Source organism: Dendrobium catenatum, unplaced genomic scaffold, assembly GCF_001605985.2.
Source record: "Dendrobium catenatum unplaced genomic scaffold, ASM160598v2 fragScaff_scaffold_220, whole genome shotgun sequence".
Lineage (NCBI taxonomy): Eukaryota > Viridiplantae > Streptophyta > Magnoliopsida > Asparagales > Orchidaceae > Dendrobium > Dendrobium catenatum.
Genome location: NW_021318682.1, coordinates 99,743 through 168,247, shown reverse-complemented (window position 1 = coordinate 168,247; position 68,505 = coordinate 99,743). Strand labels below are relative to the sequence as shown.

The following is a 68,505-nucleotide window of genomic DNA, read 5'->3' as shown; positions in this document are numbered from 1 at the left end:
CACGCCATCACTTTAAATGGAGTGTTTAGCGGCATAACTAATCACTCGGTGAAACCTAGCGAGATCATCCACCGGCATCGGACTCACACTTGCTTTGCCCCACTGAAAGGGTGATGTCATAGTTGAGGGGATTCGAATCAGGGATGGGGATGTTCTCCGTGGACGTTTAAAAGGACTTAAATTCACCAAAATATTTACTTCTTAATTACTTCATCAACAATATTTATTATAATTCTAAGTTTTTTTTTTTTTTTTTTAATTATTCTAAGTATTTTTTTGGAAATTATTCTAAGTATTTTGACTTATAACATTCATATGTTATATTTAATTTATACACTTATGAAAAGGTGGAGAGTCAACATTCATACTGTTAGAAGTTTTTCAAACTAATTTTGCTATAGTATAAGTACTTGTCCTAACACTGTTACTAAGAATGAGCGGCCAATGAGGATTTTTTGAGATGATTCTAAATAGTTAGTAGTCTCTTATATTTTGTTCAACCACATAATTTTTTTTTTGCCCTGCAAATATAGTGAATGATGCCCAAAACTTGTTTAGTACAACCATTTTTTTATATAATATGAATTTTAAAATACTAAATACATATATGCTCTAAAGAATATGTAAAAATACAAAAAAAAAAAACACAAAATAAAAATTACATATATGCTTTATATCTTAAAAAAAAACATTGTAAAGATTAAATTCATGTATATTCATATGGACATCTATTTGTAGTCATCCGCAAGATCATGGATTTGCTTTTTCTATTTCTTTTTCGAGAGAGAAGTTTACGTTGTACTATGCTCTAACTCGAGGTGGTGCAGGGCTAGTCAATTGATGGCGGCATAACTTAGGATGAGAAGAAAGGAAAATGATAACGATCTGCTCAGGCTTATAATCGGGGTCGATAGCGAGGGAGAGGTTGGTCATAGGGAGTGGAGAAGGATGAGCGTGGGTATGGGAGAAACAGGTTGGTGGTCAAGAACTTGCTTAGGTTTGCAACTATGGGAGGAATGATCCCATTTGTGTTGTCGTAGCATTAGTGGGACATCGGCATGCTAAATCGAGGGATGATGGAGATCCATAGCCCAATTCATAAGAATGTGATGGGAGAATGATGAGTGTGGTGAGATTTCAGCCGCAAGTTCGATACTGCTTCTGTCGCCGGGAAGAGGGTGGTGACCTACCAAAGGTTTGTGTTCTCTACCGAACCAACCAAGCACGACGTGGCTTTCTGTCTCACATTCCTAGAGCTAGGTCAGTTGTCTATTTTCTGAGTAGAATAGCGGTAAAAAGCAGGTGCGACTTACAGGAGCAAGCAAGCAAAGAGTCACAGCAGCTTTTTCTACTTTCTTTTGACTTTTGAAAGGTAGAATTTCTTACTCTTTCATAAAGAACAGAGAAAAGGAAGTATGGCAAGGGGAACAGCGGAATAGAGTACTAAAATGGAAATCGAATCCCCATCCCCTGCCTGAGCTCTCTTCGAATTGGAGTACTTTAGGAAGGCTTTGGAATGAGGGGAAGGAATCAAGTTTATTACTTCATCAACTTATTATGGATGGAAGGGTATGCAATCCAATGATCCCCTTATAAAATAATTTTATTATATAGGATGCATCATTAGATGTTGAGCATGTTAATCACGGTGCTTGTCATGATAGGTCTTAAATTAAATTTAAATAAAAAATTACAAGATAATTTGGATACATATTTTATTGTAATTAATCAATTAATTAATAGATAAAAATACAAGATTTAAATATAATAGTCAAATATAATATATTTTAAAATATATTGTTCTATATAATAAATCCTTTCTGACGATAAGCCACGCAATGTTCTTTATTTTCCTTTAGCCGATGTATCTGACGATAAGCCACGCCTGCAGCCATAATAAGACAATTTATAATAATAATAATAATAATAATAATAATAATAATAATAATAGTAATAAAATAGGATTGGATTGGAAGTTACCTGTAATATTTTTAAGGGGTGGTTGATCATTTTTTTTTAATTAGAAAGATACTGAAATTGTCCAAATAGTCACATAGGTGGAGGCATTATCAGAGTAAAATTAAATATTAATAAGAAATTTAATTTTTAGGTCATTGATATTAAATAAAATGAGTTTTAAATGAAATTTTTTGGGTGCTTGTTGGTTTGTTGAAAATGAATACATAATAAAAGTAATATAAGATATTTGAAATATTTTGAAGTTATTTTTATAGAGTTTTTTGAATTATTAATAGAACGTCTAATAATGATGATGTGCAGTGTTCACTGGAAATTGGTGGCAGCTAGAGGCAGCGGAGATCGGAGACTGGCGTGGGCTACGACATGAGATGTATGGCTGCTAGCATATGGGCACGGTTGGTGACGACCAGCGTTTTATTTGTTTTTAGGGTTGAGTGGGCGCTCAAACATCACCCATGTGTTTTTAAACATTTTTGAACATATGCACTACTCATTCAAGTGCTATTGTCAAGATCTGAAATTTGCCTATATGAAATTTATGCTTATAGACACTGCAATTAAATAAAAAAAATTGTTAATTGTTGTCATCTAATGGGCATCATTAATTCGTTATGATATATCATTTTATATATTACGAGTAGGGGTAGATTCAATGTACTAATTGATAGTTTTTAAAATACCCTAAACTTTATTTTTTAAAATGTTCTTTAACATTTTTTGTATGAGCTTGGGATTGATAAGAACAATTAAATATATATATATATATTGTTGCGTCCTGGAATATTCGCGGCGGTAGAGAAATATATAGTTTAACGTCTTAGCGTTGTACGAAGATCCAGCACACAATCAGATAAGTGAGAGGAAATTAAATTGTATGAGGCTCAAAATGATGCTCACCATTCAAATTCTTACAGCCTTAAATGTCTTAATTTATTAAAATTAATGAAATATTAATTTTCTGTCATATACATGCTACATACAGTATCTTTTTTAATTTTTATGAAGTAAAAAAAAAAAAAAAATACAGTATATTCCTCTAAGTCTTTATAGTTTGAAATTATTATAGAAGTATGTCATTATCAACACTATAATCATTAATAGTGGTCCGTGCATGTAAGAATTCATCTCACCATATTTTTTAAAGAAAATCCCTCCGAATATTATTAATAGAAAAAACCTGCTTAAAATAATAAATTGTTTATGATAAAGAATACTTAAAATAAATAAAGTTTTAAAAAAGGATCATTAATCTTGATAATCAAACTAAAAAAAATTGTCAATCAAAATTTATCTTCTCCAAATCTCCTTTCTCATGAATGCTTGTGCTTCATTGCATCATTAAGAATATAGGATAAATTGAAAGTTGTAATTTTTATGATGTCACTTGTTTGATATTCTAATTTTGATGCATTAGGTATGAATAATTGCATTAGACATTTCTTATATAATTGTAACCTACCAACGTCATCCTTCATCCGCCAACTCCACCACCCGTCATTGTTGGCTAACGCTGGTCGTCACCTCTATTAATCATTGTCGCTGCCATTGACTATCGTTAGCTAAGACCACCACCATTCAGCATTATCAGTGTTGGCTATCGTCAGCCACCAACATTCAAATGTTGTTATAAATATATATATATATATATTACTTGAGTTCATTTATTTCAAATAAAAAAAAGATAAACTCATGCATTTATATAGTTTATTTATTCAACAAAAAAGTCAAATGTATTTTTAATATATCAATTTTATTTTACTTTTGTATTCATTTTGTAGCAAAACAAATAGCCTCTTAAATTTTTTATTAGGTGTATTATAAATTTTTAAAATTTTATCTTTCTTTTCACTAGAAGCAAAATTTGGGAACAATGTTTTTTTCTTGGAAATGAGATCTTAGCGCCAAATTCATTAAAGTTGTTAACAAACAAGCAAAGCTTCATAGAAGAGAAAGTATACAAATGAGAAAGAACTATTAATAACTAATAACTTCCAAAACAAAAAGGGATACCCACCAAAAGTAGGAGTTAGTCTTAAACAAATTTTCAAATAATGCAAAAACATGTGCCATCCAACAACAACAAGAAGAAGAAATCCCAAATTTTCACGACTCAAAGAAACCAAGATTGCTAGGTTACGCATGAGCATTTGAAGGAGAAGTTTTGCATCATAGCTCAAAGTTTGATCGTAATAATAATATCGAAGATCAAAAACATAGATTAAGAAAGGAGAACTTCATGTTTGCTCAACTACGATACGATAGGTCAAAGAATTCACCTAGCTGAAAGATCAAATATTAAAAAAAAAAAAAGAAGCAAAACAACAAGCAATCAATAGGTAGAGCAATAAAAACTAACAAATCATTGAAGGATTCCCCCAAGGGCCACTAAGAGCAAGCATTTCTCTAAGTTCTAACAAAGAAAAACTAATTTAGCATAATTTAAAAAGAAAACCATGACAAAGTATGCCATAATTAATGAAGTCCTTCCAAAATAGAACAAAACTTAATAAAAATATGATAAAATATCAAAAAGATGTAGGATCAAGAAAATAAAGCATTATCCACAAATATAAACTCTCCTCCAACCCTCCATATTTGCCATAATTTCTATTGGCAAAAAATTATTGAATTTCCATCTACTCAAGTTATTAGCCACCAAATGTCTAAACTTGATCGTAATACTGCCAAGAGCATTTCTTCATCCCATAAAGATTATTTTCATTTTTCGCCCTCCAAATAGCATAAATCAAAATTTTAGTTGATTAATAAATAAAGCATTATGATTTGTTTATGCTCGCAATTAAATAAAAGAGAGAAAACTTGATGAAGATTCGATCCCATGGAGAAAGAATTCCCAAAGAGAATATGCTTTTAAGCAACCAAGAGAAAATTCTAACAACAAAAGAATAGGTGACAGTGAGATTCAATGGAATTATTGCATAAGAAGTTGGTTTTTGAAGAACTTGGGCCACATCCTTCCAAATTGTCCATAACATTTTGGCCCTTACTAATAGACATCCAACAATATATTATATTATGTTCTTAAAAATAACATTTGAACCATTGAGTTTATTCCAATCAACATCAAGGCAATAGTATAACATCTTTTATGGAACAAAAGAATTCTTGAAGAAGGTCTCTCCCATTACAAACAACAAGATCCTTATCCCACAAAATATTGCTATTTGTAATAACGTTAAAACATTCCAAATTAGCTTAATACAATACAGAGATTGTGTCAAGGGCTAAGAAATGCTAGAAATAATAGATTCGCGGGGAGTATTAAGTGCCAAATTGAAGATAAAAAAGCAGTCATCCTGATAATGTTAAATATAGTCTTTCTGTCACATCATGTATAAATAGGTCGTGAGCTTGGTGCATGCACATAAGGGTGGAAGGACTTAGGGCTGCAAATGAACTAAATGGAGTCGAGCCTTGGCACGCTTGAGTTCGAGCTTGGTTCAAAGCTCATCAAAGCGGAAGTCGAGGTGAGAGACGTGAAGCGGGAATTGGGCAAGCTGAGGCGGGAGAGGAAAAAAGTAGATTTGATTATTTGACTTATGTATAATTAGTTAAATAACCTTATATATATAACTCATTAGTTAAAATTAATTATGATATAATATTTTTTAATTAAATAAAGCATAATCGAGTTTTTTAATAGAGCTTCTTAATGAGCATATTCACAAACTCTAAATGATATTGTTTGTAAACATAAACTAATCGAACACCAGACTGTTCAAAATTGTTTATTTAACTATCGAGTATTATCAAAATTATTCAAACTTTAACATTATCTTATCAAATAAATATAAATGAACTCTTATCTCCGATTCATTTGCGGGCCAAAGAAGTAGCTTGCAAGCTCCGAATCATGAGATCCACGCTTGGCGAACAGAGAAGTCCACACTTGTTGCACGGGACGCAAACTACGAGATTTGCCTCTTTGTGGGCCGCAAATAAGAAGGCCATTTGTGCAGGCTATGATTATCGATATCTGCTAATTATAAGGCGAAAATATAGAGATTTCAAAAATCACAAAAGTGCAAACGCTGGTACACACAGTACTTCGACAACTAGGTAGGCAAGAAAAAGAAAAAGATGTTAGTTTGAGCGGGGATTATATTAATTTTTAATAACCTAATTTTTAAATAAATAATTTAATATTTCAAGTGCTTTCGGGATAACTAGGTGGTTCCATCATAAATACTTTGGCATTTTTAAATTTAGTTATTTGTAAGAAAATCTTCCATGTTGAGTAGACGTGTCAAAAATTGATACGATCCGAAAATCCGGTTCAAACCGGACCCAAATTCTTTGGGTTCGGGTCAACCCTTTTAAAGAACGGGTCAAGTTCGGGTCTTGAATTTCGACCACAGTTTTGAATTTCGGGTCGGATTCGGGTCAACCCGAAAACCTGATTTTGACTCGGTTTTGCTTGCCTACTCGTCGCGTCTCTGTCGCGTTACTCGCTTATCACCTTGGTCTCTCTCGTGCGTTCAGAAAGGCGAGCGAACGGAAGGCGGCAAATTTGCGGGACTTGACTAAATAAGCACGCGAGCGGAAGGCGGATTTATAGGATTTGGCTTAATTAGAGAGCGAACGGAGGGCATGCGCCAGGCGGTGCCACGGAGGCAAATTTACGGTATTTGGCTAAATTAGCGCACGAACAAAGGGTGGCAGATTTACGGAAGGCGACAAATTTACGAAAGGCAGCAGACATGGGTATGGTTCGTGTCCCAAAAAACTAGCCCATTTTCAAAAGGAATCAAATTGAAAAGTGCCGGTCACTTTTAGATTGGACCTGAACCCAATCCATGACCCGATTTTGACAACCCCAATGCTGAGATATTTTTTACCATGAAGAATTTGATATTTTCTCCCTAAAACCCTTATTGGAATTTCATTAAGTGCATGATTATATATACACACACACACATGTGCAAGACTTTTTTAATTTTTTTTTCATCATTAATTTCTAAGTTGAAAACTACTAAGATTTTCATCTAAATTAATTTTGATCTTGTTTTAAAGCTTCATCAATACAATAATTATTTATTTTGAAATTATTATCTGATATAATTAGACACATCACACATAGAGACATTTATTTTATGAACATTTAAACACCCATTACTTAAATTTGAATCTTACACGTTATATACATTTGAAAAGTCTAATTAATTTATTAATAATTAATATCAACTTCATGGGTGACATTACTTCTAAGTTTGACTTCAAAATAAAAATCTCAATTATTTAATGTAATGATTATTAATTACATCATCATGTGTAGCAATCTGAATCAAATTTATAACTAATTACTTCACATTCAACGTTAAATCACCTTTAATTCAAATTAAAGCTTTAATAGTACAACCATTAATTTAATTTCATTTCAGAAGATGCTAATTGGATGGTGAAAATTAGCATCAATATGAATTGCCTTGATCTTTTGTGATCATCTAGCCAATGAATTTGTCAATTCGTTATTATGTTTGTTTGGAATATCTGCAATTATTGTGAGAAAAGTATATTTTTTTAAGGCTTCGATTGTGATGACTTTTTTTTCTGTTTTTTAAATGAGTTTTTTAGGATAAAAATTAAATTTTTTTACTAGAATATTATTTTAAGAAGTAATAAGAAAGCCGTTTCAAACGAAGCCTAAAACTGATGTAAAATACAGCTTTCCAATATAAAAATTTCTAAAAAAGCAAAAAAAAAAAAAGGTAGGCAAACAAAATATTAATTTCAATCTTAAAAAAAGAAAAAATATTAAAAAAAAAAAATTTGGTCCTAAACAGCCTTAAATTCTGCCAAGTATTTAATACTATTGTCAGCTCTAAATGAAGGGAGCAAAAACTTAATAAAAATTTTCATTCAAATATATTTTTATTTATTAGAACTTGTTGAAAAGAAATGAATAAACGTCTTTCTGCTTGGATTCTATATTCCATTTGCTCGATCTTTCATTTTTTTTTTAAGTTATCCGTAGCAAAAAATTATCATTTATGAAGATTGTCAATGCATAGTCGAGTGCTTGAATTACTCTCACAGTCAATAAATCAGTATATGAAATATCAGCAAATTCTTGAGAAAAAGATAGTAGTCCTTGAAGATGATAACAAGAGATTTTAGAGTCTGTTGTCATAGAAAGAGGTTGCTTTATCAAAAATCAAGTCCAAATTAGAACTGTCATCTCGGGCACCTCCTCATTCCCAGTGCGACTTCTTGTCAGACCGGTTCATTACATCTACCTTAGAAACCCAACTGCGGCATTTCTCTACTACTATAACTCACATGTTCTCCAAGCAATCTCCAAGATCCGCCACATCCTTGTATGATCCCGTAGGTTTAGCAATCTTCGTTGCGTCTAGCTGCCATCGTCTTGCAGCTTAAGCCATCGCAGATCCACCTTGCCGTTGATTCCAACCTCATCGATCATCTTTCAAATTTGATTTCTACAAAGCGTTAACTTCCTATTACAAAAGTATATTTCTTGGCTACTCGTCATCTCATAAAGGCTATAGATGTCTAAGCATTCACTCCAATAAAATCCACATCTCAAAGCACGTGATCTTTTATGAACATCAATTCCCTTACAAATCACCAGCTAATCCTTCCCCTACTAACCCATCCGAACCATCTCAATCCCCATACTTACTTGTTCCTTCATCCACTCTTCAACAGGTGTCTCAAACCACATCAACACCCATAACCTCTCCACCTGTTAATCCTCCGTCTCAAACTCAGCCTATCCCTCGGTATCCACTCACTTATCCGACCCTCCCACTGCTTCATCACATATCATGCCATCGCATCACATGCAAGCCCGTTTAAAATCAGGTATCTCAAAAGCCAAATAAATATTCTACTTGATGACTATCACTTCACCCCAAATCACTCCCACCTCCTACAATCAAGCGGCAAAATACAAGCACTGGCGTTTGGCCATGTCCTTTGAGTTTATCACTCTTCAACAATAACAAGGAACCTTGTCCTTGTTCCACCTCCCACAAATAAACCAATTATAGGCTGTAAGTGGACCTTCAAAACTAAATTTCTACCTACAAGTCAAATTGAGAAGCACAAAGCAAGACTGGTTGCTCAAGGTTTCACACAGGAGTTTGGCCATCAACTATCACGAAACCTTCAGTTCAGTCGTAAAAATGCCTACCATTTCTATCCTCCTCACTCTTGCCTTGCATCAAAATTGGCCGATCCATCAATTGGATGTCCACATTGCCTTCTCCATGGGGATCTTCAAGATACATATATATGTGTCAACCACCTGGTTTGTTGACATACAAAATCATAACTACGTTTGCAAACTTCATAAGTCTCTTTACGGTTTCAAGCAAGCCCCTCGGCAATAGTTCCAAAAACTCACCACCTTTCTTCAACATTTCTGTTTTAGGTTTAGTCGTTCTGATCCTTCGTTACTTCTATTTAATCACAACAATGTTCAATTATATTTCCTCATATACGTTGACGACATTTTACTTACAGATAATGATCTACCATCGGCAAACTCATTCAGAAACTACACTCGCAATTTAAACTTAAGCAGCTAGAAGAAGTGTCTCTTTTCCATGGTATCCAAGTTAAACGAACATCATACGAATACTTCCTTCATCAACAACACTATGCCAACAATCTTCTTCAAACATACGGAACCTAGCGAGAACTTGCTTAAGCTCATTGTTTGGCCCAGTAAACAATCCAAGCATCATTTCTCAATTTTTTTGAGAACGAGGGTATCTACCCGCTGTCACTTTAAAGGGAGTTCTTGACGGCGTAACTAATTCCTTGGTGGAACCTAGCGAGGCCACCCATCGGTATCAGACCCACACTTGTTTTGCCCAGGGGCAGAACCAGCTTCAATTTTGAGGGGGGGAAATACATCACAAAAATAAATAATAGCGTGGGGGACAATTTCCCCCCCTGAATTTTCTATGGTTATGCCCCTGGTTTTGCCCCACTGAAGAGGCAAGGTCATGGTAGAGTGAATTCAAACCCGATATTGGGGTTTTCCAACCGTGCTTGCCCACCAACCGCCCTAAGCCTCGGTGGATATCAATTCTCAATGAAGTACTAAAATTATATCGCTTGCAATTTATATACATGACAAAACTGTATAGCAAAGGCAGCTGCAGCCACATTGGGACAATTGCAGGGCACAGTAGAACACAATGAGGACTAGTTATGGCCTCAAGTTATCACCAGCGAATCATTAGACGGAAGCATGCACCAAATAAAAAATATGATTGCAACCTAACAGTAAATTAAGTAGAAAGAAAGCTATCCCAAAACGAAGCCTTAGCTAGCCGTGTAACAAAAATTTCACTTTGTTGTGCTTATGAGCATGGAATCCTTCACTTTATTATGCAATATGAATATATGGAGACAAGCACGGCCTTTGATTTTCAGCAGTCGGAGTTTTGCTTTTTTACTTAGACCTGTAAGCATAATCTATGAGAAGCTATGTTGCACTGATATGGATATGGCGTCACAGATATGACACGATACAGATACAAGACACATCAATTCTTAAAAATACAGGATATGGGTACAATGCGGACACAGCCAGGGGCGGATCTATAGTGGGGGCCCTGGGGGCACGGGCCCCCACTGGCCCAACAAGTATAATCAGCCCATTTTAAAGTATATTAATATAATAATTAATATATAATGATATTTGCATAAATTTCTAAAACTAATCCCTCTGCTGGTCCGCCTCCGCTTCCGCCTTCTTTTCAATTTTTTTTTTTCACATGACTTTGATATTGGTTGAAATTTCTGTGGTCTCTCTCTCTTCCTTATTTCCCCCTCTTTTGCTTGCTCTCTGTCTCTCTTTCTTACTTTCTATCTGCCCAAGGTGGCAAGGTTTCCATCCTACAGGTTTTTTTTTTGGAAGTAGAGTGGTAGATATAGCTGCTATCTTTTTCTTCACTTTTTTTGTGTTGAATTATTTTGCATTTTTTGCAATAAGTTAATTAACTATTAATTTTTTTTAATAAATCTTAATGAGCAAATTAATTAATTTAATAAGGTTAGCTTTATAATTTTTTATTATTTATAATTTTCTTTAACACAATGTGAATCATTATATCTGATTAATTTAATTAACAATTAATTTAGAATTAGGTAGAATATTATCTTATAATTTAAATATTTTTTAAAATTAAGACTTATTTAAATTAATTCAAATAAAATATTCTAAATATAAAATTAATTTATTTGAACTTAATTCATTAACATTGTTATGAAAAAAAATAATTTTTAATGAATAATAAAATATAGAGTGATATACCTATTCTTTTAACGGGTTCAAATATAATTTTGGTTGTATTTTTTATAATTTTTTTATTAAAAGCATATCTCATGATTTGCAATCACATAAAAGAAAAATGATATTTTGAGAGTAATTCAATAAATAGCACTAATTTGTGCCCCCATTAAAAAAAATTTCTGGCTCCGCCCCTGGACACAGCATTATAATTTATAAATTATACATACAATTTAAGAAAACAATGAAAAAAAAGAGCCTTGTAGCTTATAATATCAAAATAAAACTAAGCATTAAATGTATAGGAACTCCTTTTTCCTTCCATACAACTTTTGTTGGCTCGAGCAACTTCTCAATATGAGCCCTCTCTCTTTACGTCCTTTTTCTGAATTTTTTTTTAAATTTTTCAACGGGATACATGTATTCGATATGCATGCCCTTTAAAAATTAAATATTATTTTAATTATATACGGCTTTGCCAGATACACATCAGTGTCATATTGGACGCATATCCATATCCGACACGTATTCGATCATGCCTTGATAAATAGGTGTACTGGTGCAAAATAGGTGGGAAGAAAGAATAATACACAAAGAGAAAAAGTCAGATAATGAGATAAATATGAAACATAAAAAAATTATGATATAATAATATTTTTACCCAAATCGAAATTATTATATGATAAATTTTGTAAGAAAATAACTATGGAAGCGTAATGAAGAAAACCTGAACTGGGAAATGGCAGACCAATCCTCAATCTCTAGAATTGTTAGGGCCCCGTAATGAGATCAGTGTTGAAAAAGCTTCCATGCTGATGTTTTCCAATCATGGATGGCATGGATTGTAAAGCAATTTGTTCTTTTCTTTAATGGAATTAATCTATGAATGTGTATGATTATGTTGCAGGTACTCATGAGCATAACTCATGATGGCGTTGCTTTATTTCTTTTCATGATTGATAAAGAAGAAGATGGAGTTGATAGAAATCAGGTTCAAAGTTCTCAATAATCACATTTAGAAGATAGGCTAATTAAGAAGTAGGTTATGACTTGGGGCATGAGTCGGGCTAGGTTCAGGCCGGGTCAAAAATATTTTTTAAAAATTACATTTTAAACATAAAAATTTTAAAATAATAATAATGAATTATCTTTCAAGCATATTATTTTTCGTTCACTATTTTTTTTCATTGTGAAAACAGTGGAAAAGCTGTTCCAAGCGAAGCTTTTCTGCTCCATCCAAAAATTACATTTTGGGACAATGATATTCTGCCCCTAGGGTTTAGGGTTTAGTCTATGTGTATGCGTTGTGTGTGTGAGTTTGCCTTAAATGGCCTAAATGTCCCAAAAAAAAAAGATATTCTGCCCCTAAAACGCAAAAATTAGATAGAATTTTGTTTGAAGTAGGGCAAAATAGTAAATTTGAAAGCAAAATGATAATTTTTGAATATGTTTGATTTGGTTTGGGACAACTTTCTTACTGCTTTATAAAGAAGGTTTTTAGTATAGTATTTTTTTCTTAAAAAATATTTAGACTAAAAAGCTATTTTATAAAGTAATAACTGTCCCAAATGAAGCCTAAATTACTTACCAATTGACGTGCATCATAATATTGATTTATACAGTTTCCTCTAATAAATATTAAAAAAAAAAAAAAACTTATATGATTAGTTATCTCTATTAAATGTAGAATTATTAACAATGTAATTCCAGCATAATTTTTAATTTTTTGTAAGAAATAGTTTCTTAAGAAATTACAATTATTTCATTCAAACATGTTAGCAGCGTCTACGCAAATATTTGTAATAGCCATCCCAACAAAGCCTAAATTACTTACCGATTGAATTGCAGCATAGAATTGATTTATACAGTTTCCTCTAATAAATATTAAAAAAAACTTATTTGATTATTCATCTCTATTAAATATAGAATTATTAACAATATAATTCCAGCATAATTTTTTATTTTTTTCTAAGAAATATTTTCTTAAGAAATTACAATTATTTCATTCAGCTAAGAAAAAAAAGCAATTCAAATTAGATGCAACCAATAAAGGTGCATCTAGACGGCTAAACATAGAAAGAATGACTGCAAAAGTACAAATGGTAATTGCCTCAACCCAACATGATTAAGGCTTTATTTGAGGAGAGATTATTCTTAGCGGAGTTCGAATGAAAAGAACTATTCAGATATACGAGTGTACATATTGTGTACATAATAAAAATCAATATACTCACAGTTCTTCTCATCCGGACTCCGTACAGAATGATTTCTCTTATTTGGGACAGCTTTATTACTGTTTTCTAAAACAAATTTTTAGCATAAAAATTACTAGTTTAAAAAATATTTGTACTAAGAAATTGCTTTAAAAAATAGTAAGAAATTTGTCTCAAATAAAATCTAAAATTTTTAAATGTACACCTGAGTCTATTGATTCTCAGCCATATTGTCATACTGTGTAATAGTAGCCAAAGTCCTTAACCATCAAATTGAAATATAGTTTTATTTAAAGGTCTTAGTTTTCTTTATATTTTTCACATTTGTAACTTGGAGCATAAAAATTTCATAAATGATTTTAGAGCCACCAAATGATCATATTGATGGTCCCAAATCTACTAAACATTTGTTGACAAATGTTGCCCCACATTTACAATTAACTCCAAATGTTTTTCCTTTTTATCAATTGCTAGTTCATCATTGTCAAACTCCAACTGTTCATCGACGTCTATCTAATCAAAATCTTACTCATTGCTTTGTGTCCACTAATCAAAATCTTACTCCCAACAACAACTTTTGCCCTCCATTATCTATCAATGTTCATTGAACACCACCCTTCGATGTCCTACAGTGAAGGGTTTATATCACTTTTTCATTTATTATCTCTTTCTTAAATTTATTTTATATGAAACATAGCAATAGAAATCTCTAGAAAATTTTAGAAACCTTATAACAAATGATATACTATTCCTAAGGCAACCTTTAGTTAAGATGCTCTGCATCATACTCCCCCTGTGTCTGAAAAATTCCGGGAGGATTTGGAGGATCACAGGAGGAACGATGACGGGCATAGGTGTGTGGGTCGTAGGACACATTACTTTTCAATCCATGCCACCAAAACAGATCTTTCAAATCATTGTGTATTTTGTTGCTTCATGGTTGAATCGTATAGCTTGAATAATGAGTTTCATATAAAATTTCTAGCCTCAGATCTTCAAATATGTGATCTATTCTTGTAGAAGATAATACCATAGTCAGATACTCGTAGTTCAAATTTCTTACCAAATTTAATCAGATTAATTAACTTTGAATATTATATATGTAATTTTTTAGATTTCTAAATTATTTATTGTAAAGAAGGTTGAATAATCATCTGAGTCAATATTCTAGAATCTCAATAAGTAGAAGAAATCACCTCCAACTATAATCTCTTTATATCCTGTATCAAATACTCATCAAAATTAAGTTGTAGACATTATAATCGAGAAGATTGCCTGCTCATAACGTATACCACCACATTAGCTTTACCAGACTAATACTGAATTGTCAAATCATAGTCTTTGATCAACTCAAGCCATCTCCTTTGCCTTAGGTTTAGATCCTTCTGAGTGAATATATATTTCAGACTCTGATGATCAGTAAAAATCTCACATTTGACACCGTACATATAATGTCTTCAGATCTTCAAAGAAAATATTACAACAACTAACTCTAAATCATGTATCAGATAGTTCCTCTCATATGACTTCAATTGTCAGGAAGTAAAAGCTATAACTCTACCGTGATGCATCAGAACACATTCTAAATCTCTCAATGAGGCATCACTGAATGATTGAAAGCTTTATATACCAAAAGGAAAACCCAAAACTAGAGTATAAGTCATACAATCATTCAGTATCTAAAAACTAGCCTCACACTCTAGTGTTTTAAAGCTACTAACTTCTAAGTAAGTCTTGTTAGAGATGCATAAATTTGAGAAAACTTATTCACAAACTTTCTATAATATCTGGCCATACCTAATAAATTACGTACCTCAATAATAGTAGGTCTCGGCTAATCAATGACTGTATGAAATTTCTAAGAATCAACATAAATACCAGCATTACTCACCACGTGTCCCAAAAAAAAAAACTCTTCAGCCAAAAATCAAATTTGGAAAATTTTGCATATAACTGGTGTTGTCTCAGAGTCTCTAAAATAATCTTCAGATGTCTTGCATGATCATTCTCAAAAGTAGAATATACAAAAAATCATTTATGAAAATAATGACAAACTGATCCTAAAAAATTATGAACATTCTGTCCATTAGATCCATAAAAATGACCGATGTGTTCATCAACTTAAAAGGCATGATTGGTTACTCATAGTGTATGCACTTCATATTGAAAGTTATATTCATCACATTAAACTCTTTTACCTTTATTTGATAATATCTAGATTGCAAATCAATCTTTAAGAATATAAAATATCTAAAATGCTGACCAAATATATCATTAATCGATAATATAGGATACATATTCATGATAGTGACTTTGTTCAACTCCATATAGTCAATATATATACATACATTGTGCCATACTTTTTTTTAATAAATAAAATAGGTGCTTTCTACATAGACACTAGAATGAACAAATTTCCTATCAATTAACTCTTGAAGTTGAACCTTCAACACCCTAAGCTCCTTAGAAGCCATCCTATACGGAGTTTTAAATATTGGAGACGTACTCAGAAATACATCAATGTAGAATTCTATGTCTCCATTCGGAGGTAAACTTACCAACTCCTTAGGAAACACATCTGAAAAATATATTATTATTGGGACATTAGAAAGAAAATTATAATCTAAACTCCTATCCTAAACTGATTCTAGAAATACCATGCAACTCTTCTTCTATACTCTATCTGCTTCCATAACATAGATCAAATTAGATAGAACTTTTCAAACACCATGAAATATATAACTCTCTCTGCCCAGAAATTATGTGACATGTTTTTTTAAGTAATCAATTTGAGCTTCATATTGACTCAACTAATTCATATAAAAAATAATATCAAACATAGAAATGGGTAATAAAATTAAGATAAACTTTCACTTATAATTAAAAATCTTATAATCATAAAAACAGACCCTACTAGCTATCATACCATCTCCAATCAATTAAGTAACAAAAAATAGACAGTAAAATTGAAGATAAATATAGTAAATTGAAGAAATGCTTAAAAATAAATAAATAACTACCTCCAAAATCAAATAAAATATAATTTGGATAATAAAAAGTATAAGTTGTACATGTTACAATATTTGAGGCATTTCTAGCCTCTAGTCTAGTTTAGAACGTAGGTTTCCTACAAAAAAAAAAAGAGAGAGAGGCAAGGGTTATAGGAGTTTGTGGAGTTGGGCAGTCTACTCCCCATGGTCCTATTAATAGAAAGAAGAGCATATTAGTTTGATGACTAATCCTATTGAGTCAAACTATACACATGTGGATGAACTAGAGTTTGTGCAACATAATTAACAAACTCTCTCTGGCCATTGCCAAATGCTCTAACTGCCACAAAACTAAATCCATTCTCTCTTCCAGTAAAACTCTCAACAAACGTATGAAGTGAAATTACCCTTGGTCTCCATATTGGTCTAACATAGCTCTCAAATTTGGGCTCAGATCGCTGGTCAAATCTAGGCTCAATTGGTTAGTCAAATCTTGCATATGAATGCTCAGCCATTCTATATCCTACTTGTCCACATCTAAAATAATGGTCATTCATCCTACAATAATGATTGAAGTGATGTCTGACATAACTCTGACACACAAGTGCCCCACTTAGAGTTGTCATAGACATAGATTATCTATATTTCCTAAACTCTCCATGTATGAATATGCTCTTCTTCCCAAAAGATATCCACTATCAAAAGTCTCATCATTGAACTTTTCCTACTAGTAGTTCACCGTTTTTGAGTGCCATCAAATCATTTTCCATAAGATGAGCTCTCTCTACAAGCTCGGAGAAATTAAAAATATAAAATGATACTAGTGGTTGTCTTAAACTATCACAAAGTATTTTTAAAAAGTTGTAGCACTTCTCTATATGTGCTAATAAGTTGTGGAGAATATCTAGCTAAAGTAATAAACTCTACCTTATACGACACCACAACTCTACTCCCCTGAATCAGTCTCAAAAAATCTCATGCATCTTCTGAAAGCTGGTGGTACAAACCAAATTCTAAACATATTTGAGAACTCTTTCTAGCTAATTAGAGAATTCAAGCTCCCTCGAAATTTCTCCTTTTACTGGCCCATCCACCAATGCTCAACTTCGTCATCTAAAAGAAAAACTTCCAACTGTATTTTCCTCTCAGGAGTACACTACATATCATTAAATGTCTTATCTAAACTCCTCAACTAGTCCTCTTTTACCCTGGACATCGCCCTCAAATCTTAGAGGCTTCAATCTCAAAAACGTCTACAAATATGGGTCTACCTCATCAAATATCACAGCAGGAACTCTGCTCTATGCCCTACCCATCATTTGGGCTATTAGCCTATCAAACTGTAAAATTATATCAAAACCAATTATCATAACAATACTATCTATAGGAGTTGCCTGATTAGCACTGCCCATTTATTATGTCTGTGTCTAGCAGATCTATCTCACATAAAATATGTAACTAAACATATGTGTATAAAAAATAAATAAAAATGAACACGCCATATTGAGTCAAAACTATCCCACTTGACATATATATCAAATCCTATAGCTCTATTTTACAATATACTATAAAACTATTAATTGATACCATAAAAGCTTCTCACAACCCAACTCGACTAGGATAATAATTATTGCGTTGGGCTGTGACGAGCAAATCCCATGATTTAGTTTTAAAATATTCATATTTTATATTCTCTTCTAATATTCATTTTAAATAAATAAAAAAACTACAAAAATACTAAAATATCAAAGTATTAAAAATAAACTCACCCATAATTTTGTTTTCATTTAATTAAAATATATCTACACTATAGTACATCACAACAAAACATTAAGTAGAATAAAATATAATTAAAGGTATCCTTAACTGTACAAAAAATAAAATAGGAAAAAACCTATCAACTTAGATACAATCTTAAACTGCTAATTAACCAGCTCCTTCTCTTTCCCAAAACTTGAAAATCAGAAGCAAAATCACAGTAAGCTATAACATCTAAGTAGGCCACACAAATTGATCTAAATTTTTTAATTCTTTTATTAAATATTTTTTTAGAATATTTAAAAATAGTTAAATGCAATATAAAAGATCATTATACTGAGAATATAGTGGTAAAGCATAGCAATTTTCTCGACATAATATTAAATATAAATTTATATCCCATAATAATTCATATCATTTTTCATTTTTCTTTTTTCTCGCACCCAAATAGAATCTCAAAAGATTCTGACATCTTATATATCCATTTTGTACTTATAGCATCAGAGTACATAGCTCATAGCCACTAGAACATGCCTTATATGCACTAGAATATTCACATATATAGGCAGAATCTCGAATGATTGTGACCTCTTATATCTCCCAGTAGTCATAATTCAGTCACATATACAACATCACCCTCAAATCTCAGATGCTTCAATCTCAAAAACATCTACAAAAATGGGTCTACCTCATCAAATATCACATCAGGAACTCTGCTCTATGCCCTACCCACCATTTGGGCTATTAGCCTATCAAACTGTAAAATTATATCAAAACCAATTATCATAACATTACTATCTATAGGAGCTGCCTGATTAGCACTGCCCATTTATTATGTCTTGGTCTAGCAGATCCATCTCACATAAAATATGTAACTGAACATATATGTATAAAAAATAAATAAAAATGAACACACTAGATTGAGTCAAAACTATCCCACTTTACAAACAGATCAAATCCTATAGCTATATTTTACAATATATTATAAAACTATTATTTGATACCATAAAAGCTTGTCACAACCCAACTCGACTAGGATAATAATTATTGTGTTGGGTTGTGACGGGCAAATCCCATGATTTAGTTTTAAAATATTCATATTTTATATTCTCTTCTAATATTCATTTTAAATAAATAAAAAACTACAAAAATACTAAAATATCCAAGTATTAAAAATAAACTCACCCATAATTTTTTTTTCATTTAATTAAAATATATCTACACTATAGTACATCACTACATAACATTAAGTAGAATAAAATATAATTAAAGGTATCCTTAACTGTACAAAAATTAAAATAGGAAAAAACCTATCAACTTAGATACAATCTTAAACTGCTAATTAACCAGCTCCTTCTCTTTCCCAAAACTTGAAAATCAGAAGCAAAATCACAGTAAGCTATAACATCTAAGTAGGCCACACAAATTGATCTAAATTTTTTAATTCGTTTATTAAATATTTTTTAGAATATTTAAAAATAGTTAAATGCAATATAAAAGATCATTATACTGAGAATAGTGGTAAAGCATAGCATTTTTCTCGACATAATATTAAATATAAATTTATATCCCATAATAATTCATATCATTTTTCATTTTTCTTTTTTCTCGCACCCAAATAGAATCTCAAAAGATTCTGACATCTTATATATCCATTTTTGTACTTATAGCATCAGAGTACATAGCTCATAGCCACTAGAACATGCCTTATATGCACTAGAATATTCACATATATAGGCAGAATCTCGAATGATTGTGACCTCTTATATCTCCCAGTAGTCATAATTCAGTCACATATACACATATTTCCTCACACTATAACACTTAAAGCATAATTAAGTAGATGTCAAAATTGTACAATTTTCTATAATGATAGGCAATAAAAATTTATATTGAATTAAATTTTACTGTTTCAAAATATAACCAAATTATCAAGGATTATGTAAAATACTATTTTAAGACTTTAATTGTACTATAACACCATTTTTAAGAGTCTAGATTATTTCATACTCGATAAAAAATGGCACAACTTTTTTAAAAAAAAAACTCAAAAAAATTTTGTTAAAAAATATTCAGAATGTTCGTAATTTCAGTCTCTATAATATATAAAAAGTTACGAGGTAAAAGTTTTTTCAGAGCAAAGTTATTCTCATTTTTTCGATAATGAAAATATAAATTTAATCAGAAAATTAAAAAATGACTTCATATTTTTTAAAACTGAGATAGACATAATGTGATCTATTGCGATCCAAACAATTTTTTCAACTGGGCCGATGATTAAAAATGAGCCGAAGCAACTAAAAATTTTACTTTAATTTTCCCTCTCTAAATCTCTCTCTTTCTCTCTCCTCACGGCTGGTTGCGGTTGATCGAGTGAATCGAACCATGATTTTAAAATATATTTAAAGTGTTGTTAGTAGTCTAGCGCTGTGGTGCAACCATTCAGCGCTGTGACGCTAGTTCAAAAGGGGGGGGGGGGGGGCGATATTTCTCTCTCCTCACGGCTGGGATAATGTCACTATTTGACACCTTGACTAAGTGGAGCGCTGTAACACTTAGACACCCATCATTGGGGTGCTTCAAAAGTAAAATTTTTATTTTTTGAAAAAAATTACTCTAAACACGGGGCTCATTCTATAATACATACAATCATTTTTAAGTATTAAAACACTCCCAAAAACATGTAAATAAATTTAAAACTAAAATTTTCAAATCTTGACCTTTTTCAAGTCGAGTTAGAACAAACAAAACTGAATGTTGAACCTAGAGATGTCACAACGGGCGTGGATTGTGGGTCCACAATCTCTGGCTGTAATGGAAGAGAACCACATACAGGTCAGACCATGGGTCGCACAAGAGTGAAGATGGAGCTAGTCGCATCCTGGAGCAGAGGGGAGCTACAGGCGATTCACGTTACAGATCGCACATAGCAGTAAATGGCGAAGCTGGTGACATGCATGAGCGGAGGACGTCGATTTGCCGGTATGGTTGCCATGAATGGGGAGATCTATTTTGCTTGCATGATTGCCAACGGTGGGCAGGTTCGAACAATCGATATGATTGCTGGCTGATATATGCAGTCAGAATTTCTCCTCTGATTGTCGGCGTTGAGTGGACCTAGCTTTGAAATCCACCATTCTTCTCGACTTTAAACTCTGATATCAACTGATGCAAGAAATCATTATAAAAATATATTTCATATATCATATCTTCCTTACAAATATTTTATATATAACATAGCAATATAAATCACTAGAAAGTTCTAAAAAATATGTAGCAAATGATATTCTATTTCTAAGACAATTTTTAGTTAAGATGTTCCTATCAATCACCCTTTGCCGACATCATCAAACATTGCTCATCTTATGTTTTTCAGTGCTGCCACCTTCTAATATTGCTTTCTAAAGAGAAAATATTCAAGTAGTATATTGTAATGTCACATTCTCTAATTATAAATACGGATAAATGTCTGTAACAACAAATTTAAACTTTAGATCTAACCATTTGATTTTTTTGTTTACTCTATGAATTTTTCACGTAAAAAAGATTTGCTTTCATTAAATCAATGCAACTTTGTCGCTTTTATTTTGTACGTATGTAGACTCATTATGCAAGCTTAAAAGGTGCTATTTTCACCACTAATTTTTCAACACATAATAAAATTAAAAATAAGATTTAAACTTTAAATATTAATCTTAAGGGCCATTTGGGATTACTCTATTTTTTATTTTTATTTATTTGATATAATTTTTATAAGAAATAAAACATCTTTGGTATATTAAAAACAACAAGTTTTTATTTTTATATTTAAAAAAACATGAGCAAATGAGCACAAATCAAACACTTAAAAAGTGATTAAAAACTTTTAAATATTAATTAAAAGATAAAATTATCTCTAATCTCACAAGCATAAAATTAAGTTTATTTTTAGTACTATGCACATGCATCTTCATTTATATTTATTAATTAAATTTACCTCGAAGGTGACGGTAGATTATACTAATTGTTGTGTCTTGGAATATTTGCGACGATAGAGAAATATAAAATTTAAGATAAAAGAGAATGGTGCAGCATTCATAAGAGACACCATAGTTTTTAGTGAAAACCCCTAAAAATGGGGAAAAATCACGGGGCACGAGGCTTGGCTCAATTTGAATGAATCTACTAGCATTTGCAATTGATTACAAATGAGGCTATTCCTTGGGGGAAGGCCTTGGCTTGATGTAGCAAATATACATCATATGGAGTGCATTGCATGGTAGGAATTGGAAAAATCAATACTGACATGTTTGTTTGGTCGGCAGGATCATAGTCGGCGGATAACGGAGGTCAGACAGACCGCAGTCGAGTGATGTGTGGTAGAAAGGATCGTAATCGGCGAGCGATAGAGGTTGGAAAGACCGTTGTCAGGCAATGTAGGTCGGAAGGACTGTAGTTAGGTCGGAAGGATCGTAGTTGGATGGCGAAGGAGGTTAAAAAGACAGTAGTCTGGCGAAGAAGGTCGGAAAGACTGTTATCTGGTGACGGATGTCGGAAAGGTCGTAGTTTGACGACAAAGGTGGAAGGACCATAGTCGGCGGATGATGGAGGCCAGAAAGACTGTAGTTTGGCGACAGAGGTCGGAAAGACTGTAATTGGCAGGTGACGGAGGTTAAGAAGACCAAAGTCGGCGATGATGGTCGAGAGAAAATCAGAAGACAATAGGTGGTCGGGCGTAAGTCCGGCAACACTTGGTGGTTAAACATAAGTCTGACGAAAGTATAGAGACAGACGGTGGTTGGGCGTAAATCTGGTATCAGTTGGTGGTCGAGCGTAATTCCGACGACAGTTAGCTCAACTCTTTAACTAGGGTTTCATCAATACTTGGGATGATTTGTCAAAAAAATTCCTACCCAAGTATTTCCCACTAGTAAAGACTGCAAGGTTGTGGATAAAGATATTAAAATGTATGTAATTGGAAGGTGCAATGCTCTATGATGCTTAGTATTAATACACTGATATTTTGAGTGAGTGTTTGTTCATGGCTGCCTAAGTGGATATTAGTGTAGACCTTCTACAATACATTAACTGGAGCTACTTGAATCTTAATAGAAGCTTCATCTGGTGGCTCATTCATAAGCTAGACACATTAGGAAGCATATGATTTGTTAGAGGAGATGATCATGACTAATTATAAGTGGTTAGGTGGTGAGAGAATTCCAAAGAAGACAGTAGTTGTAATGCAAGATGAATACCAAATTTTAGCTCTTATTACTCATATTGCTTCTCTTATATAAAAAAGAACTCAATACATTATTGTTAATGCTGTTCAAATGAGCTGTAAATTATTTAGAGGGCCTCATGGATGAAATGAATGTAAAAAAATTGCTCAACCATACTTGGAGCAAGAGCATTTATGAGAAAACACAAATAACCCAACAATCCTTACTCTTATACATACAACCCATATTGGAGAAAATATCTTAAATTTTCTTTGAATCCTAATGGGGTACAACAACCTATTAGTATTTAGTAATCTCATGGGGTGCTAGGCAATTAGAACCTGACTTGATTAGGGCGAATTGTTGTGGTCTACTGGTCTATCAAAGCTGAGAAATGTAAATACAAAAGATCGAAGTGGCAACACATTGGAATTCGAGATTTATTTCGTCTACCAAATATTTTGTTATTTTCTATCTTCTAGCATGATTTAAACACCATACCACGACGGATATACAGATAATAATAAATAAGTGGAGACGACATCAAAGGCCAATGCATGAGTGACGGTAATGCAAATGTGGGGCACATAGTCGCATTATTGACGAGGTAAATTGATTTGAGCTGAACTTACTTGATGATGGACGTGATAGTAAATGAATTCGAATGAAGTTTATCTAATGAGGCGAATTCTAAAATCATTCAAAATAAATCTTTTGAGATATTCTAAAATTTTTAAAATTATTTTATATTTAGTTTACTTCATCAAATACCTTAACGCTCAAAATTCAGATTTTTTTAACATTTAACCCTAATAATCAAATATGAATAATTTACTTTCATTTCATTACTAAATTTAAACCGATTCATAATTAACTCTCTAATTAAAAAAAAAAAACCCAAACAAAGTTCACCTTATCCAAAATTCTGCTATAAATGGAAAAACGGAAATATATTTTGTTTTCAAAATCTGCCCGGTAAAGCAGCGCCGGGTAGCACGTCACTTTCATATATCCGTTGAGCTGCAACTCATAGGCCTTACCACGTCTTAAATATTTAATGGCGTCACTACCACTCTCCAACAACCGGAACCATTGGACTTATCCATCTTTCTCATTAATACCCACCGTATATTCCTAATTCGATTTAAGCTCATCGTCATTTAGGAAAATTCAGAACTTTGATTCCACAAGCAACAGAGCAAGCAAGCTTCTAGGGGTGTAAATGCAAATGGCATCTTTCCTTTTGCCTTTTTGTTTGTTAAAGCGTATTAAAAGAAGCTAAGAACTTACATAACGCCGTGGGTTCCACTTGCAGAATTTTGAATTTTTGTCTTTTGAAGCAAACCCTAGAGTAGTTTTCCTTCCAAGGTAGCGCTTTTCTCCATCTGCACATGCCCAACGGGCGATTCAAATTGGAATAAGAGTTTATTGTCTGTTCGTGCGGAGGCACAGAGCTAATTCTTTGCATAATCTACGTTTTGCACACTTCCTTTCCGTCTCCCTGTTTTCCATCACTCCCTCGTTCTCTGAAATCTCTATCTTCTTGAGTTTAGTGCACCGGGTTCCGATTTGCGAGGCTTTTGCGGTTTCAATGGAGTTTTCTTGGGATCGCAGATGAGGGGGCTGGATTTCTTTTATCAGTGAGCTCCGTGTCGACGATCTTTAGAGCAAGTTTGAGATTTGGACTTCAAAATGATGCTTTTTGCAGAGGCGATGGGGTCTGCGAGCGCTCGGAGCTCGCTGGAGGTGATGCTGGACGCAATCAGAAGGAAGGATGAACAGCAGAAGGATCTGCCTCCGGCATTACCAACACGGCCGACCTCGAGAGGCCGTCTGCCATCTTCTAGGAAGTCGTTTCCTGTTAATATCGCTCTTAAAAGTAACGGACAGGAGATCAATCTGGGCTTGTCTGAGAGAAGAGCGGAAGTGAAGGAGGAGAGTTTTCAAAAAGGCGGGATCTTTGGATGCGTGGAGAAGGTTCCAGATATTAGGATGCCGGGCCTAGAGAGCTATGGGGAAAGGCCGGAAGTAGATGACCCTGTGGACCACAAATGCACATCCTCCTCGTTGGCCATTAACCTGGGTGGCCAACTCAAGTCCGCTGAAGCTATTGATTATTTCTTAAACAAGGTAGTCAAGCTCATAAAAATCTTGCTAACTTTTCTTCGTTTGTTTTTTTCCCACATAAAATTATATATCTTGATATCCTTCGGTTTGCAGAAGTAATAAAATTGATAACAGTTTTCTGGAGTTTATGTATGGTTCTTGTTAAGTCTTCCAATTTCTAGTGTTTCTAGTGAATCGGAGCAATCAATGCAATGCACAATGTAGAATTCAATGGTAACAATGCTTTTTCTGAGTGCCTGAGCAAGTTTTACATTTGGAGGGCCAAAGGAATCTAACTTAATTCATTTGAAATGGTTCTCATCGGAATCAAATTATAACCCAATTTTTCCCAATTCCATGATTGTTCTTGTGATGAATGCTAAATTTATGCTCTTTAATAAGTAGCTCAAACATATTTTAATTTTTTATTTAACAAGATAACAGCTAATTTCAACAAAATTTAACCTGAATATCATGTTTCCTTATTAATACTAGAGATTTTGAGGTCATTTAATTTATTTTTAATATCATTCCATCTTCAAAATATAGAAGACATACACCCATATTGAACTTATTTTGGTATCTTGATTAGTTGTTCCTTTGGGTCATCCTACATCAAATTAGTTGTTCCTTTGGGAGCATACCTTAATAGAGATGTAACTTCATACTGAATAACAGCCTTGGCTCCTTGCTTTAGATTTACAAAACTTTTCGGTATATGTCTTGCTGATGGAGGAACATACCACTCTCTCAAGATTTGCTCAAATTCCTACCAAGTAATTTGATCCTCTTCTCTTCCTTTGAATTTTTCTAGATGTTGTCCCCCACTACCTTTCTGCTTCACCTTCTAACATAAAGATTGCTATGGACATACGTCAGCTCTCAAGACATCTCATTCCATTCAAAATTTTCTCAATCATGATAATCCAATCTTCTGCATTTCTGGCATCAACTCCATCTTTAAACAATGATGTTTTTAGACTCTAGAAAGCTTTAGATGCTTATCCAATTCTGCTCCCACAAGGTTACCTGCCTTAGCATTTGCACTACTACGAGGAGTGGTAGGAGTGACTGGCGTAATAATAGGTAGAACCCTAGGTATTGCAGATCCTACCATAGATTGCATCCTTTCCATCATCTGCATCATCATACTCATCATCAGCTCCTTGACATTACATTAGCAGCATCATCATGCTCTTGAAAATGTTGCATTAAATTCCTTGACATTACATTAGCAACATCAACTCCTACTGGTGCATGGTCTACACTTGGTGCACTGCCTTCTACTGGTGCAACATTTTCAGGATCCTCAGTTATCCTATCAGGCTGAGATGACTAACCATCATTCCCTTCAAATATTCTTTCAGCCATTATATCTGCAATGTATTACATTAATAATTATGACATTTATATAATCATGTACTCCTATTTAAATGTTATTTTCATATGCTTAAATACAAACCGGATAAAGTTAGAGTTATTACAAACATAGAAACACTACACTCTCCTAGGCTTTATAATAATTCCATCAAATTCAATTTTATTCTCTTAGACAATTCATTTTGCTTATGCTTGCATAATTAAATCATCGTTACCTTAAATCTTTGCTCTGATACTACTTTTCTAACACCCCATAATACCCCATAATAGTACTGTAGAGTGTAACAAGCATAAACATAACATTTTTATCATTAAACATCTAATACTTTTTATTCATTTGAAAAGTGATATAAAATATTAATTGATATTTCAATTACATCAATAGAAGCATCTAATAACCTAAAATTTATCAAAATAATACTTACAGAGTCACTAATACAATTTTAAAATAATACATCACTGAACTATTTACTTATCTCAAATGTAGACTTTACAAACAAAGATAAATACTAGCATAAAATATGAAATAACTTGTAGATTAATCTACAACTATTTGTTCCTTGATCTTTCCTGTAATAACAGTCAGTAGGAAAGATACTAGTGAGCTATGAGTCTCAATAAGCTTTGTAAATTAATTAACAGTTATAATATAATAATTATAATAAATCAAAATATTGAAATCATTATTTAATAAACTTACCCTTACTTGTAAAACATCATAAAATCATAATTAACATTAGTCTTTACTTATTCTGAAGTTTACACTAAATATCAATTTTAGTCTATAAAAGATTTATCTATTCGTTTATAACAATATTTAATGGAGTATAGGTAAACCTGACATTATTGCCATTGAATTACATAGAAGTCCATTTTATCTCTTTAGGGGTCTCTTTTGCCCCACCTACTATGCAGGTATAATATTTTCTAGGGCCTCTTTTCCTCCACTTATAATATAGTCTCATGCATGAGAACCTTTGTCCTAACTACACATGTAAGTTATACATCTTTTATAGCCAAACTTTACTTTAAATTGATATTCACTACACTTCCCATATTCAGAGTTCTTACTTTTCACATATAATCATAATGCTATTTTTATTATGCCATTTGTATAAAGAAATGGGTATGCTATATGCTAAGAACAAAACTTCATTCTAAAATATTGTCAACTATAACAATCTTTAAATACTCATAGTATAAAAGTTTGAAATATTTTGGAATAGTGTAAAGTGTAATATGAGTATTTAAATATTTTTATAGTTGGAAATATTTTGGAATGGAGTTTTATTCTTAACATATGACAAATATAATATTATGATTGCATGTGAAAACTAAGAATTATGAATATGGAAGTGTAATGAATATCAATTTAAATTAAAATTTGCTTATAAGTTGAGGTAGGACAAAATGATTCCCATGTATGAGACTATATTATAAGTGGGGCAAAAATGACCTTAAAGAATATTATGCATGCATAGCAGGTGGGGCAAAAGGGACTCATAACTAGACAAAAGGGATATCTATATAATTCAATGAAGATAATATCATGTTTATCTGGGCTACATTGAATATTGTTATGAAAGTGTAGTCAAATTTTTTACAGAATAAAATTTTTATTTAGTGTAAACTTCAGAAGAAGTAAAGATTAATGTTAATTATGATTTTATAATGTTTACAAAGGTAAGTTTATTCATTGATGATTTCAATGTTTTGATTTATTACAATTATTATATTTTAACTATTAATTAATTTTCAAAGCTTATTGAGCCTCATAGCTCACCAATAACTTTCTTACTAGCTGTTATTATAGGAAAGAATAAGGAACAAATCATTGCAAATTAATCTGCAAGTTATTTTATATTTGATGCTAGTATTTATTTTTATTTGTAAAGTCTACATTTGATGTTTGTAATCAATTCAGTGATATAGTACTTTGAAATTATATTAGTGGCTCTATAAGTATTGCTTTGATAAAACTTTAGGTTATTAGATGCTTCTGTTGATGTAATGGAAATATTAATTGATATTTTATATCACTTTCCAAATGAATGAAAAGTATTAGATGTTTAATGATAAAAATGTTATGTTTATGCTTGTTACATTCTACAGTACTGTTAAGCCGTACTGTGAGGATGTTACAAGAAGGATGTTGACACGAGTGAGGATGAGTAGGCGCGGAAGCACATTTGATGTTAATTATAATGAAGACACTCTAAATGACGGAAGTGAGGAGACGCTTGAATTTGGAGTCTTAAGTCATAATTAGCTTATTTTGGACTTCTTATTTATATTTAATAATTTTTCTTAGACGGATTGTTATTATTAAGTGCTTGTTTGACTTTTTATGATGATACTGTGGCACTTTTGGTTTACTTTCAAATGGTTTATTCGGAGGAAATGAAGCTCAACTTCTTATGATTTTACTTATTTATTAATTCATAAGAATGATTACTCAAAATATATATTTTTCATTTTTTAATTTATTTAATGATTTGTCTTACGCCTTCAAATGCATTGAGGCTTATGTCTCACCTCACGAAAAAAATCCTTATGTCCGGGTTACACCATTAAAAGAGAAGCATAATATTAAGTTAAGTGTTGTAGAGATGAGGATGCTTAGGAATGAGTGGCTTTACTCTTAAAGACAGGATACAAAATGGAAATATATGTGAAAAGGTTGGAGTAGCTCCAGTGGAAGATAAGATTAGAGAGAGTTGCCTTAGATGGTTTGGTCACATAAAACGGCGGCCTTTTGATAACTAGATTCGGAAAGTAGATGTATTATATTTGATTTGTGTTAAGAAATGTAGAGGTAGACCTAAAAAGGCTTGGTTAGAAAATATTAGAATTGACCTTACTTTATTAGATTTAGATGAGAATTTGAGCCTTAAGAATACACAATGGAGAAAAAGGATTCACATAGCTCACCCCACATAGTGGGATAAAGGCTTGTTGTTGTTGTTGTAATAAACTAACTCTTGTAATGTAGTTAATCAGGCTTATTATTTCAACTTATTTATTTGATTTCACATATCAACTGAATGTTTGACTATTGGAGTTTCCATCAAGCTTGGTTTGGTGATTTTGATTCTTCTTTATAATTTAGTTTTAAGCGATCGGTCCTTGGCATTTCAAAAAAGCTTATCCTATTTATTGCAGAAACTTCGAGTTTGGTGTTGGATTCCAGCGGGGAAATGGGAATGTGGGAAAATTCAGTCAGCTTCAGTGAATGATGCTCATGTTTTGATGTCCACTGGCAATGTGAGTATATTGCATGATGTTATGTATTCTAGTGATGTACAGTGATGAACCCTGGTCTTAAAGCTTGACACAATTTTGCTGATAGATTTTGAGGTTGCCTTTTGAAAATATCTGGCCAGCAAATCCAGAGGTCCAGGATAATGAGAATGATCTGGCACTGTTTAGTTATATAAATGAACCTTCATTTCTTCATAATCTTAAGTGCAGATATTCTCAGGATAAGATCTATGTGAGTTACTATTAAAAAAATTATTCTTTTACTAACTTACCAGTATTTTTCTTCTGATGCACAGAAATTCATTTGCGTGTTGCATTTTTCAGAGCAAAGCAGGTCCTGTTTTAGTTGCGATCAATCCTTTTAAAGACTTGTCACTACAGGCAAATAATTCTGTTGGAGAAAATCCACACGTATTTGCAGTGGTAGATCAGGCTTTAAATGAAATTTTGAGAGGTATAAAACAATTATTTTTAGTGATATGCATCTATGGTGCGAACTTCATTCTTGCTTCAAAAGTCATAATAGTGTTAGCTGATGGGTTTTTGCAGGTGGGAAAAATCAGTCCATCATTATAAGGTAATTAGTTTTGTTTTCTTAGTTAACTTTTGGTTTGTCCTTTCTTTTCATGGTAATTGTTATCAGTTATAATTGATGATTGTGAAGATAAATTGTGCAGTGGTGAAAGTTGCTCAGGGAAAACCGAAACAGCAAAACTTGCTATGCAACGTTTAGTTGCCATTGGGAGTGGTGATGTTATTGATTTTGAGGTTCTGAAGGAGAATGTGATTCTAGAATCCTTTGGGAATGCAAAAACACTGAAAAATGGCAATTCTAGTCGATTTGTGAGTTAAAAAACCTATATAACTTCATTTGCTTTGAAATATGTGAAGTTTGAATGCCAACAAAGTATGTTATCTTTTCTCCCCGATATGTTGCAGGGCAAAGTTAATGAAATATATTTTAGTGAAGCTGGAAAAATATGTGGTGCTAGGATCAAAACTTGTAAGTGTTTTTCTTATTAGTTTATGCTGATATCCGTTAGATATAGTCATTTAATATTTGGAGATCCTGACCTAAATTTCTGTCATGTTCCCACACAAACTTTCCGTTAAGAAGTTCTACTTGAAAAGGTACTATTGTGATCTTCTAGTTAAGCCTACATGCTGTGTTATGCCAAAATATAAGAATGTTGTCTTTATGAACAGTCGAGGGTTGTTGAAAGAGCTGTAGGGGAAAGATCATTCCATATTTTCTATCAATTATGTGCAGGAGCTCCTCCTTGTCTTAAAGGTGAGTATCTTATTATTTGTTTTTCTTAGTTGATTGTTTAAGTGATATGGCTATGAATTTGCAGCATCTTTAAAATGATTTAGGCTTCATTTGGGACGGCTTTCTTCTTGCTTTTTAAAACAACTTTCTAGTAAAAAAGTTCTTGAATTTAAAATTTTTGCACTAGAAAGTTATTTTAAAAAGCAGTAAGAAAGTTGTCCCAAACTAAGCCTTAGTTCTCATATTCTTGCATTTCAGGAGGGAAGAAGTGTGCCACATCTGTTGCTATAACTCTAATTTTTTGTGCTTAAACATTTCGATCATGCACCTTTTATCATTTCACTTGAGTAATATCTGATAAAATTTGCCGGTTCTGGATATAGTAAACTATCATTTTCTTTTACAAGATTATCTAATACAATTGCTTTTTTTTTTTGTTGAAGTTTCTATTTCATGGTCAGCATACGCTAACTTGGACAATTTTGAGTGGGATTTATCACAAATAAATCATCCTCATGCATAAATTTATTTTATGTTTCATTATACGTTAAAATAAATTCATAATGCTAGCATGGTAGATCAGGCTCTATGGCAAAAACTTCCAAGTGATTTCCAAGCAAACTTGTATCACATTTGGTCACATCATGTTCTATGGTTTCTATTATTAAAGCCACTTCTTTTGGCTTGTTTAATTAACCAAAATTTTTAGTGGTTTCCTAAATTCCCATTTTTGTAAATGAGAATTTGATTAGATAAGATTAGAGAGAGTTGCCTTAGATGGTTTGGGCATGTAAAACGGCGGCCTTCCGATGACCATGTTAGAAGAGTAGATGCATTAGATTTGGCCTATGTTAAGAAAGGTAGAGGTAGACCTAAAAAAATTTGGTTAAGAAATATTAGAAATGACATTTCTTTATTAGATTTAAATAAGAATTTGATTCTTAGCAGGACACAATGGAGAAAAATGATTCATGCAGCCGAGCCCACGTAGTAGGATAAAGGCTTGATTTTGTTGTTGTTGCCTAAATTCCTATTTTTCTGCTTAAAATTCGATGTTTTAAAACCTGCAAGGTTGTGTTTTCCTAGTTACACTTTATTTGAAATAAAAAAATTAACCTGCAAGGTTTTGCTTTTCTAGTTACGCTTTATTTGAAATAAAAAAAATTAAAGACAGGCTACGCAACTACTAAGACGTCCCAATTTCTACATGCAGAGAAGTTGAACCTTAAAGCGGCAAATGAATATGAGTTCTTGAAGCAAAGCAGATGCTTGACAATAGAAAACATCGATGATTCCCGCAAATTTCAATTATTGATGGTGATATTAGAGTCCTCAGCTGTTGCATTAACTCTTTTGCTGCTTTCCATGGTTTCTTATTGAGATATTCTGATTATCATTTTACCTACTTTACTTGCTTTTCTTGTCTAGGAAGCTTTAGATACTGTTCATATCACTAAAGATGATCAAGACAGTTTATTTTCAATGCTCGCAGCAGTGTTGTGGTTGGGTAACATTTGTTTTTCAACAATCACCAGTAAGAACCAGGTGGAAGTTAATCTCGACGAAGGTAAACGCGAAGAATTGTTTATGCTTATTATCTTATTTGGTTTAGAAGTCATGAATTTCTAACTATTGATTATCAACTTTTTTGTATGACTATAAATCTATTGGATGGAGGCAAAATTTTTAATTGGAGTAGGTTTATAAAGAAAATGAGTAAAAGGAGCATAATATGAAATATAATTTAAATAGGAGCAAATAACGTGATTTAAAATAACATTTTCTTAGAAAATAGAAATCAATTTTACGTTTTCTGAATTTCTGAAAATGCAAGTCAATTTTACATTTTAGAAAACGTAAAATATGGTTTCTAAAGAAAATAAAAATTTAAATAATGTTTTTCCTTAAAAATATAAATGTTTATTATGTTTTAAAAAAATAAATAAATTTTATTTTTTTTATTTACACTGTTTTTCTTATTTTTTTTAATTATAACTTATTAGTAAATTTAGATAAATTTAATGTTACTTATTTATTAAATATATTTTAATTATTAAAATTTATATTAAAAAGAAATTAAATATATTTAATTAAAATTAATGAATAAAAAATAAATTTAATCAAACAATAATTTAATTATAATAAAAATATTTTGTATGAATTTTTAGTTTAATATTATTTACTATTATGTATTAAAATTTTAACTTATTTATTATTGCAATCAAGCAGTTTGACGAGACGAATCCAACAAACATTTTAGCCAAAAGGCTGTCATTGTTGTACCTTATGATTATGATCATATGTGAATTCAATGGTAGATTATGATCAAATGTTCTTTACATCGTGCTGTGTCAACTCATTTGAACCGATGGACAGCTCCATACTACTTCCGGATGACCTTGGGTGGTTGGGTTTTGATCAGACAACATTGTAAATTTAGCCAAACACATTAAATTTTCTAAGAGCATTTTGTTGACAAAACACAAATTTTCTAAGAGTTGCATAACATGCTCATTCGATTAGAACTGCATGGGTTCCTGCATCAGAAATGGGCATTATGGAAAATGCATAGAAGAGTCCAAACGCCTTTTAGTTTTGGCTGTCGCCACTTTAATTAAAATTTATCCTATCTACCTTTGGCTGCCCAGACCTGGAACTCATTAATAAAAGCTGAAGTTTTCCCTCAAAGCTATTGACAGTTAGGTTTATAAATGCTTATAAAACTTATATTTTCATTCCTGATTGACTGAAACCTAACAGTAAACTTAGGTTTCGTTTGGAACGGCTTTTTTATTGTTTCATTAAGCAGTTTTTTAGGAACTGATCATAAAAAACTGCTTTATGATACAGTAAGAAAGCCGTTCCAAATGAAGCCTTAGTCAGTAGATCATCCTCTGCATTTACTGAGCAGATTAACAGATTACTATAATTAGAGCATTGTTTTAGATTAACTAAATATTAGAAGTTCTTAAGGATTCTCCTTCTGATGTATATTTGCAGATTTTTTTAATATTTTACATGTATGTGTGACATTCATTTTACTGCTAAATTCATACAGCTGTAGCTAATGCGGCAAATTTACTGGGTTGTGAAGTTGATGCATTAGTTTTAGCATTATCAACTCAAACAACTCAATCCGGAAACGATAATATAGTTCAGAAGCTAACGTTATCTCAGGTTTCTAATTTGTTCTTGAACTCTCTTATTCTGCCCGCAAAACTTCTGAAGTGCTCATGTAGATTTGTTCCCTTTCCTGCAGGCAATTGAAACTAGAGATGCATTGGCAAAATCAATTTATGCTACTCTGTTTGACTGGGTTGTTGTGCAGATCAACAAATACCTTCAAGCTGGAAAGACTTATAGTGGAAGCTCCATAACTATCTTAGATACATGTGGCTTCGAGGTTTCTCATGTAAGAATGTTGTAAGATACTGTACTATACATTTTTATCAGACCTTATATGGCTAAACTTCTTTATTGCAGAAGAATGGATTTGATCAATTTAGCAGAAACTATGCTAGTGAAAGGATGCAGCAGCACTTCATTAACCATCTTCTTAAACATGAACAGGAGGTAAAATTCTTTTATCATTTCAAAAACCTTTGTATTTCTTGTCGCTTATAGCTACTTGGTTACAGTTGGCATTGTTTTCCCAACTAGCATCACAGGTCTTACCCGTCCAGTAACTGATTTTGGTGTCATCTTTTCAGCTGAAGAAACTGATTTTTTTTTTCATTTTATCATATCATAAGTTACTCTTAGAACCAAGGAATCTAGCTTTCTTTTCTTTGCAAATTTATTATCTCATTTTGCCGCTTTGGCTGATTAAATGCTTCTTTATTAGCTTTTTCAAGGAAAATTCAACTTTTTTTTGGCAGTACAGCTTCAAAACTTGAGATTTTTGGTTTTATGATGATATTTCTATCCTTATATAATGCATTATTTTGGTGGCTGTAAAATGCTCTTTACATTCATTTCTGCCTTATAAGATTAAATATTGCTTTTAACTTTGCATTCATGAAACTTCAATTATTTTTACCTCCCTTTCTTGAAGGAGTATACTCTCGATGGAGTTGACTGGCGCAACCTTGACTTTCCAGACAATGTTGACTGTCTAAATCTCTTTGATAAGGTATTAGAACGCTGCCTCCTTTAGTATCAACACTTGGCTTCTTGTTCTTTTAGACAGTTGATATGAAAGTTATCAATCTTTTCATGAGGTGATTATGTTGGATGATGTTTTCTAGTTTTTTTTTTTTTTTTATAAGTAGGGCCTGCAGTTTTGATGCAACTTCTTATTACCTTTTGAGTAATTTTGATTCTAGACACTTATTTTGTGCAATATATATCCTGACAAACAGCAAGAAATCGGAGCTTCCTTATCTCTGAGTGATTCTAGACACTTATTTTCTGCAATATACATCTTGACAAACAGCAAGAAATGGAGCTTCCTTATCTCTGAGAAGTCATCCAAAGCTTATGCAGTGTCTCATGGTGGTTTTGCAATAAAACCCTCCTCGGTCACTGATCTTTGTTCTTAAATATAATTTTTATGCTCTTATTCTCAGTTATTACTTATTAATTCATCTGTTTTTCTCGCTTTGAAGGGTATCTATATTTGAAGGAAATCAGTCTATATTTTTTAAAACTTTCATATCCTCAATGAGGTAGGAAATCTGCTAGATTTGAGTATTGTTAATGTACTTATTTAGGTTGGAGTAGTGTCTAATATTATTTATAGATGTCTCTATCAATGTAGGGAATAGTGGGGGAATTTATGGGAATATTGAAGTTAAAATTAGTGCAGCAAGAATTGAGCATGTGATGTAAAATTTTATTGGATGCAAAATTAATAATCATCAATTATCCTAGAAATCAAATAATAATTTGATGTGCTATGTTAAGGTATTTTTGAGATATTATAAAATAGAATAGGTATATAGATGGGGAAAACGTTTATTGATTAATGCCAAGGGGTTGTGGATACTTGACAATGTTATCGATATTAGCATCTCAGTATTCAAGAGAATCATTCAAGAGAAATTGATTTGCTATGTGTGTATTATTGCTAAATAATAAAGAAGTTGGTGGAAGCTAAGTTGAGTGTGGCAACATCAAGGTTGCGAAAGCCGGACAATGAATCGGAAGACGGAGAGGTTCATGGTTCGACCGGTCGAAGTGGGGTCGAATTGGATGATGTAATAAATAATAATATTATTAAAAAAAAATAAAAATTAACATACTAATATGGTAGTCTAACCTTAAACATCTTTACAACATATTGATTATTTTAGTAAATGAACATCATCATTTTTCGAGGATGACAAATAGTTAATACAAAAATAAAAATAAATTGACTTCAAAGCTATATCTATTTTGAGATTTTAGGACTGTCATTTGGTTATTTTCTTATTATGTTTCTGAATTGTTTTTGACTGTTAATTTATTATGAGGTTTGTAGATTTGGAAGATGCAAATGTAGAGATCCATTTTAATTTTTAACAAACTCCCAAATGTAGAGATCCAACACCAGATGTTTTTAACATCTGGACTAACAGAGAATATCAATGTGAAGATGTTTAACCCCTCCTTTCAATATAACGATGTTTAACTTTCTCAACATAAAGCCAAAGATTTTAGAAGAATCTAAAACTTAAATCCTATGGCAATAGAAGAAGAAGAAGAAGCAAAGATGATGTCCGAGACGAACAGGATATAGTCTTTTCCAAGTTCCCATGTACAAATGTTTGTTTTGACACCAAGTTTCCTGATTCCATATTATGTTTTGCAACTACAACAAGATTTGAGGAGCACACCTACTGCGAGAACGAGAGAGAGCACGACTACATGATCTGAGGAGCACAGGTACTGCGAGAAGGAGAGAGAAGAACGTGTGTTCGTGTCTGGAGAGGAAGCTACGCGCGAACGAGAGACGAGGGCTCACGGTGGACAAATCGCACTTTTAACTCCATGTTTCGACCCTTAGATCAGCGATCAACGATCCAAATAATCATCCTTTCGAATCGGGCGGTTCATTTAAATATGGGCGATTCATCGGTTATATGGTTGAACCGCCAGTTTTTCCTGGTTCGTTGCTAAAATGGTATGATATTATTCCATATTGGTTTGCCAACCGATTCACGATTGAATTGGCCAGTCCAGTCCGATTTTTAAAACCATGGGAAACATTTAAAATTTTAAGATGAACGAGTGCTAAAAAAAGAATAGTGTGTGAACTAAGTATATTATAGAAAATTTTTTGTGATTTCTATTGAAGATAAAAGAAAATTGACTTAGATTATTTGGACATGTAGAATACTGAATAAAAGATTCATTATGATTGGCAGATATAATTTATATGAAATAATTGGAAAGGAATAAGATGGATCATGAATAACTTACTAAACACTCAAAAAGAAGATCATATAGAGTTCAAACCTTATGCAATAGTCCGCAAGAATGTTTAAAACAGGAGGATGCATATAACTGACAAGAGTTAGGATAATGCTAATGACGATGATAATAATAATAACGTTAAAAAACAACCACTCAGCAACAATTACTTCAAATATCAACGAAGTGGTGTGATAGGAAGTACTTGAGTTTGGAAGTAACCCCATGGGTAATACTTGAGTTTGCTGAGATCGGAGTTCAGTTTGATTGTAAGTTTGCTGAGCTCGGAGTTCATATGGTCTCCGATTTAATTTTTGAAGTTTCAAACTTAATTCCCTATATTTTATTTCTAGATTCTCTGTTTTTTTTTTTTTTTTTTTTTTTTTTTTTTTTTTTTTTTTTGGGGGGGGCCCGGCCCCCCCCCCCCCCCCTTGCCCCCCCTTCGCTCCGCCCATGGGTTCCGCCCTCCCCCTAGGCCGGCGGCAGTACACTTGAACCGATTCAGCCGGCCTAACATGGTGTTAGGTCTCTAGGAATAATTAAGTGAAATATAAAAATATTATGTCTGAAAATTTACAATTGTGAACTTAGAATGGATGCTACTATCTTTTCTTGATAATAATCACCTGAATTATTCTTAAAAATCTCCCATGTACATGTGCTATATGGCAATAAACTTTTAGGCACTTAAAATAGCACTTCAGGTTTTAATGAGTAATGATACAGTTTATGTGAGAGAGAGAGAGAGCTTGTACGATCCAAGTATATTTTGGTGCTTTGTTTTCCGGTATAGGAACATTGTTTGCAATTTAATCTATAATTTATCTTGCGTTGCACCAAGCATAATGCTAGGATGTCATACTTGTCTGAATATCTCATATGATCGGATGGTGCTCTTTTGCTATTATTTTACTGAATATTGGAATATTATTTCTCCCAAGAACGGGCTAAGCATTCTACTTTTTCTCCATGCTTTTTTCCTTCTTTTATTATGAGCTTTCACTTGAAGGCCTTTATATTCATGTGCATTTTACATGCTTGATAACATTAATGTTTTTATATATGATATATCTATTTATTATACTAACTGCAAAATCCTTTGCTATTTTTAGCTACTCTTTTCAACTCTATATCATGAATGAACGGTTTTTTGTGTATTCCTGTATCTTTTATTATTATTATTTTATTTCAATTGTGCATTCTTGGTAACGGCTCTATTTGGTGCACTGCAGCCCCAAGGGATTTTATCTTTGTTAGATGAAGAATCAGCTTGCTCCAAGGCAACCGATTTCACCCTTTTAAACAAACTTAAAGATCAATTTCTTGGCAATCCTTGTTTCAAGGGAGAAAGTAGTTCTTTCAGAATCTGCCATTATGCAGGAGAGGTATTACATCCGCAAGTGCATTAAATAGGCTTTGATATATTTTTAATAAGGTCGTTTTAGTCTTCAAGGGATAACTGCAATTTTTCTATACCGAGAACAATCCAGTTGTTTTGGGTGATATCTGCAATTTTGCTATTTTCTTATTTAAATCAAATAGGGTTATGAAGTTACAAGCAAGTTAAATGGATGCAGCCTTATATATGCAATTATTATTCAAGGTTTCAATCTTTGCTTGGACAATTAATACGAGGCGAACATTAACATAATGATCAAGTGACGCTTGAGAGTTTTAGGCTTCATTTGGGACGACTTTCTTACTACTTAAAGCAGCTTTTTAGTACAAAAGTTTTAATTTTTGTACTAAAAAGCTACTTCATAAAGCAGTATGAAAGCCGTCCCAAATGAAGTCTTAGTGATCAGAAAGTCAATGTTCCTGAATGCTTTGCACTTTTCAAATGTTCTGATTTCTTATAAATAAAAAATTTAATGCTATAAACACGTGACTGTTTTTGGAGCCACTAATGCTTTAGCATATTTCTTGGTCTCCTAGGCAATTTATATGCTTATTGTACTAGACAGTATTTTGCGATATAAAACTATTTTCAGAAGTTTATACTATCAGGACGATAATCTTATGCGTTTTTTTTTTTCCTGTAGTTTTTTATTTTTCTTTGCAGTGCAAAATTCTGTAAGCTGTAATTTGATTTCATTATATATATGACCAAATGGATTTTCCTTATCAGGTTTTGTATAATATAAGTGGCTTCTTGAAGAATAATAGAGAGATAGTTCATGAAGATTCTATTAAAAAACTGCTTTTATCATGCGGAAATCGACTTCCCCGGGTGCTTGGCTCCTTGGGTAGTTTATCTTCTTCAATGCAGGGTGCTGTTACAAAATTAAAGGTAAATCCTTTCCTGTAATTGAATACTTAATTATTAGACTGTCTTTATTCTTTCTTTTATCTCTCAATGAACTTTTCTTTAGGATTACTTTTATCATCTATGTAATAAAACTAATGCAAACTGCTTAGTAAGTAAAAGTTTACTTTAAATTTCTGTTATAGATGAAGGAAATGAGCGTCTTTTTAATATTAATTTGTTAGGGTACAGAATATTTCAAGGGAAGTTGGCAAAGGATTGGTTAATTTGCTTTGAAATGTATTTGCTGAACTATTCTAGAAGCTTGCCTTTTTTCTGTGTAGTTACAACTGGCTTATTACCTTGTACTTTGCATGAAAAACAATATGACTTCGCTTAGTACTTGTGAGATACTTGGTAGTTCCTCATGAAAATTTTTACTACTTTAGTTTGTTGAAATTGGTGGTTTTTGTATAGAGAGGCAGTGTTATTGTTCATCGGATTTCACAGGATGGAGGTTTTTATGTAGTTTTGAATTCTTTACTGATTCTTTGACTGCATATTGTCTGGTAAAGCATGGCTTATGCATGCCCGGATACTTTACCCACTAGCACTCTTTGGAGAGAGTCGCCTTAGATGATTTGGTCACATTAAACGGAGGCCTTCCGATGACCCGGGTAGTAAAGTTGAGGTATTAGATTTGACTTATATTAAGAAAGGTAGAGGTAGACCTAAAAAGACTTGGTTAGAAAATATTAGAAATGATATTTCTTTATTAGATTTAAATGATAATTTGATTTTTAACAGGACACAATGGCGAAAAAGGATTCATGTAGCCGACTACACGTAGTGGGATAAAAGCTTGATGTTGTTGTTGTTGTTGTTGCACTCTTTGGCTGCTTACTAAAGTCTTTGGTCCATAACTTTTGGTTTTTGCTATTGATTCTCTCCATTATTTAGATGGAAGACAACTATTGTTTTTCAGATGTTGTTGTTGTTCACTATCTCTTTGGAGAAACTAAGACCTATATTATGTCCATTTGACATGGAGTGAATTCCACTTTTTTTTTTTTCACCAAATCTCGTGCAATGCTTTTAATGCTGTGTCTTTTTCTAGGATCAACTTTCAGAGTTGATACAACTGCTGGAGAACACCAACCCACACTTCATAAGCTGTATTAATCCAAACAGTAAACAACTTGCTGGAATTTATGAAGAAGATTTTGTCATTCGACAGCTGAGAAGCTTCAGCTTACTTGAAGTTGCCAGGATAACAAGGTCAGGCTATCCTACAAGAATGACCCATCAACAGTTTGTTGAAAGGTAGTTAAAATTCCGAAAGTTTTCCAAGTTTCAATTGTGTTTCTTTTATATATGCATATAACATGTTAGTCCTCTCAGGTATAACTTTCTGCTTATGGAAAATACACCGGTAATGGATTCACTTAGTACTTTAGTTGCAGTTCTGCAGCAATACAGTGTTCTTCCTTGCATGTATCAAGTTGGATATACAAAAATATTTTTCCGCAGTGGACAGGCAATTTCCCTACTTCGATTTAGTCTTCTGCTGTTTCTTTGTGGCCACATTTTTTTTGTGCATAGCTTCACATTATCTGATCAAATTTATGCTTTCTGTATGATTAAAATACTTCTAAGCCATAATCAATCATATTGGATGAGTTTTGCTTGTAATTATACATATTTTTCCTTGAAAGAAATGTACTAGCAGAGTTTGATAATATAGATATTTGTCACCATGATAACCAGGTTTGATCTATGGATCTATATTTGATGTGTCGTTTAACACTAGTGCTCATGGCCCTTTAATCTAGTGGTGTCAATTTCGGGTCACGGGTCGGGTTCGGGTCGAACCCTAAACTGACCTAGCACTATTCGGGTCAACCCAACCCGTTTTTGCAAACGGATCAATTTTCCAGACTTGAACCCGACCCACTTCGGATTCGGGTTAACCCGACACGACCCGAATGACCCGGTGCCAACAAAAAAATGCTAGTTTTCGGGTCCAATTTCGGGTCAATTTTGGGTCGAAGGGTCAACCCGAACCCGACTCGATTTTTGAAATGGGTCGAATTGTTAAACCCGAACCCGACCCGTTTCGGGTTTGGGTTGACCGTAACCCGAAATTTTCGGGGCGGTCAAGTCGGGTTTTTGGGTCGTGTGAAATATTGGCACCTCTACTTTAATCCATGTGGTACTTGATCATTACTTTTTCCAGTAAAACTGCTTAGTTTCTTAATGAATTTGTTTTGATTAACAACACCATTGAAGGTAGTGGTTTATACTTAAATTTTATTTTAATTAAACCTAAACTGGTGCTTTTATATTTTGTTTTAATAGTTATGTTGCTCTTCTTCCTATTTGCTTGAATCAATACTTCAAATTGCCTCATTATCTTACGTGTGGTATCTTGAAATATTTATAGCTTGCAATACTAGAAACTGCTAGAGCCTGTAAATTGCAAGGAATCTTGTGTGCTCAGAAATATTTCCGTGGTGCTCGAGCTCGTCGCAGTTTTAATGATATTAAGAGTGGAGTTACAACACTGCAATCATGTAAGAAAAAAACTCAGCTTTTGCATAATTAGTTCTTCCTTTTATGCTTGTATAGACTTTAGTCTCATCATACACTATTGCTGTTTTAAACCTTTTTATGAGGTTTCCTGGAAATATTAATTAAAATTTGGACATTTATGCTTTCTTTTTGTGAAAAAGGTATACGAGCTAAAAGAGCAAGAAATGAGTTTCACTATTTAGCAAGGCGGCATAGAGCTGCTGTTCTTATACAAAAGCATGTTAAGCGGTGGGTTGCTCAGAAAGCTTTTGCCAAACAACAAAAGCTTATAATGCTTTTGCAATCAGGTAGCTTTTGGTAACCTTGTAAAAAGCGTTTGGTTTCTCTTTTCTAATTGCATTAATTGATTGCGCCTTGATTCTTTTTTTTTTTTTATTTAAGTCATACGTGGTTGGTTGGCAAGAAAGCATTTCAATATTAGCAGAAGCTTGGAAATGACAAAGTGCAATGATTTAAATCTTGAGACTGATCTAAGCAAGAATCTCCATGAATTTGAGGTAATTTATCTCTTTTTTTTTTTTTTTTTGAAAGTTGAAAATGTTCTTAATTTCTTACACTGCCATCATCAATGAAAAGCTCAATAGCATCACTATTAGGGGTGTGAGATTGAATAGTTTGGTTTGTTGAATTGTTGGTGATGAAACCAAGAATCCAAAGAACTTAGTTACCCAAGTATCCAAATTATTGACTTTTTTTTTCATTTATTGTTTATAATCAATCTGACCAAACTAATCGGTTTCCTGTAAGCCTATTAATTTTGCAAATTTTATTTTATTTTGCTTTATTTATTTTAAATTGTCTTTTTTAATTCGGTTTCCTGCGAGTTAGTGATTAATTGAGTCTGAATAGATTGTTTGAAGCAGAAGTTAGTGATTAATACTTTTAAATTTCTGTATACCCAGCAAAATCCTCCTCCAGTTGAGCATTCAGTTATGGTAGAACTTGAGAGCCGGGTTCTGAAAGCGGAAGCAGAGCTGAGACATAAGGAAGAGGAAAATTCCTGTCTGAGGCAACAACTTCAGCAATATGAGATGAGATGGTCAGATTATGATGCAAAAATGAAGTCCTTGGAGGATCTGTGGCAAAAACAGATGACTTCATTGCAGGTTTTATTTTATTTTTTTGAATTAGGATTGTTTAAGTTCAATTATATTTTTTTCAGTAAATTGTCTGCTAAACTTTGAGCACTATTTACTAAAATAATGTCAATCACACTTAATTTAAATTCTTCTATTATTTAGAAATACATCTCTGTGAAGATAGTGGTATGGTTTCATTTGCTAAATTTGACTATTCTGGGTGCAGATGAGTTTGGCTGCTGCAAAGAGGAGTCTTGCTACCAATGATGTGGCTAGCCTGGCTGGAAGGCCTGATTTATCACCAAGCTATCCATATTTCGACTCTGAAGATGCCATGTCTTTTGAGACTTATACAACTGAAGGAACACCTGCGAAACGATCCCGTGCATCTGGTGTGGCACTAACTAAAACTCCTGAAGGTGTAAGGAATACAATCAGTCACTTATTCAAGGAGTTTGAAGAGAGGAGACAGATATTTGAGGATGATGCAGGTTTCCTTGTTGAGGTGAAGTCAGGATTGTCGGTCTCCAACATAAATCCTGATGAGGAGCTCAGCAAACTGAAAGTTCAGTTTGTTTCTTGGAAGAAAAATTACAGGGTTCGATTGCGTGAAGCAAAGGCTGCGCTTAAGAAGCTTGGAAATCCTGAAACGCCACAAACACGAAGGAAATGGTGGGGCAATTGGAGCTTAAAATGATTGTTGTAGAATTTTCCTCCTAGTTTGGTGAGGTTTCTTTTATGAGATTAATTATTCTGTGTGGAGGCCGAATGCCGTCAGGAGACCAACCAGAATGTGCCACGTTACCCCTTGCTCGATACCGTGGCTCGGTACTGCTCAATACCATGACTCGGTATTGCTGACGTGTTGCATTCTAATTGGTCTCCGGATGACGTTCTATGTCCGGTCTCTGTACAGAATAATTTCTCCTTTCATGAAAGTACCTCCTGGAAGTAGCTGCGGAAGCTTGTGTGGGAAGTTGACAGGAATTTGCATTCATCATAGAAATAAAATTTTCTTTCATATGCAGTGATAGGTCCTTGTGTTGTTTAAGATTTTGTTGCTATGGAGATCAGTTATATAAGCGTGCCTATGGAATCCCACTAGTTGAGTTGTAAGTATGAGATAGGAATTAGGATGTATTTAATGCAATTGTAGTCTCAAATTTATGTTAAAAAAAATGTTAGGTGAGGCAAAATTGTTTGTCATTCCCTAGTATGACCTGTGCAAATGTAGAGAAGTATTGATCTTTGAGTGAGTAATATATGCATATATATAAAGATCTTACATGTTTCATGCATCTGTCAATGTTAATAATTTCTTTATGAATGTTTTTGTTTGAAATGTCCATTATTGTTTTGTTTCTAGAAAGCAACATCTATGATGATAAGCTTCAGAAGCAGATAGCAGAATTTTAGGGGTAGGCTAAAATGTTCATCTTGAGATAATTTACAGAAGAAAATAGATGTTACATCACTAATCCTGTTCTACCTATGCAACACATCTATACATGCTCTCAAAATTCAGTCATTTGATCGCTAAATAATCAAAAGAAAAAAAAAAAAAAAACCAGTAACTGCTTCAGTAAAACTGTAAAAACATGATCTATAAAAGAGGGAAAACCTCATAACTTTTATGTTATGTACAGGATTAGTGCTAGTGTTCTGTATAGCCTAAATTGACAATGAACTGGTAATAGTTTAGGATTCCTTTGGAGCAGCTTTCTTAATGCTTTCTAAGGCAGTTTTTAGTACATAAATTTTTAATTCAAAAAATTTTGTACAACAAAATTATTTTAAAAAACAGTAAAAGAGCTATCCCAAATAAAACTTTAAACTTAGGGAGTGCAGTTTTGTGCATAGGTTTAATTCTGTGAGGTGTAATGCAATTCTGTAAACTCTCGAGGAGCTTAATTCTGCCCTTTCTTCTTCCTTCAACATAAGATGACTGTTTTTATCCTAACATGCTAAGATGAAAGCTACAGAAGAAGATATAGAGCTAATCAAACAGCCTCGTTTCCTCATTTATACTATATTATGCCAAGATATGCCAGAAATCTGAAATTCACATGTAAAATTTTGGAGCTAAGCTTCTAATGCTATAACACATCCACATCACCAATAAAAACAATTAGGAGAACCAACAAAGGGGAAGGCAAAATTTTAGAGGAAAAGTCTACTCAATAATTAAAAAGAAAAAATGATCAACCTGCGCTGCTTCTGCTCCATCACTGCATCAGAAGAACAATGAACCCTATCAATGCACGAAACACTGCTGCAACAAAGGGTGAGAATAGTCTACATATATATCCCACAGCCCCCTATACTTTTCCATTCCAATCTTTAACCATGGCTTCATGTTTCCATTGTAGTGCAGAACGGCACCCTCAGAAATCAGCGATGGATCGACGTTTGTGTACCCTAAACCTAGAACATGCCACTTCGGATCCAATCTCTGAACCAAGCCATAAAATGAAAGCAATCCCGGTGGCAAAGTCCCTAGCTTCCATAATGTGTGATCTGCATTTCTTTCCTGCCAGTAATGGTAGATGCCGGTCACATTTCGCCTTCGCCACTCTGTAAGATCAATCACATTCATTCCAAAGGCCCATCCACAGGCGTCGGGATCGAAATGGTCACGGATCAAGGGGTGTGAGAAGTTCAAGTACTTGTGGAACCTGTGGAATGTCTCCATGCAAGTCTCAACAGCTCCCATTACATTTCCATTCAGGTCAATTGAGAACAGATCAGAAAGATCCTTCTGGACAATCACATCATCATCAAGAAATACTATCTTATTTAGTGCAGGAAAGAGCTCTGGTATGTAAAACCTCAGGTGATTAAGCATTGATAAATACTTTGGATTCCTGAACTTGATTGGAGTTTTGTTGTCCTTGTTGCCAGAAAAGTAGAAATTCTGTGTGTTGGCATCTTGGAGCTGCTTCAAAACTGGTACATATGAAGCATTGAGCCAGCTAAAATCCTCCACTTTCTGGATCTCTATGGTAGCTTCTCCCATGCTGTTCATGGAGAACCAGGCCCTCATTGGTATGTAGTTCACTTCATCTGTCACTAGATGGAAGACAAGCTGGTGAGGATGCTTAGAATTTGTGGTGGTCGAGTTGATGACAACTGATACTGCTAGAATGTTGTCTGAAAAGATACAGAAGTGCTGCAGGTTGTTGTCCCTGAGCTTCTCCAAGTAGTGTGGTGCATATGAGATTCTTCTTTCTGGGTTTGGCCGTTTGAACCAATCCATGATTAGTCGCATTCCAAAGCAATACAAAGCTTTTGGGAGCTCCTCAGCAGCTATCTGCCCAAATTTGGTACTTTTTTCAGCTTCTGCCTTAGATTTATCTTCAAGAGACTGGACCTGGCCTTTCATCTTCATAAGCGAAGTTGCAGTATCATAACGGAGCTGCTGTGCTTGGTAAAGCAATACAGCCATGTTGTGAATTGCAGTCTCAGACTCTTCAGTACTCAAGGGGTATCGCCGGGTAGCAGCAGTAGAGAGGAGGGCCTGGGTGTTTTGTATCTGGGTCCTTAGATCCCCAGCAAACTGAAGATTGTTGCTTTCTTTGGCAATGACCAGGTAAGCCTTTGCAAGAGAAATCTGATCAACTAATTGCCTCGTGACTGAGTTAGCATTCAGCATTTCATCAGTAATATTCAGACCTTGAGGGATGCTAATGGCAGAGTTTAGATATGTCTGCAGAACAAGGATAAGCTTTCTTTTAGGATAAAAAAGGCTTCTGATGCCTAAGTTAACATGAATATAAGTAAGCTATCCTGGTCTTGAATTTCTAGAATTTTTTTTTTTTTCAAGTAATTAGTTAAACGACTAGCAGGAACTGTTTTTCCCGAAAGTTACCGTCGGATAAAATGCTAATGGAGCGACAAGCATATCAATTTTTCTAGGTAGACCTGTTAATCAAAACACAGCATTCACCATCCAAATTCACCAAGTATTAACACCAACTTAAATAACTAAACCAGAAAAATATTATTATTCTCATTTTCTTTCCTAACAAAATGATATTGATGACTAGAGATGGGTTTCAAGTTTTGAAATGGACATAATTTTCAGAATAGGATAGCTTTAGGGAAAAAAAATGTCCGCATCTCACAGAAACAAAATGCATCCTCTCTTCGCACAACCAATACCTGAAGGCATGCCATGTAACTTCCTCCATCACTCTTTTGCTTGCCAATCAAAGGTTTCAGACCTTTAAGAATGTGGTTAAATGAAAATGAACATATTAAATCTTTTAAGAAGACACTTAAAAGTTCCAAGAGAAATGAATATAAGGTAGCGATCAACAATAATTACTCATAATCTCATATAGCTACTATCACTCAATATATATACAAGTAACACAAAGTTATCATCATCATTATCCTCGTTACAACTATTGAAGATGGTTTTATGAATCCATCTCCATTTGATTGTTGCTTAGTGTTATATATTTGTTATGTGCTAAAAAATTTATAACAGTGGAGAGTATTTTTAATTTCTTAGCTTCATACAAAAATTCAGGATACACAAATATAATTTACAAGAGCCGCTAAAATTATTTACATGAAAAAACTAAAAAAAAAAAAAATCATGAACATGGCCCAGTTGAAATAGTTCAATTATGCTTCTAGTGCTTAATTAAGGCTCATGTGGAGTCGAATTGAGTTAGTTATGGCGTTGATGGGTTCATCTCATCAAAAAGTTCACTTTAATTATAAGCTTGTTAAAATTGGAGTTTTTTGGTCCAAAATCTGATTTGTCATGATTTTCTTCATTGAATTGATTGAATAGGATTTGAGAAGTTTGAGATTTATATGAAAATTAATTATTAATTGAGATTAAATTGATGTTTAATTGTGTTAGAATTTGAAATTTAATTTTAATGCATTAAGATAATCATTTAGATTGTCTACAAACGAAAAAGATTAAGACAGACAATAATGAGATAGTTTATCTAAAAATAGATCATCCACATCCTCACAATAAGTAAGATATGCAACTTTAATTAAGAAATAAAATTTTTTCCTATAATTGAGTATAATTCAATTTATTCGATCCGTAAATAAATTAATTTTGATTGATATGTCCTTTTTTATGGAAATATAAAATATGTTAGCAAAATTTAAATCTAAAAATATGCATATACCATGTTATAAGAAGGAAAAGTGATGTATACATCCAGATACTCAAAATATGAAACCAAATGAAATTAGCTTTAGAAAGATCATGCATATGAATAGATTGATCATGTGATAACATGTACGGGTAGGACAACAAAAATGAACTCATTTAGAGTCAAAAGGGTTCGACTAATAACTAAGTATATAGATATAAAGCATAAGCATAAAAGTTACCAAAGAACCACGCCAAGCGCCTAAATAAGGAGAAAGCTTTTCCTCAAAATTTGTTATTAGAACTTGCAATGGAAGAATCCATATCCAACAACACACAAATGTGAAAGGAATTTAAAAATTTATTAAGCCAATTCTGATTTTGCATGCCCACAAGCTGCCTGTTTATAATCTAAACTAGAACAAAAATGATAGTTTCAAAAACAAATCCAGAATATGGACTAAATAGTAAAATCAACTAGTTTCTAATCTCCAAACAGCAAAAACATAAAGTTTAGATTTTGTGCATCCCATAAACAACCAATTTCTAGCTCTAATATAGTGCATATAGAAAGAAAATAGTTGGTATATCCTAGCCATCCCTTGGCCCTTTATCCCACGGCTAGCATGGGGATGCATGGGAGGCTCACCTGGATCACATTGTTAAATCTTAGCCATCCCTTGGCCCTTTATACCATGACCAGCATGGGGATCCGTGGGAGGATCACCTAGATCATGCCGATCTCATTCTATATTTGGGTGACTGATTTAGGAAGGATTATATTAAGGCAATTATGCATGATTCTGTAGTTATTTGTTTCTTTATCAAGACATATTGTATAGATCTATAAATATGGATAATTTTGTATAACAAAATTAAGCATTTTCCCTCTCTCCAATTCTCTGAATTTAACATGGTATCAGAGCAAGACATTTGGCTCTTCTTAAAAAATGAGAGCATAAGAGAGGGAGAGTTGATTCTTGTGTTCCGTTCCTGCTTGTGTGTGTCTAGGGCAGCCGAACAAGTGAGAGGGCTTCCCCTTTGCAGTCTTCTGCATGCGGCTCTTGTGCATACCTACATGGGGACCAAGCTGAGTGAAGAAGATGATCAAGAGAGGGAGTGAGCAAGAACTGCGTGCACGCGTGCCTGAGCGGGGATGACTGGCCCTCGTGCGTGTGTTGGAGCCAAACCGACTAAGGAATGAGCGATTGAAGAGCTGTTATACATGACATCAAAACCTTCACTCAAAGAGCCCCTCCTTGCCCTAAATCCTGACCGCTTCTACATGTTCCCGAACCGCTACACTCATATCTAGGAGATGTACAAGAAGGCATAAGCCTCCTTCTAGACAACCGAAGAAGTTGACCTCTCCCAAGATCTCCGCCACTGGGATCAATCCCTCAAATCAGATGAATGCCATTTTGTAACCCACATTCTCGATTTCTTTGTTGTCGTTGACAGAATCATCATTGACAACCTTGCCGGTTGAATTTGGACTAAAGTCGGCTCACTGGATTTGAAGCTCGCTGATGGAACGATCCTGATACATGGAGTTTCCGAGACGATGCTTGTCGTGGGGAAAAAGATGACTTTCTTGGTGGTAAGACACTTCATTGGTACGGTCCAGTGCGTCCTTACGATGACCGAAGAGTTGGTGAGCATGTAGATGGTGAAGTATGCTATTTCCCTAAGTAGAGAGTTGATCGTGGATATTGAAGGTGAGACTACATAGAGATTAGAAGCACTTTATCATACCCTAAAGGAGCTGGCGCTGGTTGGTTCTCCAGGTTCCCGCCTCCATCCTTCATTGTCGGAATTCTGAGAAGTACATGTTCCCACTACAAGCCCTCATTGCTAGAATTCTGTGAAATACAAGTTCCCACCACCAACCTTCATTGCCAAAATTATGAGGATTACAGATTCCCATCACCAGCCTTCAATGCTGAAATTATGAGAAATATAGGTTCTCATAACCGACCTTCATTGCTATAATTCTGAGAAATATTGGCCATTCCACCGACCTTTATTACCGAAATTCTAAGGAATATTGGTCATTTAGCTTCCTTCATGTGCCCAAGACCGAGGAGAGGTCGAGCGGGAGGGCTCCTCTAGCGTGCAACTTCCCGAATCGACCGAGCAGAAGCGAGAGAAGTCGAGCGAAGGACCTCCTCTTGCGTGCGTATGTAAAGAGCTGAGAGTTACCTCTCATGAGGTCTAAGGCCGGGACAAGCAAGAGTGCAAGACCTGCACTCCTTCATGCGATCAAACCAAAGGGATCAGAGGCCTTGCATGCACTTGTACGGGGTTGATTGAACAGGAGTGCTCATGTGGAGTCAAACGACTGATTTGCATTGAGCTGAAGGCTGACTCTATCTGACAAGAGGAGATTTACGTGCTAAGTGTTGAGTTGCTTGAGACGTGTTTTTCTGCTTCTGTCCTTGAAGCTTGCTACAACCCTAAAAATATTTTTTTTTCCCTACTGTCATGCCTTCATTGTTGGGTTTCCCTTGTGGTTGCTATCCTATCTACAATTAATGCAACCTTTATTGCTACCCTGCTTAATATAGCATTCATTGTTACCCTTTCCCATCACAATGTCTAAAGCTAATTGCTCCCAAAGCTTGACAAAAAAGGACTATGGTGCACCAAGGGACTTGATAACTCTACATCTATGGGGCTGATTACCAAGCTGCGAATAACAAATCTGCATTCCCCAGCTTAAGGGGGAATGTTAAATCTCAGTATTCCCTTAGCCCTTGATCCCACAGCCAGCATGGGGATTCGTGGGAGACTCACCTGGATCACGCCGATCTCATTCTATATTTGGTTGGTTGATTTAGGAAGCATTATATTAAGACAATTATACATGATTTTGTAGTTATTTATCTCTTTATTAAGACATAGTGTATAAATTTATAAATAAAGATAGTTTTGTATGATAAAATAAAGCATTTTTCCTCTCCAATTCTCTAAATTTAACAACAGCCATACCCAATTCTTTTTACCATAGATAAGTCGTAGAAGAAAACCAACCAACCCTAACTCTAATACAAGAGGGAAGTGATAGAGGAGAAAGAAACAGTTGAAGTTCAGCTGCAGGAGGAAATATCGGATCATATTTATAATAGAAAAGTTGCAAACAACAACTCATGCATATAAGAAAAACCAATAACAGAAAATAAACGCCTTGCATAAGGCAAAATTCTATTACTCAACTAGCAATCAACAATCCCAACCATCTCCTTGCTACATCACAGACAGCCCAAGTTAGCAAGAGTTGATCCTCAGTTACAGTGCAGATCCGGGAAAGAAAAACAAGCAACATAACAACAATAACGCACTTCCAAATTATAGGCCGGGAAAAATAGAGAACTGGACATATGCTAAAATAAGAAATCTGATTGGTGTTGAATTCCAATTTATGCAATAAACCAAACTAACAACAGAATCAAAACAGTAAATAACACATCCCGCCATCCTAATACCATTACAATAGCCAAGCTTACAAGGAAATCAACTAGAATAAAAGCTAAAGCAATATCAATAAACATGATTTACATGACCGAAGATTATAGATCTTAAAATTTGCATCATCATGCAAAATTTGAAATTTTTTGGCTATGAAGAATTAAGCATTTAATATTTGACAAGCAACTTAGGCTGATAAACTTCTTGCAAAGTAATCAGTGAAGCATCACAAGCATGTTTGTCATTACAAAGCACAAGATGATCCAAATATTCATCATCAGTAGTTAATAAAATCTTAGCTTGTAAGATAGCTTCTGAAACAATAGGTATAAAGTTGTTTGATAAAGTGTTTGAAGTTAGTTTGCAAAGAAATGAAAAGAATAATCCAAGGTATTGGTGGCATTTATGAAATAAAGTAAAATCAGATACATTTAGTATGCACTAATACAATAACTTCAAAATTTTGCAAATTTTAAACATTTATCCCAATAGGTTGCATGATTTTATATGATCTCACCTTCTTTAAAGGCTATTTCTTAAAGATTCTAGTAGGAAGCCTTTTAAGATTTAGACTTGTCAGTCCTTTATCATAAAAGTTTAAACTCAATATATTTCCTATTCATATAAACATTAGACATATAATTGACATTTTCAACAATTAATTTCAATTGAATATCATCATGCAAATCATATTGATCATGCAAATAATATGAAAGAAGTAATAAAAATATTAATATACAAATATACATTCGAAAGAATACTAATAATGGCCTATAAAGAATTCCTAGAAAACTAAATGATAAAGAAAATTAAAAAAAAACATTATATAAATATGATATGCCTATATAGACAGACAGCCTCTTTAAAGAAAACTACTCAATTGCTCAAAAATCAATTGTGATCAATTATGTACTTTTGAATTTGACAATATGGACGAAATTTTGAAGTTCATTTTTTATTTAAGTACCTCCTTATTGATTACTTTGTTGAAATATTCATGTAATTTCACTTTCTCTGTAAGTTTCGGTTTATGAATTCGTATGTCAAGAAATAAAAAAAATATATATATATTTTCAATTTAATCTGTAGAGAGAATTTCACTAGAAATTTCATTAGGAATTAAATCAGCACATTCTTCAATTGAGTTATCAACTTCAATAGAAATGCTTGATTCACTTTCAAAATCAGAGTTAGATTCAATGACTTTACAAATTCAAAATCATATTTTTAGACATTTTTATTAAATGTTCAGGTTCACAGTCAATAATATATTCAAATTCTAATCAAAGTTCAGATTCATATTCTAATTTCAATTCGTGTTCAAATATGATTCTCAGTCTATTCCAGTTTCAAATCCAATTTAAAATGGAAGTTTTAATCCACAACTGAACCATACTCAAATTTAGTTTTAAATTGAATTCTGATTATTGCTCAATTCTATGTTCATTTTTTTAGAATTAGATTCAATTTCTCTTTGAAGTTCAAATTCGATATGATTGCATGCTAAAGTTCTCTTTAATTATGATTCTTGTCAAGCATAGGCTTCAGTTCATGAATAAATTCCAACATAGACTCATATTTTGATTCAACAAAGTCAAATATAGGTTCATGTTGTAACAAAAAAACTATTTCTAATTTAATACACCATCAAAAGAATATTCATGAACTACAATTTATTTGATAAGATGATCTTTACCTATGCCTAATTCTTGTGTTGATGTATGTTTGACAAGCTTTGGATAAAATGATAATAATTTTTTTAGGGACTTTATATGCATATGTAGCATCTCTAACATAATGGTTATAATCTATCTCAATATCAATAATTTGAATAAAGCTTCATATAATATATTTAGAGAATTATAGCTTAATTCATGCAAAATCTCTTGCCTAAGACCTTTAATGAAATAGAAAGTTATAGCTAAATAGTCTCCAGACAAACGATGTTTAGTTACAAGACTTATAAAGTTCTGAAAATATTCAAACATGATATATTCACTTTATTTATAATGATAAAACTGTTAATGTAGTTGACCTAGCATTCATCTAATAACTGATATTGGTCTTTAATTTTATCTTTTAGGCCAACCCAAATACGTTTATTTTCACTAGCAACACTTCAAAAAAAATGATTGAGCATATCCCAATAATTTTTTGGAAATAAACACTTGATAATGTTCAAAAGAATGCTACAAATTATCAATGTAATTTGAAATTGTCTAATGTTACAACTCACATTAAAAATAGGAATATAATTTTGAAAAAAATAGCCACATTATCATTCTCAAAGCCTATCAGATACCATTTATATTGCACCTTACGTTGTTTTGTTAATTGACCTCATTATTTCTTCCATCTTCTAGTTGACATGATGCAAAGTACATCGATAAAAAATAACAAAGATTCGAGCATCATTTTGAGATAAGGAGAAAGCTTTCTCTTGCAAGTTGTCATCAAGTTCGTAATGCACTAAAAGAATTCACATCTAACAGCACACACAAGTTTGAGAGGAAATTGAGATTTTATTTAGTCAATTTGAAATTTAAGATGCTTAGAGGCCTCCTATTTATACAAAACAAGCAATAATTGACGGATTCAAAAAGAAATTACAAAGTACATAAATAAAAAATAATAAGCATAGAAGTCATATAAGAGTTCATATGCACATTTGATGTTTGTAGTTTTTCATATGAACATATTTTAAGTGATCAATTCTAATTATACTTTATAATAATAATATCATCTTCTTTTTTAAAAAGTTTTGTCATCTTGTATCATTTTGAGCAAATTGTGATAAGTATGACTCTTAGTTGATTTGACATTGCGAATATCATTAACACATACATATTGTTGCAGCCATTTAGTTGCTTTTCTTATTGTTAATGCATAGTAAAGACTCATTAAAGCCATCTAATTTTCTCAAGTCATATTGTAAAGCCTTGAAGGCATATTGCATTTGAGAAAAAAAGGACAAACAGTGAAGATGATATTTTATGGTCATATTTCGAGTGTTATTTTCCTACTATACTAACACTTGAGATTCTAGTCAATAAGTTCATATGAATTTATAACCATGGACTTGTCTAATATCAATAAATGGCATATTGGCTACCATGATTCAATTTTTAAGATCATATTGGATCAATTCATATTAGCAAGCTATATATATAAACATGAAACAATTGTTTTTAATATTGTGGCCACATGATGAAAGTCCCATTCAGTACCAAGTCCACTCTCCTACTCAATTTTTTTTGTTCCCGTTCAATTGCGAATCTGCATATTGTAAGAGAAAGGAGAGGAAGATCTATCAAAATCCTTGCAGGACTTTGCAATCAATAAAATAGGTGTTATATTCTTCAAGCAGTCGATTATTAAATTCACCAGCTAAGTAGAGAAATCCCAAAACTCAACAACACCACACTACTAATAGGGACAAATGTATTCAATAGTACATGGTTCGATTTTAAGAGGCTCTCTGTGCCTTGTTTAGAATGCCATCCACATCATTTAGCGTCTCTCAAGATTACACTTTGCTCCACCCAGTTAATGCATCCACGCACATTTTCCAGGATTCTACAAACCGCCAACCTATTTCATCACTACACCTACCGACAAGATGAAAAACAGCATTTTACACCCTGAAAAAGTAAATCCAACATTAATAACTTCCCGTATATAGAAAGAAAAACATCCACCAAATTAAGAACATAAATCAACAAATTTTGCATGTAAGCATGTCGTAAGACAGATAAGAGCAGAGAACACAAATAAAAAAAGTAAACCAAATAGAACCTTCGCAGCAAGAGGCACGGATCGCAGATCCCTGTCGCGGCTAGTGATCAATAGGAGTAGCACCAGCAGCCCTAAAAGGCAGGGCACCATAAGCACCCGACATTCCAAGACCCATCTCCTCCTAGCTGGTCTGCGAAAATCGAAGGCCCGCCGCCTCATCTCAGACCGAGGCGATCCCCTCCGTTTCGCATCTCCCGAACCAGTGTCTACGATTGTGTTCGGATGCGTAGGAGAAAGAGGAAATGCGATGGAAAGCTAGGATCTTGAGATCTCAGAATTTGTATCTATGGTTCTCCTATCTTCTTCAGCTCTTTGTTCGAATTTTTTAGAGAAAGAAAAAAAAAAAAAAAATTGTCCTCTCTCTCTCTCTCTCTCGCTAATCGCTCTCACAAAGCTGGGGCCCTGTTTGACCTCATTTGGAGATTTGAGTTTGAACTAGCTTACATTGTTATGCCTTATGAAATTGTGTAAATTATTTTCGTCTTATTTGTTTTATGCAATGCTTTTAGGTAGTTTTAGAATTTGTAATGAATTACCAAGTAGGTCAAAATGTCAAATCATGTAAGAAAAAAAAAAAACAATTCACTATGCTCAAATTGAGGAGCAATTATTACATCCGGTGCCCGAATGCGTTCAGAGACCAATAACCACGCGCCACGTCACCTAAAACTCAGTATTTTGAACTCGGTATTGCTCGTTATACATTCGGACCGTTCGGTTTTTGACCGGATGTAATAATTTCTCCAAATTGAGAGTCTGTTAATTGAGAATGATGTAGTTTTTTATAAAGCTGATATGGAGAAATCAATTTTTAGAAATGTAGTGTAGAAAGCATGAGTCCTAATATAAAAATATATTAAAAATAGTGAAAATACAAAGGCTTTAAAAGCGTATTGGATAATAAACTGGAAGAATGAGAGATTAGCGATTCGATGGTTCGACCGGAGTCAAACCGAGGTTGAATTGGACGACGTAATAAATACTTAATATATTTAAATATTATAATAATGATATAACTATTTGTAAATATATAACAAAAATTGAACTTAATCATAATATGAAGCATTAAAAAAATAACATTATATAAAGTAAATAATAAAAACATAATAATATATTTCTGACACAACCAATCATAAAAATATTTTAACACTTTATACCCTAAACCCTAATAGCAAAAAGAAAATATATTTATGATAAGGAGATGAAGTTAACTATGTTTCACTTTCTCAATTCAATAGTTTCAATCATTTCACAAGTGAACAAGCACAAGATGGTGTTGGCTTCTGGCTTTGTGAATGAGCAGGACTGCAGGAGACAGTGTTGGCTTCTGGCTTTGCAAACGAGAAGGACTGTAGGAGATGGTGTTGGCTTCTTGCTTCGTGAACGAGTAGAAGATGCCGAGACGGGAAGAAGATACACCGAATAGGAATGAATTGTAGGGTTTTTTTTTCTCTATCGTATAAGCTTCACCTTCGTTAATCTCAGTTGTCGGATCTTCACTAAACAGCCTTGTAGTTGAATCGGATGGTTATCGGGAACCGAGACCGGTTCGGCGATCTAACCATCAGTTCAAGCGGTTAATACCGGCTTTGTGCAATACCGGTTTTAAAGTGAACCATAATCGACCTGCTAACCGGTCATTGGTTGAACCGGTCAGTCCAATCCGATTTTAAAAGCCTTAGAAAGTACAGTAACCAAATGAATATTATGATTGTGATCTTAAAAATAAAACAAAAAAAAAAAAAGTTATCTCAAATGAAATCTTAATTTAATTTTTTTTAGCCTGATACAAGAGGCTATTAGTTTATCTTCTTTACATTTGAGATTAATTATGATAAATTTAAAATAAAATTGAGCTGAACTAAATCATGCGTGCCATAATGCAATAATCTTTGTAAAGTCATTCAATAAAAAAAAAATGAAAGGTTGATCATGTCAAGAATGTGCATCAAAGTAGTATAAAATTTAATTCTAATACATATATTATGGGAACATTTAAGAAGGTAGGTCAGAGTTTAACCACTTGTATTATTATATAATTAATGAAGGACTAAATTTAATACTCTTATTAGTGTTAACAGATCTATCTCCCTTCTTTTAGATCTCTCCATGTTGTGCATCTCTTTCCTTCACAGGAAAGCTCTTCAATTTTATATTGTATCATACACTAAAGCCCATATAGTAAATGTTTAAATGCATTGAATGTGAATGAGTGAGAGTTTTCTTTGGCACTATTCATAAACTATTGAGCTAATTATGAATGAAGTCTTAAGTCTTTTTATAGAGTTTTATGAGTTGAATACTAATAAATCATTTAATAGGTGATATGATTTGTTTTAATTTTTGAAAAAAAAAAGGTCATATGAAAATATTTTTTATACTCCTTTTTAAAATTTTGCCTATAATTTGTTATCATATAATAAATATTGGTGTGTAACGTAATGAAAAGAGAAAACCTATCTAAGGATATAGATTTTCCAAGCTAAACTCGATATGTTAGAATATTATGTTAGTGTTGGAATGGTTGGTTTTGAAAATTAAGTAGCTGTTAAATTTTGTGGAAGTAAAATATTTGATAAGATTGCTGTGAATGACCGACAATGATAATTCATGATATGAATGGGCAATCCAAAAGATGATAATATCTTCAATATAAAATACTTATACCACTCATTAGAGTAAGGAAAAAAGAGGTGGACGGGAGGTTGAATAGCCTCCCACAGGGAGAGAATGATTAGAATGTCCTATACTAAGAAGAACAGCCTAGATGATGAAAGTATGACTTAAGGATAGCCCAACCAAGATGGGAGAGAGGCTAACTAGGACCTAGGTAGATGATTTGTCAAGATGTGACCCCATACTGATGTGAGAACAGTGAGAACAATAAAAGCCAAATGAAATATGGTGGCATCCATTGTAGATGACTAGCAAGACATGCTACAAATATAATGGAGGTAGACCAAGTAAAGCAAAAAAATTCTTGAGAGTATGATAATGAGTAATAGAGGAATCCCAAACAATCATAAATAAGCCAAAGAAATGAAATTCCATGGAAACTCATTGACCCATAAGGGATCGGATGCATCATAGGGGATAATTTTTTTTGATCTATAACAGTTAAAAATTATTTCAAGATCCAATCTAAGTCCAAAGCACAATCCCTCTTCGCTAGAAGATATATAGTGTAATGCTTTAATTATCCGATTTTTTTCTTAATTTTTGGGCACTGGTGAAATTTCTTAAGAAATTAACACTTGTGAGAATTTTCGGACCGTTAGGCATCCATTTTGCAAACCGATTTCATCATATTGTTGTAGATCTATATAAAAAAATAAATGAATTTAATATTCTAATATTAAATAATTAGAATGAGTATTTAATATTTAAATATAATATCTAACTCCACGTAAGGCATTTTAAAAATAATTTTCCCTACTCATTTTAGTTACCAGAGGGCTAGAAGAAGAAATTAGAGAAGAAAGAGATGAGAGAGAACAAGATAATCCAATTTTGGGCGGCTTTGATTCATTTTCATCGATCGGCTTAGTTGGGGAAAATGTTCGTCTAGAGGTAGGTCACAATACGCCTAACTCAATTTAAAAAATATGCAATTTTTATTAAATTTTTTTATTAAAATTTTATTTCCATTAACGAAAAATGGGGATAACATTACACTGATAAAACTTTTACCTCATCACTTTTTATATGTTATAGATATTACAATTATGCATATTTTGAATATTTTCTGAAAATTTTATAACTAAGGTTTCGATAATTGTAGGATTTTTATTAAATAGAAAATTATCTAAACTTAGAAAAATAGTGTTGTAGTACAATAATTATTGAAAGAATTTTATTTTTCTTTTTTAAAGGGCTTCTCTCCTAAAAATTACAAAAAAAATAAAACATTTGTATTTTCAAGCAATAAACCCTTGAATATAACAAAAGCCCAAATTCTTTTAATAATTGATAAGATTTCTAACTAAAACATCAACTGATGATTGGATAAGGCATGTCTTTTTATTTAAGTTAATTAACATATGTGAACTAACTTATAATGATTAATTAATATATGTTATAACATCTTAACTTATAATAACTAATCAACATGCTAACTAACTTCCCTTTGCTAAAAAATTTTGGAAGAGGAAATTTGTTTCCTAAGAAAATTCATCTACATTAATTTTTTTTAATTCAAAATAAATATTTGATTAACAAACATCCATTTAGAGTGTATAGTTGGGAATCAAAATTAATTGCTTACTTCATAGGAAAATCAGAGATCAAATAACAATAATAAAACAATATCTTATCTAAATTTATATCATTAGCAATAAGTTAGAATTTCATCATTAAAAGTTTCAAAATTTTATCTCATTGATCACTTAGTGTCCAAATGAAGATCATAAATGTCATGAGAAACTATGAACCTATAAATCCAATCTTCAAAATAATTAATAATTAATAACCTTATTTAATATTCATATCAATTTCATTGATTATAGAGTTACTTTACTAAAAAAAAAAATTAAAATTCACTCTTAAAATTATAGAAATAAATTTTTAAAAATGTAAATAGTCCATTGATATACTCATTGCATATAGATTGATGATCAATGAATAGTTTGATTAAAGCTAGGTTAAGTATCATTGATTTTTAATTAATAATAAATTTATGATCTAATCATAACTTGAAAGCTCTTATTATTCAACACTAAAATAACACTTAAGAGAATTAATTTTGTCTTTATAAAATAAAATTTCCATGTTATAAATTAATATTCATAGCTATTGATTTATTATATTACTAAAATATGAGGAAAATATAACTCTTGAATTTGTTCATAATAAATCAAAGAAAATAGCTTTATAAATATTAGTTTATTGATTATTTGGGATTACAATTATTCCATATATGAGCATCATAGTGATATAATTTAATATTCTATATTACAATAAAATTATCAAAAATTTAAATTAATCTCATTCTAGTTATATATACATGATCTTATTATATAAACTACTAATTTCATCCTTATAACTCGCACATTACAAATCAAAATAAGATAATTCCATTCAAAATGGAGATGAACCATACTAATAATCATTGAATTAAAGATCCCAACTTTATTTCATTTATTATGAATATTTTAAGATTATGATCTTTTTTGTAACACTTATATGCAATCTTTTAAGTCAAATTAACAATCAAGACATTTTAGTAACATTAAAAGTATCATATGCATAAACATGTGCTCGTTCGGGTTGGAATTACCTGCAAATTATAATAGAGTACTAATCAAGGACCAATGTTCTATAGATCAATAGTAATTAATAGAATGCATATCAATATGTATACCATAGATTTTCCTCTAAACAAATTAGATATTCAATGTAGATTTTATTGTAGAGGTAGAAGATATTGAATCCGTAAAACAATAAGCTCTTGAAATTAATTACATCTCATAGGAGATATCTAAGATCACACATAATTAAGTTATTTTGCCCGTGTTGAAGAAATAAAAAAGGGATAAAGATATATAATAGATGAGTATCACAAAAACTTGAGAGGCTTTTTAGGCACTGTCATTGATTGTCTCTCATTGGCTTTTGGGCTTTAAGTTGGGTCAACCGAGGGAAGACAGAGACTCAAGGAGCGTAGTGTTTTTAAGGATGTCTCTATAGTCTCTTCCTACTATTAGTATGATGAAATCCTTCCCTAGCTATAAGGCATATTGATTTCATGAACTGGTTTCTAAGTAGAGTACTACTAAGGTCTCTTCTCCATATCCTTGCTTCAGATGGATAAATGAAGTACACAATATTGAAATGAGTGTAGATTCTAATAGGGAGAAAAAGTAGCATACACCTATGAGGGACATGAGTTACAAAAATATAAAAATATTATCAATTATTTTAGATGGAAAGAGATAGCCTCTCGAGAAAAATTATCAAAAAAAATATGTGAAAAAGTTTAATTATTAAATTGCAAATATTATTTTTGTTATTGAGTATGATATAGAAAATAAGAGTTTACCTTAAAAAATAAAATATTTCACTATAGACTCAATCACAAAAATAGGTTTTAAGAAAATTATTTTTGGTTTATATTCTCTGAGATCTTCCCCTACGGCCCTACCTAATATCTTGAATTAAATATGAGTGTATAGAGTCTTGCTAAAGAAATCCCTTCAAGTATACTACATACCTAAAAGAAGGGGCAGTTGGTGAATTGGTTTCAAGGCAAAAACTATGGATTTCAAGGTTACCTAAAAGATTTAAAAGGCTAACATACATATTTCAAAGTTGTCAAAGGATGCTTAAATTGATATTGGGATGAATGAATGCTATGTAAAAAGGCAAAAGTAAATGACTACCCAAGGGAAGTGAAACTTTGAATGAGAAGTTTATAATTGATCAAATGTTGACCTGAGAATCGATGAACAAAATGATGTAATACCGAGGAAAATAAATTTAAGGTAATTTTTTAGGTTTTGTTCATCATAACCAAGGAACTATGTCCCGAGGAAAATAAATTTAAGATAGTTTTTAGGTTCTATTGAACATGACTTAGAAAAATCATCTTCAACATCTACAAGGAAGAACTCTTTTAAAGACTTAAATTGGTTGTAGAGCATTTAATGCACTATCAAAAATCTAATGAAAATTACTCTAATAATCTTGTCATCAGTGTGGTGTTGAACCATAATATTTCTTCAAAGAACCTCAGTATAAAGGCAATATGAAACATTTACTTGTACATTATATCAATTAATAAGAGCCTCCTTCATATACTTATTCTACAACTAAACATCCTAGAGTGAATTGGTTTATCATGGTGGGCTTAAGCCATATGTGATCTATATAACAAAAGTCATTATTATTGTGCTTGTAAGCATTTCTAATTGATATCATTGAGTTCTTCCAACCCAAGGATTATATATAATAAGTGATTCTTTACTTAAAACTGAAGTATTAATTTAGCCCTAAAGAAAAAAAAAGTTCATAAAATATCTTAGCTCAAGAATTATACATTATTGAATATCTTCAATAAAAAATTATGTTTATGCAGAAACTTATTGATTTTTGCACTCATTAAAAAAATATATAATTTTGTGCGACGCACTATATATATATATATATATATATATATATATACGCATGTATTGGGGTGTGTGTGGATGTGCTATGCAAACATAATCATATGCTATATTGCAATAATTAGATGCTACATTGGGATAACTAGAAGTTATGTAATAATAATTAGATATTATAAAATTATAAAGACTATAAATCAACAATAATAAGCTATATTGCCATAACAATTCTCTTTATAGTAATAACATTATATTATATAGCAATAACCATATGTTACGTAATACTAACACTATTGTATAGCAATAGCCCAATGTTATAAACTTCATAGCAATATGATTTTGAAATTTTCAAGATTGTACACAGATTGTTGATGAATTATTCTGTACGGACACCGGATGGGAGAACCGCTCGATTTTGTCTTTGTGAACAATAAAAGCACAGTTCAATGTGCTTTTACTATTCATAGACATAAAACCGGATGATTGTTCCCATCCGGTGTCCGCATAGAATAACCTCTCCAGATTGTTAAACCTTATTATAAATAAGAATTTCATGATTGAATGTAATGAAAATCCACTCAAAGCTCTTTTTCTCACATTCCTCCTTTCATTTTATCGGTTGGGTCTTGATTTAACAAAAAGAAGCAATGCAATACCACTACAAACAAATAAAGAACAAATAATAAAACTTGATGATTACAGGCATTACTGACAAAGTTTTCTACATCAAAAGAAATTATATTTCTAGAACCAAATCCACGATAACTTCACAAGGTCAGCAGCTAGTAAAAACTGCAGGAGATTTATCATTGTTGATTACAGCGATACCTTTAATGTTCTTCATTTATGCTCCAAGAAGCAGGCAAGCGCAAAGCATCCACTGACCTTTAGATGGCTTCAATGTACTTACCCAACTCTCAATCACAGTTTCAAAAAGTTTGAAATAGGCTCCCAACCAAGCAGCCATGGCTTCTTGTTCTCTGGCAAGGCAAAGTTGAGTTCAAACATTTCTTTAGTGACACTTTCACCTTCGCAGAACCCAACCAACCTGGCCACGATATCTGCGCTTTCCTCAATATGTGTCCTGTCACTTGTATCTGTCCAGAGCTTGTTCACAAGCTGAAGCTTCCTCTGCTTTCCTTCCAAGGGTACTTGCCATTTTATATACAGCCTCTCACGCTCCTCCTCTGTCAGTCTAGAATTCATTCTTTTAGAAAGGAATTCTCTCTCATGCTTCAGTGCCTTGATGCTGAATACAGATAAGTAATAGGATTAGTACAAATTTGACTTCAGAAAAGGGTGAAAGTATTAGAATCTGATCTCACTTTGAACATAGAGAAACGGAAGAATCATCTCCAGAATGTGCAGAACTAGCATTGCCAACAGATGCAAAGTGCTCTTTCAGCCAATTCAGTCGTCGAAGCTCCACCTCGATATAAATCTTGTCTGCTTGATCACCTCTGAATAGCAAGTAAAATTGTGTCCTATGAATTATTGATACATGGCAAATATGCCATAATTGAATGATAAGCTGAATTTGCTCATGGAAAATGAGGTGCCAAGTGTCTGGTGAGTTATGAAGCTCGGCAACATTCTCATCATCAGCATCTAAAGTGTAACCAGCAGCTTCATTTGCTTCCAGTTCCAGAACCTAATAACATTAAAAGCATATATTCTGATGTACTATACAAGTAATAGCTAAAATAGCTTTCCATCGAGAAGAGAACAAACCTGGCAAACAAGAAGCTGCTTCTGGTATTGCAGTTTTGCAACTCTTTCTTTAAGTTCTGTGACATAAGCTTTTATACTCCTTACATTCTCCTCCGCAGCATTCTGGAACATCTTCTGCATTTTTTTCATATTCACAGAACTGGAACGCCGACAGCCTGGTGTGCCTTCTCTTGATGAGATATCTCCTCCATCTTCACTCTTAGATGGTGTGGCAATTTCAGAACCAGAAAAATTTTCATTGGACATGAAATCATTCTCTGGAGCCTTGTTTTCGATATCAGACTCCAGCACCTTTCTAGAAGATGATGAGAGAGGAGAACAAGGGGTTCTTATGAAATGTGATCGATTCGCATTGCCACTAGAAGTCAATGGAAGCATCTTCCGCCTCTTAGATGTAGTTTTGGGTGGTTTTGGAGTGCCCTCGCTGCTAAAATTGATGTTTGGCAGAGACATAACTAGCTTGTCTAATGATTTCTGGACATTTTCTAGCCGCTCCTCAAGATTTGCAATTGTATTTCCCTGTGAATGTAGTCTAGTAATCTCTTCTTTCAGATTGGCGCCGGCCTTCGGGTTGCTGGCCATGTCTCTGATGTCAACTATTGTTGTTAGAGATCTAATAGCCCTCACCTCCTTTATTTCAGCTTGGAGTTTCGCAATGGTCTCGGCAGCATCTTGGTTCCCAAGCCTATGACAGGCCACCTCTTTCTGCAAGACTTCCAAAGCTCTGTTGGCTTCCTCACCAAGTTGGACCTGTAACTGCTCAAGCTTACGGATTTCATGGACAAGCATGGATGGCGCAGTCGATGACTGCCTCAAAGGGTTTCTTGATTGACCGGAAAAGGTTAAACATTTAGCAACCCGGCGAGGTGACGATTCAAGTGGATGCCGCCCCTACAATTCATACAGAAGTCATGTGATGTAGGGTAGCAGAGAAAGAGCAACTAAAAAAATGATGACCAAAATAGGAATGCAACATTACATTGCTGGCACATTGATCTTGCCCCATTTTTCTTCGAAGTTCATCTAATTGGCACATCGCAATATCTCTTTCCCGCTTCAACTCTTCCATTTCCATTTCCATCTGTCAATAAAAAACGAAAACGATTACCTTATAAATGATAAATTAAGCCTGCCCATTGGGAGAGACTATTACGTGCGGTGTTCGGATTCGCCCGGATTCACCACGTCACCCGAATGCATTGGCCCGGATGACGTAGCGTGTCCGGATTTACCTCCAGACGAATCCGGATGCTGCACGTAATAATTTTCAGCCCATAGAACCACATAACAGTGACATGACCTTTAGAAACAAGCTGAAGCTAATAAAATTTACAGAATCCAATCCAATTTGAAAAACAGCAAAAGCGTATAAATATAAGCTGATTTGTGTTCCTTCACACCTTCTTGATTTGGATTTCCTTCTCCATTAGGATGGCTTCAGAATTTGAGGGTGCAGAATGTTCTGGAGTGCGCAGTTCTGCTTCAAGTCTGGCTACCTCCTTCTGCAGCTGCTTAACCAACTGCTTTTCTGACACAACCTGATTAACTAACACCAGCTGATTAATGGACAAGAAAACAATTTGAATATGGATCGAGAAAAATGATTGCAAAGCAAAAATATCATATCGCGTGCTTACCATATTAACTTGTGCTGTGGTCATAACTTCCTTTGCACAGGAAGCAAAGGAGAGTGTGATGCGAGATTGCTCAACATGGCTAAGTGCAGGACTCATTGTACATATTATTGCCGTCCTTGCATTCCCTCCAAGAGATAGTTGCAGGATACGTGTTAACTTGGACTGCCTGTATGGTACATGGCCAGATTTTTTTCCATCGCTGCAAGCCATAAAATAGACAATGTCAAGATCCAACTGTAGGATGCACAAAAAATTGTTATTCTTCGAAATTAAGAACAAAGAAAGTAACAAAAATGTAATGCGTGGTTTTGATGAGAAGAAAACAGAAAAGTTCACGTGAGACCCATTTCATAGTGCATAAATATGTATCCAGGGGAAGAAGGGGGAAAAAACAATGCAAATAGACGAATACTTCGAGTACTATTAAACTAACAAAAATGAGGTGTAAATCAACTGACTAGGGCATTTTCATCAAGAAAATTTTGAAAATAACGAATTCATTTACAATTCTTTAGTCCATGCATAAGTTCTCATTGGAAAAGAAGCCAGACTTTTAAGTTAAAGAGTCAAAGTTGGCCAATCACACCCGTGATTAAGCCTATTTTTAACCTAAAAACTTTATCCTACGGGTGAGTGTTAGCCCATTATTATTTTCCACACCAATAAATTCAACTATCTGGTATCAAACCAAATCAAAAGCCTCATGTACCTTAACAATCTTCCTCATACATGAGAGCTCTCCACATCAGCCATCAATTCCCTCACGCAAAAGTTTATCAAGTATCATACATCGAAAGCATACTTATGTGGAGGCACCATATGAATCACCTACTCTCGAATTTTGTTCAACCATGACTGAAAACATAAAAGGTCCATGAAACCCACAAAAACATGAACCATTCAAACGCAACTAATCCATCAACTTCAACTTCGCTTGATAGGGATTGAACCAAAGATGGAGCAAAGATAGCTAACATATATCAATGGTTAAACTCTTTTTTAACTATAGACCAGAGCCAACAACTTATATTTTTACAACAATCATATTTTCAACTAACCCACGAGGACTAAACCCAAAATCTCACATAACTTAATAAATTTCAAGAAAAACAAGTCCATCAAAGAGCTTTATACAACCAGTACTCAACCCTAACAAAAATAGATATTGATATAGCATACTAATAATATTGAAAAATAAAGGGAAAAATTAACATAAAACCAAAACATAAAATAAATCAAATAACTTAAACCATAATATATAGTTGGAACAATAGCTTTGTTATAGTAATGCCACTACGACAACTGCAATACTACAGGCAACACTGTTGTGGATAGTGACAAAACTGTACTTTCAACACACAAAATTACAAAATAATTCTACGGTATCATTGCTTTTCTCTTGAAAATTACCAATACAAAAATATAGTCAAGTTGGTTGTATAGTTATATTGTTTCAACAAAAAAGATAGTGCTAACCTGAAAAATAGTTTGGTGGGCCTATTACATTTCGTTTTATCCTTGCTTCTTAAAGCAGTTTTTTAATAAAAAAAATTTAATTTTATACTAAAAATTTACTTTAAGAAGCAGTGAGAAAGCCATCCTAAACGAAGCCTATTGGATATGACTTAGAACATAACAATAGCGAATCTCAAGTGCTTTCTTTTAATATTACAATTACTATAAATTGCTGAAAAAAAAAAAGAAAATCTTCAACTTACCTTCAGCTCCAAATAGAACAAAACAAAAAAAGATAGAAAATTAAAATAATTAAATTGTAAATTTTCAATTATGGTTGAATAATCATGGTTTAACTTCAAAATCAAAGATATACATGTAAATCCCTGACCTCAGTTTTCTGATAACGGTTGTCAGAGTCAGCAAGCTAAGATTTATAT

General features: G+C 33.1%; 3 protein-coding genes across 3 annotated transcripts in view; 1 reads left to right on the top strand and 2 right to left on the bottom strand.

The window, feature by feature from the left end:
* Positions 1-24,581: 24,581 nt before the first annotated feature.
* Positions 24,582-45,048, top strand: LOC110099775 (myosin-3). The gene is made up of 24 exons (XM_020827038.2): positions 24,582-25,561; positions 30,080-30,181; positions 30,267-30,410; positions 30,503-30,632; positions 30,728-30,755; positions 30,856-31,021; positions 31,118-31,181; positions 31,296-31,309; positions 31,385-31,469; positions 32,662-32,765; positions 32,877-33,015; positions 34,507-34,625; positions 34,708-34,860; positions 34,932-35,021; positions 35,503-35,580; positions 39,074-39,226; positions 39,970-40,131; positions 41,204-41,409; positions 41,488-41,623; positions 42,530-42,659; positions 42,819-42,965; positions 43,060-43,175; positions 43,581-43,784; positions 43,984-45,048. Exons 1-24 carry the CDS (start codon positions 25,124-25,126, stop codon positions 44,452-44,454), a joined length of 3,579 nt encoding a protein of 1,192 aa, XP_020682697.2. The 5' UTR covers positions 24,582-25,123; the 3' UTR covers positions 44,455-45,048.
* A 703-nt stretch (positions 45,049-45,751) lies between these two features.
* Positions 45,752-56,498, bottom strand: LOC110099776 (probable galacturonosyltransferase 10). The gene is made up of 2 exons (XM_020827039.2): positions 56,146-56,498; positions 45,752-47,463 (listed from the first exon to the last, which is right to left on the bottom strand). Exons 1-2 carry the CDS (start codon positions 56,302-56,304, stop codon positions 46,012-46,014), a joined length of 1,611 nt encoding a protein of 536 aa, XP_020682698.1. The 5' UTR covers positions 56,305-56,498; the 3' UTR covers positions 45,752-46,011.
* A 7,550-nt stretch (positions 56,499-64,048) lies between these two features.
* The window catches only part of LOC110099751 (kinesin-like protein KIN-7A), a 6,150-nt gene continuing 1,693 nt past the window's right edge, over positions 64,049-68,505 (bottom strand). Inside the window, exons 8-14 of the mRNA XM_028693037.1 lie at positions 68,457-68,505; positions 66,611-66,809; positions 66,374-66,511; positions 65,953-66,054; positions 64,974-65,864; positions 64,568-64,893; positions 64,049-64,491 (exon numbers count right to left, since the gene is read on the bottom strand). The exon at positions 68,457-68,505 is cut by the window's right edge and continues 76 nt beyond it. Of these exons, the coding sequence (XP_028548870.1) occupies positions 64,164-64,491; positions 64,568-64,893; positions 64,974-65,864; positions 65,953-66,054; positions 66,374-66,511; positions 66,611-66,809; positions 68,457-68,505 (2,033 nt within the window). The 3' untranslated portion in view covers positions 64,049-64,163. The remainder of the gene's footprint in view (positions 64,492-64,567; positions 64,894-64,973; positions 65,865-65,952; positions 66,055-66,373; positions 66,512-66,610; positions 66,810-68,456) is intronic.

Excerpts from the sequence above, each read along its gene's own strand:
- LOC110099775 (XM_020827038.2), top strand. The coding sequence starts at position 25,124 with ATGATGCTTTTTGCAGAGGCGATGGGGTCTGCGAGCGCTCGGAGCTCG. Across the intron at positions 31,022-31,117 it reads ATGGCAATTCTAGTCGATTT|GGCAAAGTTAATGAAATATA; the intron begins GTGAGTTAAAAA and ends GATATGTTGCAG. Across the intron at positions 43,785-43,983 it reads AACAGATGACTTCATTGCAG|ATGAGTTTGGCTGCTGCAAA; the intron begins GTTTTATTTTAT and ends TTCTGGGTGCAG.
- LOC110099776 (XM_020827039.2), bottom strand. The coding sequence starts at position 56,304 with ATGAGGCGGCGGGCCTTCGATTTTCGCAGACCAGCTAGGAGGAGATGG. Across the intron at positions 47,464-56,145 it reads CCGTGCCTCTTGCTGCGAAG|ACATATCTAAACTCTGCCAT; the intron begins GTTCTATTTGGT and ends CTTGTTCTGCAG.